Source organism: Camelus ferus, chromosome 16, assembly GCF_009834535.1.
Source record: "Camelus ferus isolate YT-003-E chromosome 16, BCGSAC_Cfer_1.0, whole genome shotgun sequence".
Lineage (NCBI taxonomy): Eukaryota > Metazoa > Chordata > Mammalia > Artiodactyla > Camelidae > Camelus > Camelus ferus.
The window spans coordinates 34,986,344-35,056,143 of NC_045711.1; the positions used below are offsets into that span (position 1 = coordinate 34,986,344).

Genomic DNA, 69,800 nt, shown 5'->3' on the forward strand with positions numbered 1-69,800 from the left:
ACAAATCTTAATTATACAGTCATTGAATTTTGATAAATGCATACATAGCCTTTGTAACTCACACTGCTGTCAAGGCTTAGACCATCTTCATCACCCCTGAAAGGTCCCTGGTGCCGTTTCCTAGTCAGTCTACCCCTGTCTTTCCCCGCCAAGGCAACCACTGTTCTGATTTATTTCACCATATGTTAGTTTTGCCTGTTGTTGAACTTAGTGCATTCATATTACTGTTTTGTGTGTGACTGCTTCCTCTCGGGGATGTTTTCCAGACTCATTCACATTGCTACGTGCTGTAATCAGATCCTTTATACTGCCCAGCGTTGTATGTGTATCCCATTGTACATATACCATAAATTGTTCACTCATCCCCTGGTTGAGACACACCTGGATTATTCCCAGTTTGGAGATATTTGCCTATGTTTTCTTCTAGAAACTTTATTAATAGGTTTAGCTTTTAATTCTGTGACCTATCTTGAATTAATTTTTATCTGTAGTAGGAATCAAAGATCATTTTTTAACACATACATGTATATTATATATACTGACATATATGTGTGCGTATGTATGTGGTACATATATGTGATACTCATTATATAGCCTGTTGTTCCGGCACATTTGTAGAAAAGACTTTTCTTTCTCCCTTGCTTTGCTCTGGGACCTTGATCCAAAGGCCTTTGACCACATGAGAGTGACCTCTCTGCTTGCCACTGCTTTTTATGTGCTTTAGGCATGACCAAGAGACTGTTGGTGAAGCGCCATCTCATGATGACATTCACCCACCCGTGGCAACACGAGTTGATCTTTGTTTTTCTTTGTCTTCTTGTCTGCCCCAGGGGACTCAGAAGAAGATCCTTGACATTGCCAACATGCTGGGCTTGTCCAACACAGTGATGCGCCTCATTGAGAAGCGGGCTTTCCAGGACAAGTACTTTATGATCGGGGGGATGCTGCTCACCTGTGTGGTCATGTTCCTTGTGGTGCAGTACCTGACATGAGCCAGCCAAGCCCGGCGGCTGAACAGCGTTCCCACCATGTGAGAGTGTGAGTGAGTGAGTGATTGTGCGCGAAAGAGAGAGGGGGACCTGAACGCCGCCCTTTGAAATGTATGCCCGTCTTAACTGTGAAGACCACTCAGAAGTAATTGTGATCTGCAACCTGGTGGGAGTTTCAGACCTGCTCTGTTTCTTGTGATAACTTGGAGGGGAAACTCGTGCTACCAAGATGTGCGGCGCTTAGGAAATGAACCAAGTACCTGTTCTCTCTCTCTCTCTCTCACTCACCTGGGGAGAAGCTGATGTGAGGGAAAGGGGAGGAAAAGAGTGGTTTTGGTGGTTTTGCCCACGTAGCTGATACATGCCGGGAAGGCTTTCACAGTGAGCTCGCGGACAGGGCTGCCCACCTTTGTTATGCTCCGGCCTTTCTGGCTCCTAATAGGTAGGCTGGAACACAAGCAGAGAGGAGGGGCAAGGGGCCTTCTTTTCCTGCACCCATTCTAGTAGGTGGAGTCACATGCTCTTGCTACTAGCTCCACCCCACTCCCCGACACCCGCCCCAAAACGACATGCAGATAACTGACTGCTAACACTTGTCGTCCTTCCCCCGGAAGCAGCTACCTAGAGGAAACAGAGGCATTGGCGCTATTGCTGACACGAGTAAGATTTTCCACATTATAGTTGTTGGGTGTTTCTCCTTTCTAAAGTGAGGCCACTGTTACTCCCTGGGAGTGGTCAGTCTTGAAACTGAAGACCCTAGTCACCGATTTTTTTTTTTTTCAGTACTTAGTAGAATGGTTGCCTTTTAAAGTTCCAAGACTGCAGCCCAGTGCCCATGCCCAGGCTTTGCTGGGCCTTAGCCCTTTAGAAAGCAGCTGTGGGCTAAGGTTAGTGATTTGTCTATTATAGTCAATAGGTTTAGCATCTCTAATTCATAAGTGATTCTCTTCCCTTCTTAGAAATATATTAGCAACTGCTAGCCGAGCCTCCATTCTGCCTAGCCAGAATGGGCAGATGCCACCCTAGAGATGTCCCTGGTATGTTTGTCCTTGTAAGACTCCTGTTTTCAGGGACCAGGGCCTTTTTCCTTTTCTGACCAACCCTGAATTAAGGCTGTACCACTACCCAGGGTATTCTGGAATTTATTTTAAAGCCAGTCTGTTTAATGAGACTAATCTCTGAAAGTACCAGAAAGAACTGGTTAGCGTATGTGTTCATCTGTCACAGGCCCTACCAGCTCTAGGCTCCGTAGTCTCATGGCAAGACATAAATAATGCTCAGAATTTCCCAGAAGAACTGAAACCTGGTCAGTGTTAACCCCACCTTTGGTTTTCTTGCCCTGTGTGCTTCCTATCTTTGTTTCTTGTCATTTGGACTGTCTTCAGTCATCTTCCCCTTTTCTGTAGGTGTTCTCTTCCTCCTCCCTTACTTACCTCCCACCTGTTTCTGAAGCAGTGTGGGTCTTTTCAGGCACATCTGTCGCATAGATCCCTTTTGGGGAAATGTTTCTTGTCACAGATTTTTAACATATGTTTCCTGGGTACTGATCTCACACTTTTGGTGGGATCTCCATTGCTCCAAACCCTCTGGGCCAAAGAGGGGCCCTGGGTTTTCAAGGAAAGGGGAATCTATGACCCCTTCATAAAAGGATTGAGGGCCCTGCCAAAGTGAAAACTGGCCTAGTGAGTGGACAGAGGGAGGGGTTGAGGCTTTGACTTTGGGGAGGCCCAGTTTGAAATTGCTCTCACACCCAGCACCCCTGCCATCCCAGGGACCCAGCACAGTTCTCTTGGCAATCCATAAACTGAGTTTTTAAACTGCATGGTCTTGGCTCTGAGCCCGGGCATCTGCAATCCAGCCAGACCACGCACTTGGAAGATGATGTACAAGAAGCAGCTAAGCCATTTGGACTTGAACTCTGGGGAGGCAGAAGCTCCTCCGTCCCTCTGCCCTCTATTGGCTGATGTGACATCTATTTGTAATGTACATCAGTGTATTTCCACACCTGCCTTTGTAGTGATTGTTGGTCTTGATGAACCAGAAGTAATGCCTCCCTTCCTGCTGTACCTTCAGAGCCATTCTCCCTACTTTGTAATAAAAATTGAGGAGGCAGTTTTGCAGATGTTTATCACCCGGAACTAAGGAACAGCGGCCACAGTATGTCTGGAGATGCTGGAACACTGAGAGCTCGTTTCATCATGTGATTGCCTTTGCTCTCACACGTCGGCTTTCAGGACCCCAGGAGAAGCACACTTTGGCCTGTCGCGGCCCGTCCTCAGAGTATAGGGAAAGAGCCAAGACCAGGGCAGGAGCACCATCTAGTGGAGTCGGGGTGGTACAGGAACTCCTGGGAGCAGCCTCTGTGGCCTTGTACAGGAATTCGGTGTGCCTGTTGTGGTTTAAGGCAGGTGGGTTGTCAAGGAACTTGGGAATATCTCCATTCCGTGGACCTTTACTCCAGGTGTGACCACCTTAAGCCAAACTCAGACCAAATAAGTAGGAGAGTCTTGATTTTATAGATGGCTTCACTGCCGGGTTTTTTCCTTAGTTCTTTGCCCTAATGAATTTAAATGGGTTTGACTCACAAATTTGGCTTTACACACTCACTGTTTTTGAAACACATCCATTGAATAAAGTTGCAGTTTATTTTATCTAGAAAATTATATTTTGTAAAGGAATTTGACATTCTTTGTTTTAACCCCTTTTTTAATATTTTTCAGGCCAGAGATTCCCAAACATTGCTCTGAGACCAGGGGTGGGGCTGGCTGCGTCAGAAGCAGCTGGGAAGCTTTTAAAAAATGACAGATTCCTTCAGTCTTCCTCAGAACTTTTGAATTAAAAAAATTTTTTAAGCTTTTAAGGTAATTCTGATGTGTCTCTTTTAGACAGAGGCTTTTGTCTTAATCAAAGATTATAGCGTTTGAAAACATGCTGAACTAGCTCAGCATATGTGAGTAAAGAGCGAAACCTATCAAGTCCAAAATAAAGAAAGAAAGTTTGTATCTTATTCCAGAAAAGATTTGAGGAGACTTACAGGAAATAACTAAAACAGTGAAATATAAAGAAGTGAGGACCAAGAACAAGTCAGAGTAGAATGTCAATACCAAGAAAAGGACACTCAAGTGCAAGCCATGAAGCCCTGCAGAAATGCCCTGGGGAATCCCTACTGGGCTTGGAGCCCCGGGATCCAGGCAGAGAGAAGCATGACCTGTTCTGGTCTGACGGGGGAGGGGAGTGTCACGTCTGCTCTGAGGAGCGCCCAGGCCTGGACAACTGCTAGCTTGCCGGGGTCCCTTACTGAAAGTCAGGCCTGGTTATTTTCCCAGATTGCTCCTCTAATCTTCACAAACCCTCTGAGTTAGGGTACGTACCATTCCTGTTGTGACGATGAAGAGGCTGAGCTTCAGTGACTTTTCCAAGGCCCCACAGGGAGTCCAAGAAGAACCGGCCCCTCTGTCCAGCTTCACAGCCCAGGCTCATCACCACTGCGCCAACCTGCCTGCCTCCCGTGCTTCAGACGAGCTGCAGGAGAGCAAGGCAGCCTTCCGGGATTGGGTATAGGGCTGTAATGCATTTGTTTCACCTTAACATGGCAGGTTCTCTGCTCTGAAGTATATTCCTAACTGAAATGGGGAGGAGGATTTGAAGGGGGAGCTTCTGAAGTGGAAAATGGGAGCTGGACTTAGGTCTTGCCACTAGGGAGCAACATAACCCTTTCTGGCTGGACTGCCCAGAACTCCACCCTCCCCTGGGCCTGATGTACTTGAGGAAGGAACAAGGGCAAGTTTGGTTTGGTTCCTTTTACATCCAAAGCTTCCTGCTGAGGAGCGGCTCTGGGCCCTTGGAACTCAGGACATGGCCAAAAAACGCCTTCTGAAATCCTAGTTCCTTCTAATTTGTAGGACTCCCCTCCCCTTTCAGTCTTTCTTTCAGCACGTGAGCATATTGCAGATAAGCATGGAAAGTGTTTCCTGGTGGGCCAGTTCCTTCTTTCCTTTTTGTCTCCTTCCCTGTCATGTGGCCTTTGGAGAGAATGGCGGTGACGGGGCTCTGGAAGGTCCTTGGTAAGCCCCCCACCATAGGGCCTCCTCTGTGAGCAGGCCCTCTCCCGCCTCAGCCCCACGTGCCTCTAACAGAGGGTTCTCAACCTTGGTTCTACATCAGGATCACCTCTGGAGCTTTTAAAGATACCCACGTGTGGGCCTGACCCTGATCCATTCAGATCTAATTAGCTTGGGATGCATCCTGGACATTCGGAATTTTAAAGGCTGTCCAGGTGTTGGTAATGTGTAGACAAGGGTGAGAAAGACTGCTCCAGCACAAGAGCATTCTACTCAAGGCAAATGGACTGCCCTTGGCTACACCAGGGGAACTCCTGCCCCACATCAGCTGGGGATGGGGGTGGAAGCTTAATTCTCCTATGTGGTTCAGGAAGGGGCCAGATCTTCCTGGTAGGTGGGCCCCCTCATTGACTGATGCTTCTGTGTCTGCTGAGGACAGCACCTTAGTGTGACAGGCCAGCCTGTCACTGCCCACTCCAGTGCACCTCCTCGTCCTCCCCACCACCCCTGCCCAGCTGTCCATCCTCCCTGGACTGCTTGGCCTTCTGGGAGCACACCATGCTCTTTTGCAGATCTGCTCCTTTGTTTCCTTTGGGATGTGCCACAGACACCCCTCAAATACTGCGTCACCTCCAAGAAGCCCCTGTCCCTGACATACCTTCTAGCATCACACATTCCTTGGGGAATAGTAGCTGTTGAGGTGTGTCCTCCCTGCAGAGACCTTTGTGCATCCTGTGCATGTAGTGGGTGTTCCATAGCTATTGGGTCAATGGCCTGCAGGGGGCGGCACTTGGTAAGCCCCGCCTATGCAGATGACAGACTTCTGAGAAATGGGTGCCAGGTTCAGCTGAGCTGTTGTAGCCAAGAGGGAGCTAGAAGGTTCAAGGCCACTGATGCCCTACCCTTGTGCTCGTAGGTCCTGATTAGCAGTGATGGTTAATGTAAAAGGAGAGGTGTGGGAGGAAAAGATATGTCAACCACACGTGGGGGAGAGACAAAGAGGGCAACTAATTCATCCTGGCTTTAAAGCTGAAAGTCCTGAATCCTGGTGACCTCCTCAGGCTGGAGAAAACCGGGGTGGTCAGTCACCATACATACATTAAAGGCTAAGGCGCCTGTGACTAACCCAGGGAGAGGGGACTGTGGCCTTGAAGTCTCCCGGCTCCAGGACAGCCGGCATAGGCCTGACCAGGCGCAGCAGGGAAGCCCTCCCACCTCCTCAGCCTTTAGTACCCAGCTGCCAGAGCCCCGGCACATGCCCAGCACCATGTTAGCTATTTCAGGGCAGACGGAGGGGTTGGGAACAACCTCTGCCCTCTGCAGCTGGCAGTAATTAAAAAGGCCCGAGGCAGCAGTAAAAGCCGTGAATCTAGGATACAGATGCCTGGTTTCAAGTCCCAGCCCTGCTGGTGGCCGCCAAGCAGCAGGCTCCTCTCTGAGCCTAAGTTTCTTCCTCTTAGAATGAGAGTAACACCTGTCCCATGTCCCTTCCCAGGGTGGACATGGGGCCAAATGACCTAGTGTTTGTAGCAGACTCCAGAGGTCTGAAGCAGTGATTCTCACCCACTTACGGGAGAGCTTTAAAAAGTCCTGATCCTGAATCTTGTTCCCAGGGAATCTGAGCTACTTGATCTTGGGTGTGGCCTGGGCTTCAGGATTTTTTTAACTTTCCAGGAGATGCTTATGTGCAGCCAAGGTTGAGAACCACCACGGCTCTTAAATGCTTTCCAGGTGTGATAGGTTATTGTTCCTGTTTAACTGGAAAGACAAGAACTATTTGCATGAAACAAGCAGAGGACAAAGTAGCATGCAGAATCTCCTAGGTGGAGGGACAGCAGTTGAGAGTGGCTGTTGCAGTGGGACATTAGCTGGGAGGCTTTCTGGGAGAGAGCGAGGTGGTGGCTGCAGGATGCTTGCAGGAGAGGAAGAGTTGTGGGAGAAGTCAGGGGGGAAGGGGATGGCATGAGGGAGTGAATCAGCTTGAATCAGGCTCTAACTGTCAAAGGCAGTGAGGGGGAGCTGTTGAGGGGGCTGCCGTGCCATGTCTGCAGGCTCGCAGCTTCCTCACACCAGCTCAGAGCCCATCCAAGAAGTGGTCGGTGCTCAGAGGCCCGAGAAGCCTGAAATGGAGCTGAACCCTCAGTGGGTGGTAACTCATTAGGGACCAGCAGGTGTGGGCTGTGCGGAGGGAAGGTAGTTCCACTCCCTTCCCCTTTCCAGCCCGGGCGATGGGCTCCAAATTCGTTCACCCAAGACAGCTTGGGCAGAGCCCAGCCACTGGCTCCACTCTCCTGGCACCTTCCAGCATGCTCTGATGAGAGTTTCTCATGCTAGGGCCTATGTGGGGACAAGACCAGGGGTGGGGGAGTTGGGACCTCTGTAGGAGCGGAGCATAATCATCGCCGTCCTTTGGACCTCTCCACACTGTTGGGAATAGCAAAAGATAAAACCCTGAATGCTCCTGGATGTCATCTGAATTCTTGTTGCTCTGTGCATGGCTGGCCCCAAATTCAGTATTTGTGGTGGTTTCTTCCAGGAAACTCTTTCTTCCCCCTCCTTCACCACTGTGGCAGGGAGCAGCCTCTCTTACTGCAGCCCAGGGGCCCTGGGAGACCCTTGGAAGGCAGCCCCCAGAGCAGAATTCCAGAATGGGAGCCATGGTCCCCTCCTGTGTGAGAAAACACCTTGAAACAAATTTTCTGAGGTCACCCATTTGGAGGGAACGGCCCTTAAAGATGTAGAAGGCCTGGGATATTCAATTCAGGAAAAAAAAAATAGCTCAACACCAGTATTGGACCCTCTTAACATAAAAAGTCAATAATTACGAGATGTCATGGAGCAGTGATAAGGTGCCAGGCAGATGGGGTTGATACCAGAGATTGCTCATTCCGAGGGCAGAGAGCTCATCCCCTGAGGGGGTGAGAATGTGTCAGAGTGCTTCCTTCGGGGTGGTAATGATTGATGTCCTGGGGAAATGGAGGAGGGGAGCTGGTTTGAAGGGGGAGGGTGTGAACTCAGTTCTCAGCTGGCTGGATTTTGGCGTGGCCTGTTGAAAGAGTGGGGATGTATTGGGTAGGAAGCTGGAGGTGGGGTCAGAAGAAGGCCCTGGCTTGAATGCACGTGTAAGGATCCTTAGCTGTTATCCTGAAACCAGAAACACTGGGAAGGATCCCTGCTCGTGCCCTGGGCTCTGGGACCCAGGAGCCACTGCTCAGGAATGGGGATTGGCACTCCTAAACCAGCCTCGCCATGAGGGTCTGGTTTAGAGCCTCCTCTTTGGTATAAGTCTGCAGGAGGGAGGGTGTGCAGGGGCTCTGGGTAGCCAGACTTTCTCAGGAGCACCTGTGTCTGGGCTCCCCAGGCAGTGAGCAACTGCCAGTTGGGGACAGGTGTTGAGGGCAGAGGCTGGCACTGTCGCATACCTTGAGAGCACCTCACAGCGCATGTCTTGATGTTGATGTGCTGATGAGACCTAGTGGAGAAGCTGTTAGTCTGGTGTGTGGTGTGGACAAGCTCAGCTCTCCTGGGAGGACCTGGCCATCAAGGACCTTGGACGTAATCTTGTGAGATGCAGCTAGCATGGTGGAGGTGGTGGGATGGTATCTGTGAAGGGGATGGCAGTTATGGCTTAAAATCTTGACTTTACCACTTCTTAGCAAGGTAACCTTGGGCTTAATTGCCCAAACCTGTTTCCTTATCTGTGTGATGGCAATAATAATAGCTACTTCATAACGGTGGCCTGTGTGCCCAAACCTGAGACCTCAGCAGTCAATGGAAGTGATTTGTTAAGAAGCAGAAAATCTTAAGTGATTGGAATCAAGTGAGCCTGGGTATGCAGCCCAGCTCCGTCCCTTATTAATTGTGTCACCTTGAGCAAGTCATCACCTATCCCAAGTCTCTGTTCTCTTACAGAGATTAATGCCCATCCCACAGGGAGGCTGGGAGCCAGTGAACACCGCAGTGTATATAAAGTGCTTCTGCACAGCCCAGGACATAAGGAGACGGTAGCTGAAGTTTTGTTGTTGTTAATAAGCATTGTTTCAGACCTGGATCTGGTCCCTTCCTTTTCAGCTGATGTGGTTGTTTGTCCAGGGATGCGATATCCCCCCAAAAAGTACAGCAAGTATTCCCCAGTTAGACTTTATTTGTGAACAAGTATCATGTCATGGACATACTATTGCATTTGGCATCAGAAGACCTGAATTCAGAGCCCCACTTTATTACTTATGATCACTCACTCTCTCTGCGCCTCAGTGTCATTATGTGAAATGGGGATGGTAATAATGACCTACTTCACAGAACTGTGGTGAGGACAAAACGATCAAATGGGTGGATCAGTGAGGATGCTCTGGGCTGCAAGCACCAGCAACCCCAACTCCAAGTAGCTTAAGCAGTAAGAACTGGTGGAGCTGGAGGAGGCTGCAGGGTTCGTGGGGTCAGGGCTCAGTGATGTCGTCAGGGCAAGCTTGGGACTGCCTAGGTCCCTCGAGAGCAGTGGAACTCAGGAGAGGATGTCGGAGAGGTGAGAGTGATGGTTGAAAGGTCAGACTGGAATTGTCACCTGTTAAAGTTCATTCATTCATTCAGTAAATACCAACTGAGCTCTTGCCATATACAGTCATGGGGTTCAGATGTGCTTCATGAAGCCCCACCTGCACTGCTGATCTATTGTGTAACATGTCAGCACAAAACATAGGGGTGTAAAATACTAATATTCAGTTGTTACATCTCACAGTTTCTGAAGATCTGAAGCTAGGACAGGGCATGGCTGGGATGACCCATCTCTGCTCCATGATGTCTGGGGCCTCAGCTGGAAGATTCCAAGGCTGGAGAGGGGAATCATCTGAAGGCTCACTCATAAGGCTGATGCTTGATGTCCTCAGAGCTCTTTGGCTGGGGCTCTCCCCTAGAACGCCTGCTCGGGGCTTCTCCGTTGGCCAGGGCTTCCTCACAGCATGGTGGTTGGGCTCCAAGAGTGAGCAGCCCACGGGGAAGGGCCGGATGGGAGCTGTCTGGTTTTTATGACCAAGCCTCAGAAGTTACACGGCCTCAGTTCTGCCATACTCCTTGGACTGTGATGGTCACAAGCCCCTACAACCTCTCGGAAGGAGGAGTGTCAGCCACAGTGTTAGGGAGAGTAGGTGGGACGGGATAAACACCTGCGTGTGGCCATCTTGGGAAAGTACAGCCTGCCATACTCCCCTTGAACAACGTGCACGTGTAGATCACAACAAGAAAATGCAGACTCCATCACCATAGGTACCAGGTAATATCTACTTAGCTGAGACACTGGGAGAGGCTTTTGAGCTGAATCTCAGGTGAGTCAGACGTGACCAGGTGCAGCTTGAGAGGAAGATCTCAGCGGAGGGAATAGTGTGAGCCAAGGGGTGTGTCCTGGGAGGGGCAGGAGGATCTCTGTGGCTGGGGCTCAGGCTTGGGTTGAGGGTGGGCTGGGGACAGACGTGGGTACCTGAGAGGAGGCTCATTATTCTCTGCCCTCTGCCATTCCCTGCCCCTTTGCACACAGTAGGCACTTAATAAATATTCATTGAAATTGGAGTGAATAGAATGTGTCAAAGAGAAGAAGCTGTAGCCCAGAGTAATGCAGTGGGGCCTCCTGGAGGAGATGTGGGACGAAGACAGGCAAGAAGTCACTCTCTTATTGTAGGAACGTGAGGCCCTTTTTCTTAGCTGTGGACTTTCCAGTATTTTTCAGTGTCTCTGAAAGAGTCCACAGGAGCTAGTAGTGTTACCGAGTCCAAACTCGTTCTGCTCACCGCACGACAGGCCAATAAATCAGAAGACAAGGTGTTGGGGCAAGGAATAGCTTTATTCGGAAAGCTGGCAGACTGAGAGGATGGCAGACTAATGTCTTGGAGAACCATCCTACTCCAGTCAGAATACAGGCTCCTTTTATACAGGACAAGGGAGGGGGTGTGGTTGGTTGTTGCAAACTTCTTGCTGCAGGAATTCTTTGTTCTTGCAGTGTCCATGTGGGTCAGGCCATGGTGTCCCTGTAAACCTCCAACAAAACAAAGGTTGTTCTCTATTTTGCAATTTGCCATCTCTACGTAGGTGCAGAAGTGCTAACATCCTTAAAGGTCAGAGCCCCGAGAGTAGGCTCTCCTGTCTATTTCAGGCTAAAGACAACATTGTTTTACAAAAGGTGCAGAGTTAGCAAGACTAAGCCTAGGAAACAGGGCACAGTGGTCAAAACTAAAGGAACAGATCCAATATGGAGCCAGATTTGTTCTCTGTTACAAAGGTGCCATGGTTTTTATGTCTCGGGAACTGGCTCCTCATGGACCTGTCCCCTGGAGAAGGTACTGTAGACATTGATCCCGCTGCAGATGTCCAGAGAGCGGCCAGCCTGTCAGGCACAGGGCAGGCGCCAAGGGTAAGAGGATGAGCGGGAAGAGAGAAGCAGTAGGGCTCACTCTCAGAAAGTGACAGGAGCAGTAGGCTGTTCTCCACTCTGGCAAGAGGCAAGCCCTGCCACACACAGTCCTGCAGGCAGCAGCGACGGGGCACAGCAGCACGCGGGAGGGCCCAGCCACTGAGATGGGGTGGGGGCAGAACTCTAGTCTACAGGAGTGGGGAGGGACCCACATCCTCATACTGGGCAGGTGACCAACGCAGGAATTCACGCCAAGGATCAAGTCAGAAGCCATGAGTGTTAGTTAGGATTATGTTGGGTTGAGAAGAATGGAAAACCTTAATTACCACTGGCTCATACAGGATAGAAGCTCATACAGGATAGAAGCTCATACTAAGAAATCTCGAAGGAGGGAGTCAGTCCACCACCAACAGCATGCTCCACGGCACAAAGGAAATAACAGAGATGACCCACGTTCTCTTGTCGTGTTGCTCTTCTATTTTCAGTCATGACTTTCATCCCTGGCACAAAGTGGATGCTGGGACTCAGCCTTTCCATACCACAGTCCAGGTAGTACGAGCAAGTAGGGGAAGAAGAAGAGCACTCTCCTTTTTCAGGGCAATTCCCAGAATTGTGCAGAATACATCACTTGCATTCTATTGGCCAGAACTGAGTCACATAACTAGACCTAATTGCAAATGATAATGGGAAATAGCCTTCTTTTCATACATCCATGAGTCCAGCTAAAAATCTGTAAGTGAGGTCTGTAAGTGAAGGTCAGAAGACCTGTGTTCAGTGACTCAAATTATAAGACAGAAGTTAGCAGGGGCCTCCCAGCTTAGGCCCAGGTGCTGGGCTGTAGCTGTTTCCATCCCTGCTGCCCTAGGCCCCAGGGCGTGGGCAGGATGGCGTTCTGTGAGTCCAGCTGTGGGGAGGGAGGAGGTGTAGAGCCAATAGGGCCTGACTGTCTGTGAATACCTGCTGCTGCGGCAACAGTGGGCCTTTCCCAGCTCAGCATAGCGTCAGCCTTGCCTGTTGTCGAGGACAGGCACAGACTCAAAGGCCAACAACTGCTCAGTGCTGTAAGAAGCATCTTCAAGATGATGAGTCCAGGGCCACAGACTGCCTTTTCCCAGGAGACAGTGATGTGGCTGAGGACAGCTGCCTTTTTTTCTTTACTTAAAAAAGAAAATTAAAAATTGACTTTCATATATAATATATATGAAATGTTCACTATATTTATCATGCTGTACATTACGTCCTTAGTACTTACTTGTCTTGTAACTGGAAGTTTGTACCTTATCACCAGCAGCATCCAATTCCTCCTCCCCTCTCCCCTGCTTCTGGTGATCATTTTATTCTTGGGGTTTATGAAATGGTATCAGGTAGATTAGATAGGACTTTTTGTGGGGGTAGGGGGGCAGGTAATTAGGTTCATTTATTTACTTTTAAGGGAGGTACTGGGGATTGAACCCAGGACCTCGTGCATGCTAAGCAAGCACTCTACCACTGAGCTCTACCCTCCCCCCAGATAGGACTCTCTTGTGTGACAAGTCAGCTCAAGGAAGCTTAAGCTATGAAGGGGAATTCAGTGGCTTATGTTACCTAACTATGGGAGAGTCCTGGGTTCCACTGCTGCAAATTTCTCTTGTACCTGTTAAGCAGTTGCTCCTCCTTCCCTTCTCCCTTCAGCCCCTGGCAACCACTGATCTGTGTTTTGTCTTTATGGATTTACCTTTTCTGGATATTTCATATAAATGAAATCATACTACATGTGACCTTTTGTGCCCAGTTTCTTGTACTTAGCAAAAAGGTTTTGAGGTTCATCCATGTTGGAGCACGTGTCAGTACTTCATTTATTTTTTATGAATGATACCCCGTTTGAATGGCCATACCACACTTTGTCCATTCATCTGTTGATGGACATTGGCCGTTTCCACCTTTCAGCCCTAACGAATAGTGCTGCTGTGAACATCCATGCACGTATATTTGTACCAGTCATCAATTCTTTGAGAGTAGAATTGCTCATCATGATCTTTTGTCTGGTCAACTGCAGTAGCTTCCAAAGTGGCCTCCACATGGTTGCAAGGGTGATCATTTTCCTTTCTTTTTTCAAAAACATAATTTTTCTTCTTATAAGAGCTATACATGTTCATTGTCAAATTTTTAAAGAAAAAATACCGAGAAGAGGTTTGGGGTTTTTTCCTTGGTTGTTGTTTTTTTTTTTAAACCCAGGGGAATGTAAGTGCTTCCCAGCTGACTTCACCACCCACTCTTCAACCATCTCTTCCGCACTCCTCCGCACTGCCTCCCCACCCCTGGGTCCCTGCGCTTCTCCAGGCTTCAGAGCCACAGCACATGCTGTTTCCCCTGCGGATTGCTCTCCCTGCCCTTCTCGCCTGAATTTTCCTATTTACCTTTTCTGACTCAGCTCTCCTGTCACTGTTCCCCCAGCACTTCACACAGCCCTGAAAGTGGCCAAGATCACTGTGCCCCAGACAACGGGAAAGAGAGGCTGACCCATGCACGATGCTGTTGGGTTCTTCTGCTTGACCCTAAAGCAGCACCAGGTCCTACCTCTCCCCTCTCCACAGCCTCAGATGTTCCCCATGGTGTCTGAGCTAAACAGGGAACCAACAACTCCCCCAAGCCTTGTCATTAGGGGTTGGCATTTTGCTACATTCCCCTGTTGTGACGACTGGCAGTGAGGCTGGTGCCAAATGGGCAACCCAGAAGGATCTTTCTCTTCCTTTTTTCTTCCTCCAGGCTTGTTCTTTCAACTCAGGAAGCCAGATGCTTTGGAGTTTAATTACACCCTGCAGTTGGAAGCACAGAATGTCAGAGCTGGAAAGGAAGAACCTTATTATAAATAATCACTGCCAGCATTTATTGAACACTTACTCTGTGCCAGGCCTTGTGCCAGGCTCATTTCCAGGCATTACCTTATTTACCCTTCCCAACAATTCTAGAAGGCAGATACCATCATTATCCTTGTTCTACAGGGAAGAAAACAGAGGCTTTAGGGAGATTACAGGGCATCTCCCAAACCACACTGAGTGGTACACAGTGGCAAAAAATACTAGTTGGCATTATGAAAAAAGAGTCCCATTGTTACACACTGCATCCTGCATTCGCCTCCTGGGAAATTCACAATGTACATCAACATACTAAAGGCCCTGAGAAGTTCTGCAGTAAAGAAACCTGTTGAGGTCAGTGTCACAGAACTGCTTGTTGATCCAGAAAACAGTTTGGGGAATGCAGATGTTAACCACGCTCCTCATCTTACAAATGGGGTAAGGGATGCCTAGGCAGCGCTCTAGGTGCAGACCAAGCACAGATCTTGGGCCCTGTGCTCTCTGCACCTCATAGAGTGAGGGAAAGCAAACCATGGCCCATCTGGCCCACTCCCTGTTTTTGTAAATAAAGTTTTATTGACGATGATCTGATCCAGCTCCCTTGATTTAGAGATGAACCAGTCAAGGCCCAGAGAGGATGACTGACTTGTCAAAGGTCACACAGCCAATTAGGGGAAAAGGCAGAAATAGATCCCAGATCTCCAAATTGGTATTCTCTGAAACACAAATCAGACAGGTGGCAGGAGGTGGTGTCTGAAGTTCCTGATACCTGTAATACCCACTCCGTTCTTCCTGCACACTACATATAAGGGCACTGCCCCCTTCCTGCTAAGGCACAGACTCCCCCCACAGGTTTCCCCTGCTGCTCTGGGCCAAGCCACCTGCACCTGAACTGCGGGGGCTCCTCTGCTGTCCACCTCGTGTGGGTGAACAGAGCAGGGACCGACCTTAAAGTCTCGAGGGGCAAGGCCTGAACAGGGCAATCCGTGTTCATTTAAATTCTATACCAGATGCAGGAAAACATTATTAACTTCCCCTTTGCCAATGTGAAATGTGAGATCATCTGGACAGGAACCGGGTAGAAGGCAACCTTTGCCCGCTCCAGGGCTCTTGGGCCTCCCTGAAGTGCACGGTCGTACAGTGGACATCTTGTCACATTTCGTGTGTGTGTGTGTTTGTGTACACGTGCATGCAATGCAAATGAATGCAAATGAAAGCATTTTTATCTCTTCATTAAAATGTTTCATGCACAGAGTGCTTTATTAACCTTTTTGAACTATGAACAACTTAAAATACCTTCAGATTTAAACACTGTGGTTCGGATTGGTCCATCCAGCAAGTGATACTCCTTGGGGAGGTTTTATTAATCTTTGAATCTAGGGGAGGAGGTGTCTTACCGACCCCAATGGCCAAGGCATGCCCAAGGGCCAAAGGTTCATGAAGAAACAGCTACGGGGACAGTAGGGCACAAACAGTAGCCTCCGGGTGAAGGCTCTGCCTGGGGCAGCCACACTGCCCAGATGGCCTTTCCAGAGCTGGGAGATGCAGGCTTGTCACTGAAGCGGAGGGTAAAAATAGTCCTGTGTGGGTGGCAGCTGGGCCCAGAGGCACCGGCTTCCTCCTCTCCAGAGCGGGAGGGCAGCCCAGTTGACAGGGACTTTCTAAGGCTCCTAGGGGCTGAGGGGCGTGGTCTTTCCCTAAAGAGGAAGCACGCCCCCCCTCCCCACAACACACATACAAAGTACTGGAAGGAACTTGGGCTAGGTTAGAAAGTAGCTAAGGGCTTACACCCTGGCTCTGCCAGTTACCAGCTCTGTGACCTCAGGCAAGATGTTTTCTCGTCTCTGAGCTTCCATTTGCTCATCTGTCAAATGGGGCTCATGATTTCTCTCTGTAAGGCTTGCTGTGAAGATTAAATAACAGTGGTAGCTACCATGTTCTACTCTGCAACCTCATTCTTCTGCCCCTCTCCCTTCCATTTGCTCACCTTGCAGCACATTCAAGAGTGGCTCTGGGGCAAGCTAGCTGCATGACATGAGGACCCTCAAGCAGCCCTACGGGAAGGTCTAAGTGGCCTGGAACTGAGGCCTTGAGACAACAGCCGTGTCATGGAGTCATGTTAGAAGCAGATCCTCTCCCCCCGGAAGAACCTTCATGTGCCCTGGCCAAACCCTTGGCTACAACCTCATGAGAGACCTCCAGCCAGAACCACCCAGGTAAGCTGCTTCTGGTTTCCTGGCACTCAGAAACTTTGTGAGATAATAAATATTTGTCTACAACTCAATAAAAAAAAGTTTATAAATAAATAAATAAATGTGAAATTTAGGGGTGATGTGTGATACAGTGATAAATAACTAATATGCTTACCTTTCAGGGTTGTTACAAGAATGAAGAGCTAATGCATATCAAACAGCAGCAAGACTTGCTGGGACCAGTGGCTCCAGAAAAGGCAGAAGGGAGGAGCAGAAGGAGGGAGCGCCGGATAGGGGGTACCTGGCTGGGTCCAGGCTGGGGAGGTCTCCCACTCCTGAACTCTGGGGAGGAGTCCAAGAGACTGAATATACAGACAGTGGCCAGGCCATATATAAAAATAGCACTCTGACCCACTGCCTATAGCAACAGCTCAGGAAGCCAAACCACAACCCCAGCAGCAATCAGCCCCAAATGGCCAGGCCTTGATCAGTAACTGACGGCTTTCCGAATTTTGCCCCCCACTTTCAACATAATACAAATTGGAGAAAATTAAATATGCTCCCCTAACCAGTCACAGGGGATGCCCCGCTTCTGATCAGCCCACCTACAGCTTGTGAATGCCAACAGCCTCCAATCAGGGCACACCTGAAACCTACCCTTTTTTCCACTATAAAACTTTCCCGTTCCTCTGCCTGCCTTTGTGTCTCTGCCAAGACTCAAGCAATGGTAGCCGATTCCCTTTCCTATAGCAAGCTCTGACCACATAGTCTTTGCTCATTCTCATTTGGGTGGTCTTTATTTCCACACTCCCAGGTTCTCTCCCTTCCTGATCCCAGGTCATAGACAACATCTTCCTCTCCTGCCAGATATCCAGAGAAGGCAGCTCACAGAAGATAGAAGAGAGGGGGACAATTATAATTAAGAGAGTAGCTTTGGAACAGGACAGATCTGGGCTCAAATTCTGGCTCTGATGCTTAACTAGCTATGTGGTCTTGAGCAAGTCAGCTAACCATGCTGAGCCTCTGTTTCCTCATGTTGAGGGACAAGCCAATGGAAACCACTGCAAGAATTCAGTGAGGTAATATATTTATAGCACTGAGCATATAGTAGGTGCTTAATAAAGGAAAGGCCAACCATCAGCCCCCTTACAGCCTCTTGCTGGAGCGTCATTTTTACTCACCCCCAAACCTTTATGTGCAGCAGACAGCCTGACTGACCTCACTGGATGGAGTCAAAGCCATGGGCTCCGAATCCAGGGTATATCAAAGGTCAGGGGTTGGTCTCAGGAGTAGGATTGACTAAGAACATAGCTGACCATTTCTCTAAAGAAATTCAGCTGGTCATGCGGGGGGCAAAATGCCAAGGCCAGATACGTGTTGTCATCCTGCTCTATCCTGGCTCTGTGGGGAGGTCAGGGCAGAGAGATTCCTGCCCAGAAAAGAGTGCCCATGTGCCACGCTGCTTTCCCAGGACTGAGGAAGACAAGCTTGGTCTTTCCCTAATCTTGTGTGTGTGTGTGTGTGTGTGTGTGCGTGTGTGCACGTGCACATATGTGTCAGTTTCTTCATCTTTAAAATAAGAAATTTAATAGCTTCCCAGAAGACACACACACACACACACACACACACGAATTAGTGTTCGGCTAATAGAGAGGGGGTGGCTTTGGGATGTTCCCATGCTGGGAGCATCCTGAATCCCCTCACTCTAATTTGCCAAGCACTTTCTTTCCATCCAATTGTCTCTTCTTCCACCACCATCACCGGAATCCAAACCTCTAGCCAGCATCTTTTGCCTGGATCATTGTAAAGACTCCTAAGTGCTTTCCTTCCTCCCCTACAACAATCAAAGAATACAAATTAACACAAGGGGGACAAACCATCCTCTATCCCCTCAATTCACACAACAATTTTTAAAATATTGACAATAACCAGGACTGGGGGCAATGTCTTCCCTTCTCCACAGCGCTGGAGTGTAAACTGGTACATTTCTGGAGGGCAATTTGGTCAGATATAATTTACTGATTCTGCAGGTCTATTTTTCAAAATATAGCTAAATTAAAAATTACAGTTTCTGCACAAATACTTTGTTACAAGGTTCTTTATGGTAACAGTGTTTCTGAAGGAAAAAAGAAAAAGAAAGACCTCAAATATCCAAAAATAGAGACCTTGATTAAATAAATTGTAATTGTCTATATACCTTGAAAGACCATTCCTTCACTAAAATTGATGTTGCAGATCAGTAGTGCTAAAAGTGCAGGCAGGAAGAGCAGTGAGATCCTCACCTGGGGATTTGGTAGAAATGTGCATTCTGGGGCCCCAACCCAGACTGGCTGATTCAGAAACTCTGGGCTGGGCCCAGAAATCTGGGTTTTAACAAGCCTCTGGACAATCAGAACCACTGTTTTAGATGAATATTTATCACTGGTAAATAACAGGATAAACTGTTAAATGGCAAAGGGTTACAGAACAGCATGTACAAAACAGTATGTACGAACAGTGCCTCCCTATTTTGAATGTATGTATATAGAGTGACATAAATAGAAAAAGGCCCAGGAGATTCTGTACCAATGGGGTAACGTGGACATTCTCTGGTTGGTAGGATTACGATGTTTTAGATTTTTCTTTTTGCTAATCTATACTTTCTAATTAGTTTACAGTGACGTGTTTTTATAAAAAGGAATGAAGAAGGAAAAAACGCAGTAAGTTATTTTTAAATTAAAAAAGAAAAGACAAATGCGGAGGGGTGGGGATGAGATGGAAAGGTGGCAGAGTCCTTCCAAGGCAACAGCCTTTCTGTGAGGGGAAACCTGGAGGACCTGGGTAGAGGAGGCGCCGGATGGCCAGTGACCCACTGCCACTGTCCAGAAGAGAGCGGAGAGAGGAAAGGGAAGGCAACGCTGGGGCGTGGGGTGGGGGTCTGTGCAACTCCTCTCATGTCTGGGAAGGCTCACCAGGACTTGAATAAAGAGCAGAGAAGAGATTTAGGGCTGACTTCAGGAAGAACTTAACTGCTAAGAGCACCACGTTCCGTAATGGGCGACTTGGAGAGATTTTTTCTGGCTGGGAACAGAAAAAATTAGTAATGCTGCTCAGTGGGGGTTGAGCTTCGCCGGCCGGAGAGCAGGGCTGCCCTGATCTCCTGATCCCTTCCAACCTTAGAACACAGGGAGAGTTGCGCTTGCAGAGATTCCAGGCCCCCAGCGACGCGGCGGGGCCTGGGGGGGGGGGGAGGCGGATGGGAAGCACTGGGTGGGGAGAAGGAAGGAGAGGGGGCGGGGCCGTTGCTAGGGAAGGGGCGGCGGGGCGGCGGGGCGGCGGGGCGAGCGAGGAGTGTAGTCGGTGACCGCGACGCGCTCTCGGCTCTGCAGCTCCAGCTCCCGCGAAGCCTGTTGCTCGCTCCTCCCGGCCGCCGCTTCCCGCCAGGTGCCCAGGAGCTGTCGGCCGGAGGTGCTGCGGCGCGTGGGCAGACCCCCGCCCTCTCCCTCTCCCCGCGCACAGGTGGACCCGAGCGTCTCCGAAAGCGCGGGCGCGGGGAAGCTACCCCGTGCGCCCCGGACCGCGCGCCGAGACCCCGGGCGCCGAGCGGCGATGAACGCGACCTTCCTGAACCACAGCGGCCTGGAGGCGGCGGGCGGCTTGGGCGGCGGGGCCGCCCTGGGGAACCGCAGCCACGGGCTGGGCACGTGGCTGGGCTGCTGCCCCGGTGGCGCGCCACTGGCCGCCAGCGACGGGGTCCCCGTGGGGCTAGCGCCTGACGAGCGCAGCCTGTGGGTGTCGCGCGTGGCGCAGATCGCTGTGCTCTGCGTGTTGTCGCTCACCGTGGTCTTCGGCGTTTTCTTCCTGGGCTGCAACCTGCTCATCAAGTCGGAGAGCATGATTAACTTTCTGATGCAGGAGCGCAGGCCCTCCAAGGACGTGGGCGCCGCCATCCTGGGGCTGTACTGAGCGCCGCCTCGGCCCGCCCTCGCCAGTGTGGCTGGAAGGAGACGGAGAAGGGAACCCAGGGCCCTCGTCCCCCTCTCCTGGCGGGCAGCGCGAGAGGCAGCGATGTGCCTCGGGGCGTCAGGGTCCGGGACACTGAGGGACTCCAGACGGCAGCGCGGGAAGGGACTTCCACACCCGGCTGGGTCCTGCGTGCGCTCCAGCGTAGGAGGATGGGAGGGCAGGCGATGGGGTTCTTAACTGTTTTTTTGAAGGAAGTTCGGGACAGGGTGGGAGAGATTGTGGGATGCAACTTGGGGCTGAGGTCACTCGTGCGGGAGTTTTGTGTGTATGTAGGTGGAGTGGAGTGGGGGCGAGTTATGAGCAGCGTGGTGGGAGGCGGGGAGAGTTGTTGACGAATCCGAGCAGCTGAGCTTGCTGGCCTGATTTTACTTTAGAAAAGAAATCTTGTAATAAAACTATAGCCGTCGGGCATCCGGAGGCTTCCACCCGCACCTCTGTGGGTTGTGTGTGTGTTGTGTGTGCTGGCAGGGCTGGGTGGGCGGTGCGCAGCCTAGCAGCAAGCACTTTAAGCCGGTCAAAGGACGCTGAGCCCCAAGACTGGGCAGCTGTCGGGGCAGGTCGGGGGCTCCCGAGGCCCCACTTCAAAGAAGCCCAAGCTGTAGCTGGAGAGGGGAAAAGAGGCCGTTTTCTACACCAACAGCCACAGAGGCTGATCCTGCAGGATGGCCGGACAGCTTAGTGAGATCGATTAAATTTGAATCTGTTTCGTGAGATGGGGAAAACGTAATTAGTAATGAGTTAAAAGGAGGGAAACATCAAGATTAATACATCAGGATAGTGGATAAATAAAATTTAATTGGTGTGTATGTGGGGAGGGGGGTGGTCCAGATCGAGGTAAAATTGTAATCATAGGGCCAAAAGCCCTATCTAAGGGCTTGTTTGACTCCACCTTTGTAGAGGGTAGATGAGTAGTTTCTGAAGATGCACCCTTGCTGCATGAGGAAGGAGGATGTCGGGAAGGGGGTAATGCAAGCTTGGGAGAGGGCTTTGTGGTTTGAAGGACACAGGATGTTTAAAACTGAGCAAATGGCCTCCAATGCAGCTGTGTTCAGGAAATGTGGAATCTCTCTTTAGGAGATGCCCCTGCTGCCCAGAACCCTGGCACCTCTTATAGGTGCAGAATTTCCTTAAAGCAGTGTCAAGCAGTGAGAACCTTGGCACTCACAGGCTGGGGGTTGGGGGTGGCTCTGCTGTCTGCAAGTGTCTGGTCTGGGGAAGAGCTGAAATCCAGGGTAGGGGGCAGAACAGGAGAGAAAGCTGGGCTTTATAGTCTGTGTATATGTTCCTCAGCCCTCATGCCAACCCCACTCAAGCACCTTGGTGCTTGGAAGATTTGAGGGGGAAGGCTCTTGTGGATTTCTCCCTCTCTTCTCTCTCTCTCTCTTTTTTTTTTTTTTTTTTTGTTTTTTTTTTTTGTTTGTTTGTTTGTTTTGTTTGTTTGTTTTGCTATGGGTGGAAGTGAAGGTGAATGAGAAGGAAGGTGGCTGAAGCCTTTCTTGGCTTTGAGAAGAGAAGTATAAGGAACAACATCTGATGTCTTAAACACTAGATCCATATGAGGTGCGGGGGCAGGGGGCATGGTATCTTAACAAAAGCATAGGTGGTCACTGTCTATGAAGGATCCCGAATCTTCTTGGCTCCTGAGTCCTCCTGTGTAGCTGGAATCATCATCACCAGGATGTGTCATCTTCCCACCCACCCCCACCCCACCCCCAATCTCAGACCTGGGAGAGCTCATCCAGTTAGATCAGCCCAGTAAAGGCCAGGGGCAAAAAACCACCTGTAAAGTGTCTAGAGGGCGAAATCCACAATGTGGAGAATGTTCTGTTGATGGTTTGGGGTGACTTGCAGGTAGCCCAGCCTGATCTGGGGAGAGCAGCCTTGAATAGTTTGAGCAGCCAGGGTACCTGGCTTTGTGTGGCACAGATGTCTGGAGCCTGGGCTGACCCAATGGCCTGGAAAATGCAGTGCAGACAGTTGTGGGCGTTCACATAAAATCCACATGACCAGAAAATGGGAGTTTCAGGAAGAACAGAGCTTAGGTACTGTTTTCTGGCTGACCGAGTTGGAGCAAACACTACTAGAACATCCCTCCAATAAAATGGATCTGTGACTGGGACAAGAGGAGGTGATTTAAGAATTAAGTTTCCTGAATTTGCTGAAAAAGGAAAGCCTTAGTCAGGAAGCTGTGCAAGATTTTCTCACTGTAAAGAAGAAAAAGGACAATGAAGACATGTCTGTGTGCTAACATGCCTGTTTGTGCCCTCCACACCATGACTGGAACACCCACGTGCACAGACACACTCACGGGCACTGGTGCATGAGTGGATGTTCATGCAGGCGGGCGCGTGCAAAGACAGGCTCAAGGAGGAAAACAGCAAGCATGAGTGGGGTCCTGGGAAGGGGCAGAGAGTGAGATCACGTTTGCAGCCTGTCTTAGGTCTCCAGAAGCCCCGATGTCCTGCAGTGTATTTACAGAGCTATTTTATGTAAACCACGAGGGCAGGAACACCTAGTTATGTAAGAGCACAGGAAGCATAGTGCTCCAGGGGAAAGGCAAGATTCGATCAGAACCCTGAACCTGGGGCATCAGGTGCTGGATCGAGAAGGGGTCTGGTTCTCCAATCCATCCCCAAGCTCCCCACCCTTGGGCAGGGAGAGCTCTTCCTACAAGGGATACCCAGGATTCAGAGGGCAAATCTCTGGGGGTCTTGGGTTCAGCAGAGTCCTGGACCCTAGCCTTTGAAAACCTAGCTGCCCGCTTCCTAGCTTTGTGACTCTGAGTGAGTAACTCAACCTCTCTGAGCCTCAGTTTCTTCACCTATAAAATGGAAGCAATACAACCCATGAGATGATGAGTATAAAGTAGCCAACATAGTGCCTGCCATGCAATAAACACCCTATAAAGATAATTATTATGATTATCATTATTTTTGCTTATGGTATGAACTCTACCCCCAAGATATATTTGGTTCTCTGAAATGGGATCCTGGACAGAAAAATAGTAATTCATATTTGCAAAGAATTTTGTAGTTTTCAAAGCACTTTCATAAGCAGGATGAAAATAATGTACCACGTGTCTAATGTGCCGAGCACTGAGCTCCCAGCCTGCTGAGGAAGGTTTCCTCACCACTCCCATTTTACAGGTGAGGGAACTAAGGCTCAAAGAGGTTACCTGAGGTTGCTCAGCCAGGAAGGGACAGAGCTAGGACTGAGCCCTGCCTGTGACTCCAGCCTTCACTCCACATGCTCTTGTTTGCTGTCCACAGCAGCCTGGTGAGTAAGAGAAGACACTCTTCCATGTGCCTGTTTATAGGAGAGGAGACTAAGGTTCAGTTTAATGGACTTGCCCAAGTTCATCCTTTTAAACAGTGTCTACTGGGGATCTTCTGTACTGAGCAGGCACTGGGGTGAGCGAGAGGATGACAGAGCTGGAGTCTAGCCCAGCCTGCAGCTCCTGAAGCCCTGGGTACTTGTCTTGCTCCTCAGGGCCACTAGCCCTTGGGTGGGGGCAGCTGGTTCCACAGGTCCAGGGACTAGGTCAAACCCTCTGAGTCAGGGGTGGAATTTCTGGGGTCAGCTGTGCCCTCACTAGCAAAATGTCCCCTGGAATGGGGAGCAGTAGAAAGGGCTTACATTATAACATCCAATTCCTTTCCCACTTGTTTGTCTGAGCTGACACACAGAGCCATGTTGGGTTGGCTTCCAGGAGTCACCCTGCCCGAACTCTCCCCAGACCCCAACTCAGCAGCAGACCAAAAGCAGCCTTGAGCATTAAGGGAGGTTTAGAAGGGAGGGTGAAGTGTGAGAACTGGGGCGCACAGACAAAATGGCCACATGCGGCATTCCACTGTTGGGGACAAGGGGTGTGTGTGTGTGTGTGTGTGTGTATGAGAGATGGTCTTAGGAATGTGCTGGTCACTGGCATTTATTAGCCATGCCTTACATGACTCCCCTGGTGCTGGCTGCTGAGGAGGTTGCTAAGATGAAGGCAATTCTGCCCTCAAGATGCTAATAACATGACCAAGAAACAGCCAGCCACATGGGGACTCAGTTATGCCATCCTCTTTTAGGGGTGCCCACAGTGGCAGCATGCATCACCCCACAGTCCTGTTTTGTCTGAGGATGAAGAGGAAGATTCTGGATCTGGAGGAGGAAGACGTGGGGAGAGGGTGTTGAAACATCTAGGTCCCCTAGTTCCTTACTCACAGGGACTCACGGAGCATCTGGCTTATGCAGGATGCTCTATGGGGCTTTGTGAGGACTGGGGAGAAGAAGGGCCCTGAGGAGATCTTGGGATATATGAGTCCACGCTGGGCCCCAAGCTGAAGAATGCCCCCACCCCCAAGATGGGCCTCTTCCTAGGGCCCTGGTTCTGTAAGAACACGGCCTTTGCCATCTTCACAGCCACCCAGCCGGAAACCACGTCGGACTCTCCTCCTGTCTGCTCCCTGGTTAATCCCTTCAGATTACTGCCTGGGCTGTGCCAGAGCCCTCCGAATGGTCTCTGGACCAACACACTTCCCTCTTCCCTGATCCTGCCTTCACTGTCACCAAGGTGATTTGCCCACAACACAGGTGGCATCATGTCACAACTCTCCTGGGTAACCTGTAGTGTTGCCAGCAGAACTGTCCAAATGCTTGAGCCAGTGTTCAGGACCTTCTGAGCTGTCCTACACCTCTATGCTTCTGCGACCCAGGCCCCAAGCTATACCCTGAAAAAGCTGCCAAGTTCACATCCCATGCCTTTACTCCTGCTGCTCTGCTTTCCTCAAATGCTTCTCTTCCCTTCCTCTGCCCTTTAAAACTACTTACCCTCCAGGGTTAAGCTCAATTGCAATGTCATCCATGCAACAGATTTATAATTGCTTCTATCACATAGCCCCACTGCACAATCTTTATTCATCTGCATAAGAAAAGCTAACATTTATTGAGCCCTTCTATGGATTAGGCTCAGTTCATGTACTAATTTTCCAAAGAGGTGGCTTCTACTAACATCCTTATTTTACAAGGTTAAGAGATTTATTTGAGGTTATACAGCCAGTAAGTAGGTGCAGCTGAGATCTAAACCCAGGCAGACTGGTTTCTGAGTTCACACTCCTAAACACCAGGCTACGCTGCCTCGGTGTGTGGCAGACACCTCACTCTGCATTGTGCTCTGGTTACTGGTATCCATGCCCATCTCCCTCACTACACTATCCTTGAGGACCAGAACTGTGTGTGTATTTTTTACAGCACCCAGCATAATGCTTTATTCTGTTTAGGAACATTACTAAGCTTGGTTGAATTGAAGACACAGTCCCTGCTCTCAAGGGTGTCATGCATCATAGGGATCAAAGACATGTAATCAAATAAACAAAACTCAAACAGCATTCACTTTAGTCAGATGCAAATAAAATTCCATGGAAATGATTCCTCTTTTAGGTGCTAACATTGCCATTTAGAGATCTTCTACATGCCAGGAATGGTGTGAAGCACTTTTCATATTTTATCTCATAATCCTTTCTGATTTTTCTCATAACCCAGATCTAATAATTCCTGCAAGGCAGAGATTGTTGTCATCTCTGCTTAAGAGAACAAGGCTCAGACGGCTTAGGTCACTCATCTGAGACCACAGTTAAGAACTGACGGAACCAGAGTCCAAATTCAAGTCTATCTGAGTTCAAAACACATTTGGAAGGTGACTAGCTAGCACATTTCATGATTTTGGTTGAAATTTTGAAGTTAAGCCATGCCTTTATTTTTCTGTTTCATTGTTCGGGGTGTTGGAGTTTTTGTGAGAACTTCTCACTTCTCTTTGTTGCAGAACGTGATGACATAGTACTACTGCTGGTGATGAAGAGGACGACAGGGATGAAAGTGACAAGTCACCACCATCACTAAGCAGACTAGGAGTGAACAGGAAAAGCTACCCAATACACTGAAAGTAGGGAGAGAAAGAGAGGGTTAGGTTGAGATAGTGGACTAAATACTCACTCCAGCCAGCTCTGTATCATTATAAACATCGGGACAGGTATTAAAGAAAATCCACAGCATTGCTAGAAATTAGGAGGAGTTTCTAGCCCTCAGTGGGCTAGAAACTAGAAACCATGAAGATTTCCTGAAAAATAGGTGGCAGAGAGGGTCATGTTGAAAGGGTTACCCACAGCCCACATATCGGGCAAGCAAGGTCTGCCACAAAAGGTAGGAACCGCTCCAGGGGTGTCCCTAACTGGGACGCACAGACAAGGGAAGAGGAGGAGTCACGCCTTGGGTGCCGCAAAGGTTGTAGTCAGAAGTATCAGCTTCCTCGCTCCTTGTCCCAGCACTTCTTGCCATCAGAGGCAACTCTGAGGCTTTGTCATGGACAGGGCACTAGGGAAGATACAGAAAAGGAGAAATTATTCATGTCCGTGGTGAGTTTAAGATACACTGGTCTGTAAAGTTTAGAAGAGGTTTGCACTGGCAGTGAGAGGGCAGAGTCACCCTAAAGACTGCTCTGGGTCCTTGATGCCACAGGCTGTGTCTACCCTGGAACCTGCTACACTCCTGACTGTAGACTTGGGTACTGAGATGCTCCACTTCTAAAAACGTGGTTTTATATTAAATTTTCTGCAATGTATATATTGGCAGTCACATGTGTACTCACCAGAAGGGTGAAAAACTCCAGTGAATTACCATGGAGATGAAACCTGGAATGAGGTTGCCATGGTAATGAAACTGTTTCTAAAAGGCCACATCACCTTGGAAAAGTAGAAAGCTCCTGTTAAGGACTTGAAGTTAGAGGCTAAATCACAGACCTTCCCGTCAGGGCCGAGTGCTCTTTCAGTTTCTCTTTACTTCTCCTTTTTTTTTTTTTTTTTTTTTTAACTTTTCTTGCCATCCCCAAAGGCAAGGGATTTAACATTTGAAAACTCTGACTCAAGCTCTGGCTGTGCCACTAATAAGTCATGGGGACTAGGTATCTGAGGGCCCTGAAGAGGTGTGAGGATGTGGGCTGCTGGCCCTTCTCGCTGCCTCTGTACTGATCAGCTGTGTGACCTTGGACAAGTCATTCTGTTTTCTGGGGTTTCCTCCTGTGCAAACTGAGGGGATGGACTAGATGGCCTCTAAGATTATTCCAATATTTTTCTTTCCCTTCCTTGACACTCTACCTTGAGGGACAACCAACCTCTCAAGTAAATTAGGCCATTGGAACTGTCTGTGGTGCTGAACATCTGTCTGTTGAGCCCCTGGACTACATCCAGTTCTCAGCAGATCTTGGCTGTTCTCAGCACACTCAGAGACTGGTGGATTCAGGCCACCTCCTTCAGGAGTCTAGGAGCCTGCCTGCCACCTGGAGAGGAGGCTCCAGAGTCTCTTGGAGTTTAGAGACCACTGGAGGAGGAATCTGAAGATGTGGTCCTAGCCTGACTGACATTTGCTGTCAGTGGGTTTTTGATGAAGCCACACCTTCCCTGTGGACCTTTGTTTTCCCATCTATGAAACTGAGATGGGGACTAAGATGATCCCTAACACCTGATGGGCCCAGAAGTGTCCTGGAAGCTTGCCTGAGCTATGGGGCAGAGGAGAGCCCATAAATATTCAACCATTCCCCACCTGACTTGAGGCCCAGGCTTTTCCAGTGGTGACTGAGGATAAGGAACAAAGCACACTCCCCTGTTAGGAACATATGTTCTTTTGTCTGGAAGAAAAGACAGGCAGTGAGCAGATGTAGCATTTACATTTTCTCCAATGACAACTGAACACTGAGGATGATTAGTGCTTGTTATAAAATGTGTCAAAACTATAATAAAAATCTCCAACTTATATCATCTGCCTACTTATCTGATCATCTTTCCAGAATCTGCTTCACTCCTCAGTAGCACAGGATGAAAAAGTCAAAGAAGGGAAGGCTCAAAGGGAGCTCACCCTAGGAGGAACACAGACACTGCAATTCACTCTGAAACATCTTGTGTTTTTCATCCTTCAAATCCCCTACTTGTCAACACAATGTGACGGTTGGGAGCATGGAGTCCATAATCAAGAAGTGCCCTTGATTCAAGCCCTGCTTCTGCTCCTTATTAGCTGTAAGACATTCTTTCCACGCTTCAGTTTCTTCATTTGTAAAATAGGGGTTAATGACACATATCTCTAAGTAGTGCTGAAAGGATTAAATAACATCATTTATGAAAATGATTAGCAAGCTCAGTGTCAGCATACATTGAAAGTGATTGTTTTGATGATTGATAGCTGCATGAAAACTACCCCCAAAACTTCATGGTTTAAAATGATAACCATTTTATTCTCTCTCATGGTTCTGTGGGTAGATCAGGTAACCATGGGTCAACCGGGAGTTGCTCTGCTGCATATGATATTGGCAGGAACAACAGCCATCTAGGGGTTGACTGGATAGAACATCCAAGTCTGGTGCCTTGGAAGGGACAGCTGGAAGGCAGCGCTCAGCTCAGATGGCTATACCCTCTCCTTTCCTAGTAGTCTCGTGGCATCTCCTTCTTTACATGGCTTCTCCAAACGGTATCTACAGCAGGACAGCTGTTCTTACTACATGTCAGCTTATGGTTTTTCTTTTGCAGAATGTCAAATAAATAGAATCATACTTGACATATAGCCTTTTCAGTCTGTCTTCTTATTCTTAGCTCAATGCATCCACATTGCTGTGTGTATCAGCAGTTCGTTCCTTTTTATTGCTGAGTAGTATTCCATTGTATGAATGTATCTCAGATTTTTTAAATTTTGATTTTTATGTATCTCCAGCTGAAGGACATCTGTTGTGAATAAATTATGAATAAATTCAACATAAATAATCATGTATAGTTTTTGCATGTATGTGTGAGCAAATTTTTCATTCCTCTTGGGTAGATAGCTAGGAGACAGATTGTTGGGTCATATAGAAAGTATACACTTAACTCTACATGAAACTGACAAACTGTTTTCCAGAGTGGTTGTCACATTTTGCATTCCCACCAGCAATGTGTGAGTGTTCTAGTTGCTCTGCATCCTCGCCAGTGCTGAGTAATGTCAGGGTTATTCATCTATTTTGTATTTTGTTTATTTGTATGTGTGTCTTTCTAGTATGTGTGCAGCAATATCTCATTGTGGGTTAAATTTGTGTTTTCTAATGACTGATGGTGTTGAACATCTTTTTGTGGACTCATTTACCCTCTGCATATGTTCTTTAGTAAAGTACCTTTCGCTTATTTTTAAAGTTGGGTTGTTGGTTTTATTGTTGACTTTTGAGAGCTCATTGTATATTTTCAGTACAAGTCCTTTGGCAGATGCGTGATTCGTGATATGTGATTTCTCCCAATCTGTGGCTTGTCTTTTCATTCTCTTAACAGTGTCTCTCACAGAGTTCCACACACCCCTCAATCCATTGCCTTCCCCACCCCCACACTGGTGTGTCCCCAGTACCTAGCTAGTGCCCGCATAGTAGGAACACCACAAGTGTCTGCTGAGTGGATGATGTAATGAGTGAATGGGGAAGCTGAGCCTCCTGGTCACTGTGGAGGTGACTCACTCTGGTCTGGGTATTGCATCACTTAGGACTGTTGCCTTCTTGCTCTGGTTCTCTGTTCTCCAAATGGCTCTCTGATCCTTATTTGGCTTCTCTGGTCTACTGACCCCAAGCAAGGAGTCACCGGAATAGTGAGTATGAGTAGTCCAGTGACTGAAAAGGCAGCCTCCAGCCCTTCCATCCTGAGTTTAGCAAGTGGCATTCCAGTTGCTCATTGTTGGGTCTGGTCAGTCTCAAGAGACTGGCCACTTTTGAGTGTCCTGGCCCAACTTTCAGGCCCTACTGAAGCCTGAACCATGGTGGCCACTCTGAAGTCCACCCTCTGAGGTCCTACCCGAGGGCCCAGCCAGCCTTCCTCAGATGACCTCTCTCTTGCATCTCTCTCTTCCCTGCTCAGTCCAGAAGGGGAGGGAGGAAAGTCAGCTCCAGGGTGGGAAGACTGGCTTCTGGGAACCTCCAGGGATGGAAGGACTCTCCTTGGTTAGGGAGACAAAAAAGGAAGAGAAGAGTTTTTGAGGTGGAGAGTGGGATGGCAAAGGATAGAGCCTGGAACCAAAAGCAGTGCTCAGGAAATGCTCTAGTTTAATCCCTTCTCACCACAGTTCCGTGGAAGGAGGCTGCCGTCATAGGGGCTGGGAGAAGTTTTGTTTCCAAATGCAGCAGAGCCTGCTTTGCTTAGAGATAGAGTCAATTTGCCTCTTTTCTTAGTTCCCAAAAGAAAGATGAAAAACCTCCTTTCTTCAGAGATTTTAATGCTGCCTGAACTACAGGATCTGAAAAATAGTCAAGGGTTCTTGAGCACAACCAGACAAAGAGAAATAAACTTAGAAGGAGGGGTTGGGGAGTGGGGTGGTAGTGATGGATTTAGGTTTTTCCAAAAAGAAAGAATACTTTTCCTTTTGAGCCAAACCTCTTCTTAAAAATTTAAAAATTGGAGGTCACACACTTTGCAGTCTGCCTCTCAGTCTGTCCGTCTGTCTGCTGGTAGGAAGCAGCTGATACTTCTGCTCCCCTCTGCCCTGACCTTCCCACCAGCTTCCTGGTAATGCTTTCTGGCCACACTTAGATCTGCCCCTGCATTCCTGACACTGACTCGCTTGTCCTAGGACACTCTGCCTGTGGAGGAGAGCCTTGAGCACAGCAAATTTTGTCAAACTGTCCTGCAGGGACATACGGAGACCTCTTGTCTTTGCATTGGACTTCACTTTAGTAAAACATTTCCCATCTCATGCTATTCATTCAGCCTTTTAGTAGTTCTTCAAGGTAGGTCCCACATGTAACTGTTGGGGAAACGGAGGGGTCATAGACAAAGTCAAGGGGGTGGCCCAGTTCTCACAACCCTTGTCACATGTGGGATTTTCATAGATTAGACTCAGTCTTCAGGCAAATTCAAACTCCCCAGAGCCTCTGGCTTCCCAGGAAGTTGGGTCCACCCTTCATCCCCATCCCATGACCTCTGGAGGCAGGGTGAACTCTTGTCAACCCAAAGTGGGTGGCGGGAGGGGCGATGCCCTGATGGCCCAGTCCTCACCCCTGAGCTAGCAGCCAGGCCTCAGAGTAGCTCATCTTCAAGTCTCCTCCCAGCTCCCCCTTCCAATGGTCTTTGGCTTAGTCAGGCTCTGAGATGCCTTGGTTCCTGCTGTCAGTTCTTCCTTCAGTTTAAGAATAAAAGGAAGCCATCCTCTGAGTCCCCACGCACGTCTCCCACCCCCACAGTCTTGCTAGCTCCTGCTGTTGCGACTGTCAGGAGTGGAGTTTTGGGTAATTGTTACCATGGAGACCCTGTCTAGAGTTATTGTGCAAATGTGTCCCATCTTTCTCCTTTTTTTGGTGTGTGATATGAATGTGGGTAAAATGGTGAGACTGAAGGCGCTTCACCTCACTCCCTTGCCCTGCAAGTTGGGTTACCTGGGCCCAAGCTTCCTGGTAGCCTGCTCCCCACTCCTGTTTTCTTTGAGACCTGCGACCTGTTGCTGCCAATGGAAAGAAAGTCCAGGACAGCTGAGGACAAGAGACCTGCTCTCCATGGGTTGAATGGGGTGGCCCAGATCCAGTGACATTGGCAGCAACTAATCCCCAAAGCAGCAGCCCAGGTTCCTGGAGCCATCAGCCCACTGTTGATGAATTAAGCCAGAGCTCCCAGCACCTTCCTCAGAGAGCCTGTCTAAAAGTTGAGGTTGCTCACCTAGATCCCACCTCCATCCCACTTCCACAGTCATCACTGTGTACACAGATCACTGCTACAGAATCCAGGCTTAGCACCCCGCCTCTGTTTCCCCTGAGCATTCGTCTTCCCACATGCAGATGACTGGATCATTAGCACTATTTTTATCATGGCTCTTTCCTATCCAAGATCTGGCCTCGTCGCCCCACTGCTTCTTTTACCAAATACAGTCAACTTGCATTCAAGGGCTTCCATCAGTTCCTTCCTCTCCCACCAAACAAACCAGCCCTTCATGCCTTCACCTCGCCCATCCTCACCTTTGCTCTCTGCAGTTCCGAGTCAGCTCTCCGAGGGCAGCCTCACCCACCTCACTGACACTGCCTTTGCTCAGGCTTTGTCCTCCTTTCTCTGACTCTTGTCAGGAATTCATCACCTTCTTCAAAACCCTGCATCAGCATCCTTTCTCTACAATGGCTCACTGCACTGTTGAAAAGATTTGGGTGTTGGAATGGGGGCGGGGCTACAAAGACAGTGTAGCATGTTGAGGAGTGCCACCAGCACTGTCAGCTACCCAGGCTACTCCAGGGCTGCCATCCAACAGGAGGCATGAGACAGTAAACATATGGCCGCCCCCTCAGTGCCTACACGGATTTTGACAAGCTTCCCAATAAAGGATTCATCATCACACGACAGTCAACGAACAAGAGAATTAAGAATGTTTGTAAGGCAGAATTCTGGCCCTGTGTGGGGAGATTTCTGTTTACAATGCCAAACAGGAGGGAACAGGATCTGAGTTTGAATATTGCAGGAGTTGCTGAATAACAGATTTGGATCCAGGGCTAATCGTACAGGCTGTTAATCAGTTTTCCCCTGAAGGTTAAGAGGGACCCTACTGTGAGTGAGGAGGATCACTCTTATCCTCTTCTTCCCACTTCATTTCTACAGGATTGTATTTCAGATCATGCTTTCTTGTCTTGCTGATGAGGCTTCATGAGGAATGAAGAGATGATTCTAGGTTGCGCCTTGCCGCCTTGCCTAGTCTGATGTGAGGAGCGGCAGCATCTGGCTCCCCAGTCTAATAGGGGATTTAGAGCCCCTGCCCCAGAAGGTTCCTAGTCTGAAGGTGGAGACGTAGCCCCTGTTCTAAAAAGCTCTTCAGTCAGTTGGCAAGGGGTGGGGTGGGAGGGATCGCACACACACAGCTATGCTCAAATGATAATCTAACCAGATACAGCTGGACCAAAGTGTTAGCAAAAGTAAGTAGTCACAAAAGTAGGAAGGATGATGGAGTTAAGACCTGGTTTGGAAGGCTTTCTGGAGGAGGTGAGTGCTGAAGGAATGGTTTGGTGAAGAGAAGATGGGATTCCAAGCCATGCATTGCCTCAGAAGTGTGCTTGGCCTGAGGTATCCAAAGAGAATTGATGAGTTTGTTCCTTAATGGGTCTCGTTCAGAAATCAAATCCTTTCAAGCTCTAATTTCACTTTTGTCGAGATAAAAATGGGGGAGGGGGAGAAGCTCAAGGTCTAAATTAATATTTATTGTGTACCACCTTTGCATCTAGCATCTTATTATGTAAATGGCTTGAGAGGGGAGAACAGAGACAAAGGCATGGTTTTGGTCTCGTAGAGGGTTTCCTTCAGAGCTTTCACTGCAAGAGACAGAAACCCAATGTAAACCTACTTAAGTAGGGAAGGGATTTATTGGCTCTCTGAATTGTAAAGTTCTAAGGGCATGGCTCAATCCAGGGGCCTGGGGGGTAGGAAGGGACAGACTGGGATTTCAAAATTTGTAGATACTGACAGGCATATGCAGACTAGATAAACAAGATTATACTGTATAGCACAGGGAAATATATACAAGATCTTGTGGTAGCTCACAGCGAAAAAAAAATGTGACAATGAATATATGTATGTTCATGTATAACTGAAAAATTCTGCTCTATACTGGAATTTGACACAACATTGTAAAATGACTATAACTCAATAAAAAAAAAGTTAAAAAAAAATCCAGGGGCTTAACTAATATTGTTTCCTCTCTTTCTCTCTCTGTGTTTCTCTCTCTCTCTCTCTCTCTCTCTCTGCCTCCTTCCTTCCTTTACACTCTGCCTTTCTCTTTCCTCCTGTCTCTCTCTCTCCCTCTCTCTCCAGCTTGTGGCTTTGCTTTCTTCTTGGAGGGCTTCATTCTCAAGCAGCCTCTCCACATGGCTGGAATTAGTCTCCAAGTTAAGATATCTTGCTCTCACAGAGGCAGTGGTCAGTTAGAATTAGTGCTAAAGGGGCCAGGCCAGTCTGAGTCTGTTCCTTTGGAAACACTTTCCTAAAAGTCCCTTCCGGCAACTTCTCCCCACAACCTGTTGATCAGAACGGGATGCCACAACCACCCCTAGCCACAAGTCTGAAGAGGCAAGTATTTGCAACTGGGATTCCTGCGAGATCAACAAAACTAGGGTTTCGTTAGTGAGAACCAAGAGGAAAATGGATATTGGTTGTGGAGCCAGCAGTGCCTATAAGAATACCAAGGAAGACTCTGATTGGCTCTGCAGAGTCATGTGGTCATTCCTCAAACAACCACCAGGGCCTAATGACAAAGCCCTCTGACTGGCCAGGCCTGCTTCAGGTGCTTTCTCCTGCTGGCGAAGGCAGCCCCAGCTGAATCCCATGGAACAGGTTTTCCACAGGAAGGAGAGGTTATGTTACCAGCTGAAGGGCATAAGGGCTTATAGTCCATAGGGATGCTGGGCAGATAAACATCCTACACCCACGACAAGAATTTTCCAGTAAATAAAGAAAATACACCAAAAAATAGTTTTAGGGGAAAAAAAAAACCAGCTTCAGGAATCTCCTCTTTCTGACACAATGTATACAAAGTGATGTTGCAGGAACCAAATATAGCCACACCAAAATGATGCAGAGAAAAATGGCTCGGAAAGGAAGACTTCCTGGTGGGAGTGAAGTTGGAGTTGGGGTGTGAAGGAGGTGATGGCTGGAGAGGAGGAGCCAGGAGGCAAAAGCCCAGAGGGAGAAGCACTGTGCAAAGGCTAGGAACAGGGCTGGATGGGAGAGAGAGGGAAGGTAGGTGGACAGCCCCCGCCCCCCTACAAGTGTTCTACCGCCCTGAGGCCTGGGTTTCCTCCCTGAGTGTACCTGGGCCCCAGAAAACTGGAGGCTTCCCTTTCCCTCTGGGTCAGCAGCTGACTTTGGCTCAACCCTGATTAGCTTTGTTTTGGCCTGGGAAGTTGGGCAGAGGGGAACAGGGAAGACCTCCAGTGCTAAGTTCCAGGGGAGAGGAGGGAAATGGCTCTGATATGTGAGCAAGAGGGAGCTGCTGAGAGCAAGTTCCCAATCCAGTAAAGAAGTGATTATATGGTCATTTTCAAGTTACCAGGCACATCCCAGGAGACTCTAGCTGGCAGCTCAACAATTCACCATGAAACCTGGGATCCGGAGCTGGCTGGTGTGGCAGCTGGGCGAGGAGCCCAGACACAGACAGCTGGGGTGGGAATCTTTAAGGATGAAAATGATGGGTAAGGAGCTTGCTGTTTCCATGGAAACTGACTCTGGGAAGATGTGACATGGTCCACTGGGTAAACCGAGGGGAGAATGCCACCCACTACCAGGCTTTACTGTGGGCGGCAAGCAGGCACCTCTGGAACCTGCACTTTTCAGCTGTGTTCCTGGGCTCTGCCCACCTCTGTGTCCTCTTAGGGACATCACGATCTGACAATGTGAGTGCCAGTTCACATAAATGTCTGAGGGGCCTGGGAAGACACCCCCGAGTCAGAAAAGACTTGGCATGGTTCCTGCCACCCTGGGTTAGCTGTGTCTGGCAAGAGTACGGTAGTGCCAGACTATGGGACTGTAGCTGGGGCGAGTGTCACAGACTAGGGCTAGGACATGCTGGATTAGTGAGAATGCCCACGAGCGGGGCGAAATGGCAGGAGCTCTGGATTGGGAGTAGGTGACCTCCACTCTGATTTCATATCTATTATTACCAGCTGGCTTAGGGACCCCTGGGCAGTCACCCAGAAAGTCAGACTTGGTGGTCCCTAAGTCTCCTTCTAGCTCCACTTCCTGTCCTGGAATTTGGAACCTGGTAGTTTTGATCTCATTCGTTCCATGTCTCAGCACCCTGAACTACTCCACCACGGCACAGAGGGGCCCCCCGAGACAGCCCAGGCTCTTCTCAGGCTGCTGTGCAGGTTCTGAGACAGGCAAGATGCTGACGCAGCCCAGCCCAGCCTTTGCCGCTCCGAGCCATTTTGCCCCTGAGCTCTGGGACGTCTGAGCACGGAGAGAGATGTTTCTGAAGCTTCCGGCTGCCCCCGCGTACTCCCGCAGACGGGCTTAATAAGCTGCCTGTTGCAATAACTCTTTCATTTCCAACGGCGATTTTAATTGGGCCGTTCCCCGGGATAAGTGGGAAGAAAAAAGCAATTTGTGTGGGATTTTGGCTAGGGCACTGAACATACACTTAAGGATTCAATTATCTCTCCCCTCTCCTCCTCCTTTTCCTTCCCCTCCTCTCCATCCTCTCCCTCCTGACCCTTTCACTCCTCCTCTGACATCCCCGTCTCCTCAGGCAGCTGCCTCTTCCCCATCCTACAAGGGGCAGCAGAGAGTGTGGGTAAGGGTCCTGCAGGCAGGGAAGAGGACACAAGAATCCTGTTGAGGGATAGGAAAGGAAGTGATTTAGGTACTGCTACTGTAATAGCGGAGAACAACTCTGACTCTGTATTGGATCTGTTCCTTTAGTTTTGACCACCGTGCCCTGTTTCCTAGGCTTAGTCTTGCTAACTCTGCACCTTTTGTAAAACAATGTTGTCTTTAGCCTGAAATAGACAGGAGAGCCTACTCTCGGGGCTCTGACCTTTAAGGATGTTAGCACTTCTGCACCTACGTAGAGATGGCAAATTGCAAAATAGAGAACAACCTTTGTTTTGTTGGAGGTTTACAGGGACACCATGGCCTGACCCACATGGACACTGCAAGAACAAAGAATTCCTGCAGCAAGAAGTTTGCAACAACCAACCACACCGTCTCCTCTGTTTTTTTGTATAAAAAGAGCCTGTATTCTGACTGGAGTAGGATGGTTCTCCAAGATATTAGTCTGCCATCCTCTCGGTCTGCCAGCTTTCCAAATAAAACCACTATTCCTTGCCCCAACACCTCATCTCCTGATTTATTGGCCTGTGGTGCGGCGAGCAGAACGAGTTGGACTCGGTAGCACCTTCATGCACACATTCATCAGCTGATATTCGTGAAGCATCTGTCTTGGGCACTGAGTACACAACAGTAAGACAGACACGGTGGAGGGACGGACCTAGCACAGCGGGTACAAGCACAGGCTGTGGAGTGAGGACGGCAGACACAACCGCCCGAGGCCCTGGAACTGGTCACAGGGAATTTCAGGGTTTCCTTTAAGCGTATGTCCATGACCTTGGTTACATGTGCAAGTCTGCATGAATCACTACGCCTCTTGGGCCCTCAGCTTCCCCATTGGAACAGGACGAGGCTAAGCTGGATGATGTTTAAGATTCTGGGCGGGTCTTTCCACCTACAGAGGGAGATAAAGGCTCAGGATCCCTTAGCTTGGGCTTGCCACCCATGGGTCTGATTTGGGGCCTTAAAACAACCCATCTAATTATTTATTATGATTCCGTGGGTTGACTGGGGCTCAGCTGGACAGTTCTCCAGTGCAGTGTGCTCATACAGAAATGGAGATAATGACATGTCCCTACCGCGAATCCTCACAGAATTCATGAGATAATACCCTGGGTAACTGATAGTAGATGAGGGGAAGTTTCTCTTTATAGAAAAAATCCAGCTAATAAATGAAGAAGGAAAGATAGCATTATCACCATGTTTCACCACGCCCCTCACCCCCGGGAATGACTGGGTCCAGGCATTGGGCATCAACAGCTGCTAATGTCATGAGAAGGAAGCCAACTAGACATTATATCCCTTTGATGGAAGAACACAACACCTACTGTGATTTTAATCTAATCAAGCTTCTAGACTCAACTGTCAATTTACAGGAATTATAAAATACAGAGAACTACCTCGTGGGTTTGTAATCATCAAAGCCCAGATGGACAGTCTATAGGATGTATGACCTGCCTTCTTCAATAATAAATTGCAAGGAAAAAGAGAAAGATGAAAGAGAAACCTGTGGATTAAAAAGAGATTGAAGAGACATCAGCCCATCACAACCGAGTGCATCTTATTTGGATCTTCATTTAATCTAACTGTTAAAAAATGCCTTTTGACATAAAAACAACTGGAAATTTGAACACTGATCAACTGAATATGTAATGATATTAAAGAATTCTTGTTTTAAGAAAGACATTATTGTTTTAAGGAAGAATTATTGTCTTAAGAAAGATGAGTGAAGAACAATGGACAAAGTACAAGGAACTACCCAGTTGCAAGGAGCTAATATGAAGTAAGGCTGGGGAGGATGGGGACAGGGACTGCAGTGGGAGTCCTGCCCCCAGCTCGGCCATTAGCGCACCCCGTGGGTGGCCTTGGTTGGTCCTTTCCCCTCCCCAGCCCTCAGTTTCCCTACCTGTGAAATGAAGCAGGCCGGCCCAATGGGTCTGCAGCAGCCTGAGCCTGGCCTCCTTCTGCTTTGTCCTCACCTGTGCAGCCCTGCAGCCTTTACTGGGTGCCTGTGACCCCCCTACTACGTGTCCATAGGAGCATAAAAGCAGTGGGATGGGCAGAAGCCCAGAGCTGCTGGGCCCTGAAGAGCCTGGAGCAGAAGAGGCCACCTCCCAGAGGCACCTTGCTTGGAGGATCAAGCTGCAGGATCCCAGGTGGGCAGGTCCAAAGCCAAGGGAATAGCTGTCCAAGAAAGAAACTGCTGGAAGACCTTATCACCCATCAACCACGTGCAGGAGTTATCTCTTCACCAGGATGGTTTGGCCTTTCCTGATGACTGGGGCCTTCTGGTGAGTTCCCTGGGCCTACGTCCTGGTCTGGTCACCTACTCAGGACTCCAGTTGAGGTGGGTTCCTGCTGCCTTTGACACACTCTCTTGGGCACAAATGAACATCACTGGATCCTTATGTCACCTGCCCCTCAATTCCTTGTTGCTGGCCTCTGCCCAGCTGCTCTTCCAACAGCATCACTAAGGAAGTATCAACCTTACCACTGAAATGCCCACATTGTAAATGCTCAATAAATCTCAATAAATAAAGAGGGAGGACTTCCCTCCTGGACCATCACAGGGGCTTAAAATTCTCTTGAAGTATCAGGAGCTTTATCTCCAGAAGGTTAAACTAAAATACCCACCACCTGCTACCAACACCAACCAATTTAGCACGTGGACTCAGTAATGCCCCAGCTCCAAAGAGCAAGAAAGACAAGCCCATGAAAGTGAGCAGTACAGAGTGGCAGCCACACCCACCACGCTGGTGCCAAAGCTGCATTCAAATCCTTGCTCTCTCTCCTACCAGCTCTGTGACCTTGGGTGTGTTACTTAACCTCTCTGCGGATAATTTCCAAGAGTGCTGTGAAGATGAAACAATTCACTGCACGCACCGCATCGTGCCTCACGCTCTAGGAGGGCTTAATAGACATTAGTGACAGTTTTTTGGGGGGAGGCCTCCATTGCAGCACCCCACAGGTGCTCCACCATCACCTCCCCACCTCTAATTAAACCTTCTCTCCTTTCCCTCTCCCTTATAAAAACGACCTTTCCAGTGCCTCATTCTTCAGCCTGGTTGGCTAAGCCTGTGATGTTGCAGTGTCTGACAATGCAACCCTGCCTTGTTTCAGGTCAGCTGGAAGGCCAGCACCGAGGGCACCCTGAGCCTGTGGATGTGTGTGTGGTGTGGCTGCCCACCCAGTGAAGACAGGACAAGTGGTAGCGCAGGGAGGTCTCTTGGACCAACAAGGTGGAATCAGGGGCCAAAGAAATCACAACCCAAATCCCAGCTCTACTACATGCAAACTGGGGTGATTAATGCCTACTTCCCCGGCTAGCGAGCATCGAGGAGGGAATTCTTTCAAGAAGTGTTGTTGCCCACCCCAGCCCCGATTTTCTGTACATGGGCCGCTGCTGGCCTCTAGTGGCCACTGGATAAATTGCACAGCGAGTTGAGCTGAGAACAGAGGTGTGTGTTTTTCTCCACTTCTGAATTTTCCTGGTGCCGGGGTTCTCAGCCATGACAGGCGCATAACTCCCTTTTCATAAAATATATTTTGTGTAATGATAGTAATTTTTAAAAACTTTAAGCACTTTATTGAGGTATTGACATACTATAAATGACATATTTATAGTGTAAGATTTGGTAGTTTTTGATACATGTTATATACCCAAGAAGCCATCATCACAACCAAAACAGTGAACATCTCCATCACCCCCAGAATTTCCTTGTGCTCCTTTCTAATTCCCCACTCCAAGCAAGTACTGAGCGGCTTTCAGTCATTGTAGGTTAGCTCACATTTTCTAGAGTTTTCTGTAAATGTAATACTACAGTGTGTACTCTTTTATTGTTTTGGTCTGGCTCCTTTCACTCGGCATAATTAGTTTTGAAATTTATCCATGTTGTTGTGTGTACCAAAAGTTCATTCCTCTTTATTGCTGAGTAGTATTTCATCATATGAATGTACCACAGTTTATCTATTCAGAATGAGGATAAATTTAAAAATTAATACAATGCCCTACAATCATATAAAAGAGAAACTGAAGGAAAGTAATACAATAGTAGGTAAGTTCCATGTGGATGCTCAGCCTTGATCACACTGGAACATATATTGATGGAGTCAGATGCTTGACCTATACACACAGTTATATGAACCCAGTTCTTTGTCAGAAACTTTGGTTTGGCTCCCATGGCCAGCAGTTGGCCATCCCATGCAGGAGGGTACAGTGCTGTGTGGATGATGCGTGGGGCCTGAGATTGAGCAGAGAAGGTGGACACAGGCAGGTTTTAACTCAGTAGAAAGATTCATTTCTCACAGGGCTGACCATCAGGGTGGCATGCTTCTTTCTGAGTTACGTGAATGGTGTGTTTGGACTGGACCACCATGGGATTTTAGACCACCATCCAGCCTATTAACGATCCAGATTCATTCACTAAGGTCCATATTTAATTTTTCAAAGGCACATTTGCATTCCTCTTATCTTACTTTCACAGCACAATCTAGGAGCTTCCATTGCACTTTCCTGAGCAGGGACATAGGCAGTCTTCCCTTCCCCAAGGTCTCAGGGCCAGCGGCAGGCGTTGGCACTTCCCAGTCCCACTGGGGCCTCTCTCAGGAGCCAGAATATGATTTTATGGAAGAAAGTGTTCAGCAATGCTTTGGAGGCAACAAGGCTTTAGAACCTTCTACTACAAACATAACTTTCAGTTGACAGCTTGTTAGGTTGATTTATAACTTGTAAATGTTTATATAGACAGATGATCTGTGGCCTCCATGTTTTCTTGCCCTAGGTTGCGACATCCAGAATTTATTCATGGGCCCCAGGTTGGGTTTTTAAGTTCCTTGACTGAGTAGGAAGCCAACCAGGGCTCATGTCTGTCACGGTTGGGTGGGTGGAGGCTGGAGGGCCCCTCTGGTCCCCCTTTGAGTGATGCCATCAACCCCTCTAAGACTTTAAGCTGCAGGGAGATCCTCCCTTGGCCCACTTTCCAGCATGTTGACCTGGGCTATGGAAACCTCTCCTTCTGCCCAGGGCTCTAATTCTGCACAGATGAGGTTATTTGGGTCAGCTGAAGCATCTGTAGATTTTTGGTCACAAGAAGTACCTCATGAAGTGGCACCCCGAGAATGCCCTCTTCCCAGGGTTCTACCTCCACCCAAGTCCTGCTGGCTTCACATCCCAAGATGTAATGTGTTGCTGTCCTGCTGGGGAGGGCAGTCCAGAGATGGAGGGTACAGGGCAGCACTGCCCACTTAGAAAGCTCTTCCTACTTCCTGTCAAACCCTATCAACCCATTTCAAAGGGTGGGGTGAGGATCAGTAACAAAACTATCTCTTGCCTCCTTTTTGTTGCAGTTGGTGGAAGTATCTCACAGACTTCCTTGGTGACTTATGTTACTAGAATGTGTGGCCTTCATGGAGAGGTAACAGGTTGTCAGGTCACCACTCCAAGGATGGTTAGCCCCATGCTGACTCTATTAGGCAGGTCTCTTTGGTTGCAAGTGACAGAAACCCAACTCTAATGTGTTTACACAGGAAGGGACCTTTATAGAATCACAAGGTTGCAGTAAGGACCAGAGTGTGTTTAGGTTGCAGAAAGAGTGAACCCTGGGACTGGAATTCTGTCTGGATGCTGCTCCCTCTTCAAGGAGGCTTGGTCTCTCAGATGGGCTGTATCCACAGGATTCCAAACCGTCGGCCTCTGGCCCTACACCCAAGGCTTCCTGTAAGAATCTGAGCTGCTCTGCTTAATTTCAAGTCAAGATATACTGGTTGCGGCCAGGGCATACCCTGTCACATGGAGAGCAGGGCCCTGTGACTGACAGCCCCACTAAAACCCCATGGGGGAAGGAGTTGCCTCACAGATAGTCCTGTTCTCAGAAGGGAATGGAGGGGCAGACAGATCAGCCAGCACTCTCTACCCTGTCCCACCCGGTGGTCTGCCTCACAGTGTCAGCAATCCCCCCAGGCCCATCTGCCACTTCTGCCTGAAGGTAGGGTAGACCTCAAGGCTGAGCCAGTTTGCATGGTTAAGTCCAGAGTATTTCCTGGGGAGAGGGTTTAGCTCAAGTGCATGCTTAGCATGCACAAGGTCCTGGGTTCAATCCCCAGCACCTCCATCGAAAAACTAAACCTAATTACCTCTTCCCTGCAATAATTAAAAAAAAAAGACCAGAGTATTTCCAGGAGAGTGATGACATCACAGAACTGGGGTTCCAGAAGGTGGGGGTGGCCCAGCACTCCTGCCAACTGTAGACAATGGAGAGCAGAGAGCGGGGGAGCGGGGCGGGGCTAAAGGGTAGTCCCTGAGGAAGAAGAGGCTCCTACAGGAACGCCTTTGTTCTGCAGATTCTCACTGAAAGCCCTGGGCTGACTGGGACCTGGGGCCACTGGGGCCAGAGAAGGATAGGAGAGAGGTAAGCTTGGAGAGGGAAGGTGGGTGGGTGTGCACCTGCCAGAACCACTGTCTTCCCTAAGAGAACCCTAAGAAGGGACTTCACGGGCAGAGATGGGGCTCCCTGCTTTCCGAGGCTCAGTGATAACCTGTTTCTGAAGGAACCTACTGAGTCAGGGCAGAATATGGTTGCACAGGGCATGTTTATACTGTAAAAGTATTTGTTGTTTGTCTGAAATTCTAATGTAACTGGACACCCTGTAATTTTATTTGCTAAATCTGGCAACTCTAGGGTGGGAAAGAGAAGCAAAAGAATGGTCACAAGCACAGGCCACTATGGAGTGAGTCTTAGAAAACAGAATGAAACATCCCTGAGGAAACAGGGCATCAGGGCAGCCATTTGGTCCAAGCAGAAGCTGCCATGACTCATGAAGCCGGTGGGTGGAGGAACCCTCAGGGTCTAGTTTAAGGGGAAAGATACACACACACACACAAACACACACACACACACACACACACACAAACACACACACACACAAACACAGACATACACAGAAAATGTTCTAAAACTGACTGTGGTGCTAGTTGCACAGTTCTGTGAAAATGATTGAATTGTACACTTTAATTGAATTAATCTGACACACACACAGAGTGAAAGTGAGGGTTATTTCTACAACTAGAAAATTCTTACTTGCTTTATGATATGCACTTCTGAGTGGAAAAAAAGAACAGAACCTATAACCAGCCCCCATGTGCTGCACAAGGCAGGGCATCCCCTTAGGGAGAGTCACGTGTCACGTGGGGTGTGGGGTTGGGAGGGTCATGACACTATTCTTTCTCCTTTTGTAAATGTTTGTGATTTTCTGCAATAAAAGAGTATTTATAAAATAATAACATGAGAGGAAAGAGGCTGAAAACAGCCGGGTGGAGAGCTGTGAGTGAGCGAGGACATTTGGCTGCTCTCTCCATATTCCTCAGGCCCTCGGAGCAAACCAGCAGGCAGTCTGGGAGACCCTGGGACCCGCCGGCCCGCCACCACACGCCCTCCACTGCGCCTCCTCCCCGCCGGAGATGCCCGGCCTGCTGCTCGTCTCCTTGGCCAGCTGCCTGCTGGCCATAAAGCAGGCCAGCCCCATCAGCCGTTGTGACTTGGCCAAGGTGCTGCATGAGGAGGACTTGGATGGGTTTGAGGGCTACTCCCTGAGTGACTGTGAGTGCCATCCCTCCCACCCCCACCCCCACCGCGCCTCCTCTCCCGGTCATGCCCTACGTGGCCAGCTGTCTTTTTCTGTCACTTGTTTTCCCAAGTCAAGTTGAAAAAACAGCCCTCTCCAAGAAGCCTTCCCCAGCATTGCGTATTTGTTCAATGATTATTAAGTGAGCACTTAGTGTGTCCCAGGAACTCTTTCAGACACTGGGGGTATAGATATCAGCACAGCCCCTTCCCTCACAGTGTTCACATTCTAGGGGGAGAGAGAGCAATAAAGAGAAACATACAAATATATGAAGGACTTCCTGGTGGTGATAAATGCTATGCAGAAGAATAAAGCAGGAGGAGTGATAGGTGACAATGTTCTAGAAGAAGAAGTCAAGGAAGGCCTCTCTGAGGAGGTGACACAGCAGTGCTGAATAGAGTAAAGGACCTGGTCCCCCAAACATCTGGGGGAAGAGTATTCCAGACAGAGGAAACAGCCAGTGTAAAGGCTTTATCCTACTCCAAGGTAGAGAAATCTCCCTTCTGCCCAGAATTTGTGCACATCTCTCTCACAGCACTCTCTCCTTTCATCTTGCTTTGTGGGTTTTTTAGGCACAAAGCTTCATTCTTATCCTATAGGTGCCTTGAAGGCAGCACCTCCATTTGATCCAGCTCAATGTCCCTCCCTGGGCTTTGCACAGTTTCTGGCACACAGTAGGTGGTCATTAAGGGCAGAAAGCACGGATGGACAGGTGGACGGATGGGCAGTTGTGCTGATGGGTGGGTGGATGGACTGAAGGATGAGAGGAGACGCTAATGGGTGTTTGTAGCCCGCAAGCCCCATCTAGCCTCTAAGGACTTGCTCCTTTCTTCCGGTTCCTCATCTCCCTTCCTCCTGCATCTCCCTTCCCCCTCAGCTTAGCCCCCTCTAAAAACCCTCTTCTCCCTGTTCTAAGGGCTGTGCCTGGCTTTCACGGAAAGTGCCTTCAACATAACAAAGGTAGATGAAAATACCGATGGCAGCTTTGACTACGGCATCTTCCAGATCAACAGTCACTACTGGTGCAACGATTACCAGAGTCACACGGAAAACATTTGCCACGTGGACTGTCAAGGTCTGGCGGGGGCCCCAGGGTGGGAGAGGTGAGAGAGGTGACCAGGTTCTATGTACAGGACTTCCCTTCCTACGCACAACCTGGGAGTGGCCCCTGTTGGGGTAGCTCAAGGAATCAGTGAATCCCTTTACTGAGCAGAGGGTTTGACTTGTGTCCCTAATCGCACATCCGTAGGAGTTGCCATGGTGTTCCGCAGGCTCCAGATAGGCTTGCACAGCCAGCAGCGGTAGAGCAGCAGCAGCAGCAGCCAGCATTTATTGAGAGTGGATTATGTCCTCAGCACTTTACATGCATAGCTCATCTCATCCAACCTGCCATGCAGTATGATCCCCACTTTACAGACGAGCAAACTGAGGCTCACAGAACCAGTGCCAAATGGCAAACTGGTAGCCCTGAAAGCTCAGCTCTCACCACCAAGCAGTACTGTCTTTGGCTAACAGTCTAACCAAAGGCCAAGTGCAAACTCCCCACTCAGAGCTGATCCAGGAGGCTCCATGGTCCATGACTCTGTCCCTTATCTCCTCCTTTGTTCACCTCAAGAGCCTCCCTCCTTAAGCATGACTTTACCGTGGTCCCTGTGCTTTCCCTAGAAACCTCCAAACCTAGGGGTGAACCACCATCTACTCTGGCTAGGAAGTATGGTAACAAACCAGCCCAAATCTCAGGCTTCCTGTCCCTCCTGCCCCCACCCGCAGCCACCCCCCAACCTCCAGCAGCCATTGTATGGATGCCCCAGTGGGCCTCTAGGAGGGAGGCCCGCCCCATTTGGAAGTACTCAGCCTCCGGGTGGCACATGCCTGTGCGGGGAGAGCCAGTGACAGCTTCAGTCTTTGGGACTGTTCCCTGTGCTCTCACCAGTACTCTCCCTCTTCCTTTCAGAACTGCTGAGCCCCAACCTTCTCTCAATCATCAACTGTGCTAAAAAGATTGTGTCCAGAGCAGGGGGCATGAAGAACTGGTGAGGAGGACTCTGTGGGACTAAGCTAGTGGGCAGGGTCTTAAGAAAGATGTGCTGACAGAGAAAGGGACCCTAGGCCAGGCCTAGATGTCTTCTACAGTCTAGAAAGATGTGGGCTAGTGGCAGGGCTTGGAACGCCAGGTTCTGGCTCTTCCTCTGATTCTGTGTTAAACCAAACTCTTTTGGCTGCAGTAACAGAACCGCCTGCGCTAACTGAAGGAGTTTGTTCTGAGAGGACAAGGGGTCTTACTGAGCCCACACAAGGGGTGAGGTTGGGCCTCAGGAAGAGGACAGAAGCAGGGCTGGAAACCATCAGCAAGCTTTCCTTGGCAGGTTTCTGCTTCTCTTGCTGTATTTGCTTTACGACTTCCTCTGCAGACCAGCTTTCTCTGCTCTGCCGTCCACAGGACAATGTCTTCCCTGAATCTATGGGCTAATGTCCCAAGCAACCACACAGAGCCTGGCTAGGCTCAGTCCCAGTCCCAGTGCTTGAGGTACAGAATCTGATGGGTTCAGCTCAGACCCCGTGTCCCCACTTGGCTCAATCAGCTGTAGGCCTGGGAGCAGTGAAGTAATAGAAACCTGGCTGCCACAGGGCCCTCTCTCCATAACTGGCTGCAACATTTTCTAGGATAAGTGTGTTGTTCATCAGCTGGGCAGACACCCCAGCTGTCAGCTTACCAACAGTGGACGTTGGGATGGTTACTTAACTTCTCTGACCTTCAAACTAGATACATAACTAATATCAATTGCCACTTCTATGGGAAACTGAAAAAACGGAAGGAGTTAAGTGCCTTGCATTCTCTAAAAACACATGCAAAAGAAGGGGCATTGATGACTATTATGGAGAGAAAGTCAGTGGTTGCCCCTGGGATTTTTTTAAATTTATTATTATTATTTTTAGTAACTCTTAGCCCTGTAACACAGTGCTCTTCTCCTTCAGAGGGAGATAAGGATTTGAAAATGTGGAAGCAAAAAATAATTATAATAATAAAATTTTAAAAGCCTGGGAGGGTAAGAGCTCAGTGGTACAGTGCATACTTAGCATGCAGGAGGTCCTGCATTCAATCCTCAGTACATCTATTAAAAAAAAAAATAAGAAATGTGGAAGCAAACTGAATGGGGGAAGAGGGCAAACAACACAGATAAGGGCATTGAAAGGAAGAATCAGAGGGGCCGAAGGAGGACAGATTAGACTGCTGGGAATGAAGGGGATGCTGGGGGTCGCTCTGCGTGGAAGCCTCACTAAGTTCCGGGTCACATGGGCGGGGAAGCAGCTGGTCAGGTGGAAGCAAGAACCAGGCTTTTCTCTCCTCAGGGTAAAATGGAGGCTGCACTGTGAGGGCCGGCCACTCTCCTACTGGATGACAGGATGCCACCTGGGATGAGGCAGGGGACAGGCCTGTAGTGGAGTCACTCCAGAATTCCTCTCCTCACTTTGGAATTCTTCATTTCTTCTTCCTCTTGCCTCCACTTCCTGTTATTTTCTTCCTTTCCCATTTACAAATAAAACTGACCAGAGACCCAGAAATAAATGGGTTCTAGGACTTTGTCCTTGTTCCCATCCAGGCCCAGGCCCAGGCCCCTGGTTCCCTGATTGTCATTTGCAAACCAAGAAGACTGTAATGAAGAAGTTTCTATATTTTTGGAATTATTAAAGCATTCCATGTGCAAAGACTGTGTTAATTTATTCATTATTAATTCCACATGTCTTTGAGTACCTAATAGAGTAGGAGTGTGCTAAGGACTAGAAGAGAAAGCATAACCATTGTTCATGAGGCATTCATACTCCAGCTGGGGAAGCAGAGACACACATGCATAATGCAGACAAGGAATAGATACATACAATGAATACAATGGTAATAAAATCTAGAATTATTGATTTGAAACAGTATGAGGATCTAAGTAATTTCTCCAAAGCCAACTATTTTTGAAGTAAGAAAGCTCAGAAGTAGGTCATGGGTGGGGCTAAGGGTCTGGTATATTGAGGTGGAGAAGGTAGTGGAGGGGAGGGGAGAAACGGTGCCAGGTGCCAGTGACTTGGGGGTACTTTGGGACAATAGGCTAGAATCTAGATGATTAAAAGAGCTTCCCTGGATAGGATCTGCTTTGCTTGGAAGGTGCTGATGTGGAGTAAAACCTGCTTAAGGACACTGCAAAGACAGAAAAGGGACAGTTGGAGGAATGCCCTGCACAGAGCCACCATCAGTCCTGTCTGACTAAACTGGGGTTTTATCTTGAGCCACTCATAACTCCTTCAGCTATAAAATGAGTGATTTGACTATTCAATGATTCCCAGACTTTTGGATTTCACAGACCAGTAAAATCTCAAAGAAAAACATTAAGACTGTGAAAGATTTCCAACTTTTTATTTCAATGCCTAAGTATTAATCAAAACAACTATCCTTTATCAGTTTCTCTTCATAAGACAATTTTTAGCACCAAATTAAAGGAAAGTCATACTTGTGGGATAATACAAAGGAATAGATTTTGTCCCGTGGGGGAAAAAATTTAAACCTTGATTATATTGTCTTTTTCCCATTTTGATGAGAACTAGCAAAAACTTCATCACAGCCCAGCATGGGTCTGAAGACCATTGTTTGGAAACCTCAAGGGACCTGTTCTATTTCCCCCACAAAATAGCTGACTTCTAGGATGCTTAGAACAGTCCTTCTCAGGCACCATGAGCTCCAATGTTGGTGCCCTAATTGAACCAACTTTTCCCAAACTTATCTCTCCTTCTCACCTTGCCTCCCAACTTCCCACATCATCTGACCTCCACCAGCTCACATACATAATTCACCAAAATCATGAAGGAAAGTCAGGAAATTCTTTTTAAGGATTTCATGTTACACTGTTGATGGCTTTAATGAGCTATATACCTTGATATTTAAAACTCATGCAAACACTCTTACGTCAAAGGATTTCATCTTTAGTGCTCACAGTCCACAAAGAGTTGGGAAGTTTAAAATTTTAAAGTTCCGTGAGTAGTTAGTGCTAACTACCTAGTACTCTAGTCTTCTGTGGGAGTTTGAAGATGAAGCCAGCCGCTATAAAGACATCTGCACCACTTGATCCTGTAAACTCAACCTTTGGACTCTACCCAAAAAATACACTTGAATAGAAACACTAAACTCCTAAGACCTGGAGGCTGCGGCGCTGTGGGGGTGATGGAGGGGAACTAGAGGCCGAGACCCGCCCAGAGTGGGAGGGGTGAAGGAGCCGTCAGAGCACCGCCCTCGCCCCACCCGCGCCGAGCTGGCCCCGCCCCTCTGGAAAAAAAAGCGCGGGCGCTCTGTGCGCAGGCTCAGTGCTGCTTGCGCCTGAGCTGCGCGTGCCCGGTGCCAATTAGTGGGATGGCAGAGATGGTACCTTTTGCGGTTCCCACCGAGAGCGACAAGACCTTGCTGGTGTGGGAGCTGAGCTCTGGACCCACCACCCAGGCCTTGCAAGTGAGCTGGCAGGTTGGAAGGGAGGGATCGAGAAAGCTGCCCTTACCCCCATAACTGGGAGTACCGGGCCCTGCTCTAGCATCTCGCCCTCCTGTAGTCTCCCCTGAGAGAAATCTTAGTTCTGGGGGCGACCTGAGCAGTCAATTGCCCCCCACAGATTTTTAAAAAATGTTTTATCTACCTATTATTTTATTCATTTTGGTAGCGGGGGAAGTAATTAGGTTTATTTTTAGAAGAGGTAGTGGGAATTGAACCCCAGACCTCGTGCATGCTAAGCATGCGCTCTACCACTGGAGCTATACCCTCTCCTAACCACCACAGATTCTTGAGAGGTTACTCTCAACAGCCAGTGTGTTACCTCCTAATGCTTCTGGAAGCTTAGGATTTCAGAGGGAAACTTGCCCGGGAAATGAGAAGTGTTTGGAGTTGCAACCTCACCGGAGTTGCCTGTGGCGAAGGGCTCGGGGAATATAAGGGAACGGGCAGTTCGTGACATTTCTTGCACGCACGTAGCGTGGGACCACCCTACAGCATTCTCTGTTCACAGTCTTCTCCCAGTTTGGACTTACGTATTCGGTCGGAGCCTCCCCAAATGTGGCGGTGGCCTGTCCTGGTTTCTATGCCATCATCGAGTTTTATTCAGCAAGGGATGCCCGCAGAGCCCAAAAGGCATGCGACCAGAAGCAGCTTTTCCAGAACTCTCCAGTGAAGGTGGGTCCAAATGTGGAATTCCTCGCTCCACAGGGATGACATGATGAATTTAAAAATAATAGGCCAGCATTTATATAGCACTCTGGTTTACAGAATGCTTTCAGATTCATTGCTCCACTGATTCCCCCAGTTCCTCGTTTCTTTTCTTTTCTTTTTTTTAGATGAAGAAACTCAAACTCAGGCTGGTTAAGTGACTTATTTAAGGTTCATGACAAATGTGAAAGCTAGGCGTCAAACCCAAACTTACTGATGTTAAACCCCCATGTCATTTTATGCTGCCCCTTAATTTAAGAAATCTTGACAAGATTCTTGTTTATATTTACTTTTATGTGGATTTTAAATGTGTGAGCTTGACAAACTTTTGTCAGCTGTAACATCTGTAACACCATCATCATCACTCTCAAACTGCCTATTTAGAACTCTCCTTAGTTCCCAGAAAACGGTTAAAATATTTTTTCATGCATTGTAGAAACCTTATTCCATATTAATATGCCATCCAATTTTACTTCCTCAGAGCCCCAGAATTACATTTCATTATGTGCCTCCATTCAGCCACCATTCCTTTTTCAAGGACCATTGAATATGTGAGTGAGGCTTAGATTTCCGAAACCTTTTTTTTATATTTGTATGTCTTCATAAGCCTTCTCTGATTGACTTCTTGATCTAGTTACTTCCTACTGACCTTGCTGCCTCTTATTACCCACATTTCTTCCCTCACTGATTTTAACCTTGATTTAATTTGGGAACTCTCCTCAGATGTGACTCCAGGTACACTACCTCCCACTGCTGTACCCTGTTTAACCCTCTTCAATCCTGGTCCTGCTCCCTGTGATTGAAACGATTCCCTGGCAGACATTCTTTAATTTGGAGTCTATGACCTGCCTGATTCTAGCCTGTGACCATTTCACATAGCCACTCAGATATTATAGATGGTACTGGAAAGATTATGAAACAATTATTTGGTATCATTTCTGAGTAATGAGTTCTTTATCTTTCACTGGCCAGCAAGAACTGTGGCAAGATTATCCCAGGTGACAACTGTCTCTACTACCCAGGACCTCAGAGCCCTCTGAAGCGTCCTAATTGTCCAGAACAACTCCATTCAGGGGCTAGCTTCCATGAGACTCAACTTTTAAAAATCAGTCTTCATTTCTCCTTCCCAGCAGGCAACTTCAGACGGAGAAAGTAATTTCATTTTCTTATTCACCCATTCCTTCATTCATTCACTTAATCAACATACCATCAATCCCCTATTATGTCAAGACTATGCTTGTTTCTGGTAACCAGAAAACAATAAGGTATGGTTTTCTCAAGCACTTAAGGAGCTTATAAACTAGTGATGAAAGATGTACAAACAAATCAATAAAGAATAATGCTTTGGCGGGGTAAGCGGTGGTTCGGCGCAGGGCTCTCTCTGAGCGCACGGACTCAGGCACCTGGTCTATCTGCCCACTTGGGGCGGAGGTCGACTCAGCGCTTAGCCGCGGGCCCCAGACCCCGAAAGGCGGACGTGGTGCCGGCAGTTGAGGCGACTGGGCCAGAGTGGTTACCCGCGGGAGCTACGAGGGAGGGAGGGAGCGAGCCAGCGTCGGGGAGGGGAGGGGGCCGCCCCTGCGCACCCGCCCCGTCCCGCCCCGCCCACCCTTCTCCGCTTGGGAGGAGGGAGGGGGCGGAGCCAATGGCGACAGTGCGGCGCGCCCCGCTCGCTGTGACCTGCTCCCGCCCCTGGGCGGCGGGAGGCTGATGGTGCTGTGTCAGGCGCGCCCGGCAGAGACCCCCGGCTTGGGGAGGCCCGAGGTGGGGCGGGGCATGTGGCGGCGGCCTCCAGCTACCCCTGGGCCAGAGGAGAGACTGCTGACTAGCGGGCGGCAGGCAGAACGGCGGCGGCCGGTGAAGAAGGGCGAGCCGCCGTCAGGCCCCGTCCCTGGCCCTTCCCCGCCTCCTCGCCGCCATCCCCCCCCCCCCCGCGGGGGACCATGTACTCAGCCCACAGGCCCCTGGTGCCCGGGTTCAGCGCGGCCTCTTCATGTTCCGTCAATACCGCATGGGTTCTGGGACTGCCCGGGTCAAGGGTTTGGGGTACGGAGTGCGGAGTAACGTTCATGGGGTATAGTAAGAGAATGGTGGAGGCAGAATAAAGGGAAAAAGTTACAGAGCTTGACTGGGCCAAGTGGTTAGTGATGGCAGGTGGGAGTGTAGCGGAATAATGGGAGTGCGGAGTGGGGAGTAACTGGGGACAGGTGTGGGGTGGAACAGGTCTGCTGCCATTGGAGGTGAGGGGTGCAGAGTAGCTGGCTTCGTTGCATTAATTATAATAGGGTGAGACCTGCTGGTGTGGAATAGAGAGGGAGAAGGGGCTGGGGCTGTGATTGAGTAGTGGGACTAAGGACAGGTCTTGAGAAGAGAGCGAGGCACTGTTTGCTTAGATCAGAGTGCTGTGTTTGTGGTGTGCTTTACAGAGAGAGGGAGAGACCCAGGAACCTGGAGGGTAGTGCACTTGTAATAGAGGAGAACAAATGTGACTATTGGATCTGTTCCTTTAGCTCTAACCACTGTGCCCTGCTTTCTAGGTTTATTGTTAGCTCCTCACCTTTTGTAAATGAATGTTACCTGTAGCCTGTCTGGTAAACAGGAGAGCCTTTTCTCAAGGCTCTGATCTTTCAGGATATTAACACTTCTGCACTTATATAAAGATAACAAGTTGCAGAATAGAAAGTAACCTTTGTTTTCTTGGAGGTTTTGCAGGACCTGGCCCACGTGCACAGCTGCAGGAACAAAGAATTCCTACAGCAAGAAGTTGCAACAGCCAACCCCCCCCCCCCTTTTAATTTATAAAAGGAGACTGTATTCTGACTGGAGGAGGATGGTTCTCCAAGACATTAGTCTGCCATCCTCTTAGCCGGCTTTCCGAATGAAGTCACTATTCCTTGCCCCAGTACCTCGTCTCCTGATTTATTGGCTTGTGCGGCAGCAGAACTAGTTGGGACTCGGTAACACACTGGGGAGGAGTTCAGAACGGGCAGGACCAAAGTCTTGTTCCCGCATTGTCTGCTGGGCCCCTCCTTCCCCACCCAGCGGAAGATGGGGAGGCCCTGATGAGAAAGGTCTTTGTGAAGAGGGGCAGGTCCAGGTCTCCAGAGGCTGTTACGGTTTTGGAGGGCCCAGCAGGCTTCTGGGGCTCCAGTGCCCTAGTGGTAGGGGATGGGGTTGTCTTAGTGACTTGAGTTCCTTCCAGTGTTGTGTTGTTCCTCTTCTGTTGCCTCGATGTCTACTTTTTCTTTTGTCAGCACGTCACAGTGTCAGGTCTTGAGGCCAGTGCCTCACACAGGGGCTGCCCTAGGCCAGTCTTCTGAAGGCATGGGCGGGGGTGGGGTGGGGAGGCTCAGCCCAGGTCAGATTGATCTAGATCAGGGGGAAGCATGGAATGATGGGGTCCAGGGCTAGGGCGGCTCCCTTCTCTCTTCTTGGTCTTCCCCTAGCAGGGGCCTCCTCTGCTGGTTCCACTTCCCCCAGGGAGCCAGCAGTGAGAATGACTCCCACTCCCAGCCTGGGCCAGCCCCAGGAGTCCAGCCAGGGGTGGGACCCAGCATAAGGCTGTCTCTCCTACCACCTAGCTCCTGGAGCAGGAGATTGGACCACTAGGACTGGTCCCCTGGTGAGGGAAGAACCGTCCTGTGTGTATACTCAAGGAAACACCTGGCACTGTTTCTTCCCTGGGCAGAGACTTGTAATGATTTTCTTGTCTGCCCCTTCATCTGTGCCCCTTTTTTTGAAGGAGTTGACCGCATCCTCCCATCTTTTGGGCAAGGAGGCTGGATGAAAAAAAGAAAAAAGAATAATGCTTTGACTTTATTTGTATTATTTAAATTTTTATGAATATGTTTCTATACTACATCCTATCTAAAAATTGAAATAGAGATATAAGAAAAAACTAGCAATGTAAGAGATCCACAGTAATGTGTAAGTTATTCAGAGAGTTAACTTGAGATATTTGCACTCTCAAAGAAGAGTCTAATCTAATGCAGATGATGCTGAAAGAATGCTAATTCTTTTAGTTTATGAAATGTATAGAGGTATGTGTGTTCCTTCTCACAGGGGTTAGTAACTTGGGGAGTGGGGCTGCTACAGATTCAGGTCCTACTTCAGTGGCAGGTCCACTTATCTCTTCTTCAGATCATATTCTCAAGCAGGAGCTACAGGATGACACAACTAAAACAATTTACTTCCTTTGTGTACCCACAAGCCTGTAATAGGCTTCTGCAGGACTTCCTTGGTTCCTTTCATCATCACCTTCACCACCAGAGATCAGGGAAAGCTTCTGATTAATCAGGGGCCATGGAAGTGATACAGAAAAGTATTGATTTAAAAGTAATAACATTTATTTAGGGCTTCCTAGGAACTCATTGCTTAAAATGTGGTCCTATTTAATCTTCACAACCACTCTTATGAAATTGGTATTAGTAAATCTCAGGTGTATCCAAAATAAATCTCTGTGTCAAGCTGTAATATTTTTAGGCTTCTTATGTCTTTAGGTTCGTCTGGGCACCAGACATAAGATGTTTCAACCTAATGCCCTTGCCCTAAGCAGCTCCAGATGCCAAGAATTGGCCAATTACTACTTTGGATTCAATGGATGGTCAAAAAGGATCATAAAGGTAAAGTGTAGATTTTCTTTGACTAACCAGACTCCTTTCAACATTGAAATCCTAGACTTCAGAGAGAAGACTAGAACTGGGTTGTGGGGAGATGTGAGAGACCTCCAAGTGAAAGTGTCTGAGCATTGCCCTGCCACTTAGAATTGATGATAATCTCAATGACTTGGTGGTGTTGTTCCTAATTTTCTCCAGTAGTTGTATGATATATAATAGAAAATAGTTGTCCATATCTAGTAATTCATTTGCAAGTCTTCCTTGATTTTGAAGCAACAGGACACCTCAACTATTAACTGGGCTTGGTGGAGTTTAGATTTTACTTCTAATAACAAAAAATTTTGAAGTCTTGCCTTTAATTTGAAGTCCTGGGTAGGGGTGTAACTCAATGGTAGAGCATGTGCTCAGCGTGCATGAGGTCCCAGGTTCAATCCCCAGTACGTCCATTAAAAAAAAAAAAAAAACAGAAAAACTCATCACCAAAATTCTACCAGCTTCAGGATCTTTCTGACCTTGAAGAAAGGGAAAATGAAGGTATTGTGGCACCACATCAGAAGCAAAGCCTGAAGTTCTGTGCTTTAGAGGTGATGTTAACATCCTATGAAGCCAGGAGTCCTGGAGCTGGCATCGCCGAGGAACCCTTGGACAAGCTGGAGGAAGGTCTGTTTTCCAGTGTGTGGTGGGTAGTGAGGGGGTGGGATTTCTCCTTTTTCCTTTCTTTCTAAAACTTTTTTTTTTTCAGATACATCATCACTCTCGCTAAGCAACTAAAACCCTGGGCAGAGTTTTTCTGCCTTGTGATACAGATTCTTATCTTAGGCGATGCCTGACAGAACCTTTAACTTTAAAATTTTAGAGCTGATTGCCTGTCAAGAAGTTTAGGAGGAGGGAAAAATTCTTTTTTTCCATTTTTGGTTAATAATTTGTTTTGTGCTAAAATAATCCTTTCCAATACAGATTTCTTGTAGCCTTCAGTTATCCCAACAAAATAATCATCTAAAGATTTAAACTCTTGTGTAAATGTTCAGTCCTTTGCCTCCTATACAAGGACTTGAGTGGATAAAGTCAAATGTAGATCCCTAGAAGGGTTTTTCCAGCTGGTACTGAGTTTTTTCCTAGAACCCATGGCAGTTGCAGTTAGGGTTTTAAGTCAGAGGCAGGTCTGTTAGTTAATGGAGTGGAGGAGTGCTGGGAAACAAAATGCTGGAAAACAAGCTGCTGGACAACAAACAGCTAGAAAAGAAGCGACTCCTAAATCTCCATAAGCTTAAAATATTATATTCACACTTGCTTGCTTAAAATGCACATGCTTGCTTTGTTTTAATGTTTTGTGCAGTAGATGACCTATAGCACGTATTATGCTAAGGAAAATTTGTGGTGAGCAATCCTGACGTTGACCATAAGGGCACGAAGGAGGGCAGCTATTTCCTTAGGGTGAAACAATGGACAGTCTTGGAAAGCCAGATCATCCATTAACAGAACTTTGTTCTGGCATGAAAGCATGCTGTTGAACCCAGGGGAAGTATCTGCTATCTTGAAATGTCCTGGAGGCAATGACAGGATTGACTCAGAAATTTTGCATACCCATAGGAGGGGGGTGATTGTTCCTGGAAGGGATGGGCCTCAAATTAATCAGTTAACCAGCAAGCAGAACTTAGTGCTTATCGCATGAAATATCCAAAGCCCCACATCTTTGATCACATTTTTTTCTGAGCTGTATACTCCTGATTAATATGATGCTGACCAAGCTTTCGGCACTCCAGATCCACGAGATGTTGAGTCCCCTGGTCCCATCTTTGTTCTTTACTTTGTCTCTTTGTTTCTTAAGTCTTTCGTCGCCCGTCCTCAGACATGATCCCGAGCTGCACTGGACACAGCAGAGGAGGCTCCACCATCCACCTGAGTGGCTGATGCTCTGGGAGGGGCCAGATCATCTGCACTACCACCAACTCTGTTTCATTGTGTGTTTCCAGCCGTTTAAGCACAGGAGAGCAGGAGTGTAGCTTCAGCTTGTCCATTTGAAATCTGTATGATGTGAGATTTGTGCCACATTCTTGGCTTGCATCTCCCGTCTAGTACTTCAGGAACTTCCAGAATTGATCTGGGCAGTAAAAATGTGCCCTGCCAGGATATGTCTATAACAGAGCCATTCGACCACACGCTTGTGTTGTGCCTACCTTTAGTTGCTCTGAGAATGATCTAAGAATTACAGGTGCATTTTTCTTTTTAAATGTATAACATAAAAATCAGTTATTCAGATAGGCATTTTAAATCAATTTGTTTTTCTTGGATTTAGGGCCATTATCATTACTTATGAAAAGGAAAATAACCCAGAAGCTTGCTATTCAAAGGCTATGACAGATGCATTCCAGAAACTGCTGATTGTGGTTTTAGGTAAGACTTTATTCTTTTCTTTTTTTTTTTTTTTTGAGGGAGGAGATAATTGGGTTTATTCATTTATATACTTGTTTTTAGAGGAGGTGCTGGGGGTTGAATCCAGGACCTCATGCTTGCTAAGCATGTGCTCTGCCACTTGAGCTATACCCTGCCCACTCTAAGACTTTCTCGGTTGTCCTTGAAGTGCTAAAAAATAATGGTCACCTAAAACACTATATATTCTTTCAGTCACTAAATTCTTTCACAGCGGTGGTCTCAAATTTGTTCTCTGGGGCATTTCTGAGAAGAATGACAGCAAGTATTACTGTGTCCAGCGTGCAGATGCAGACCGCCTTGTCCCACTTCACACAGAGAGTGCTCCATCCAGCTCTTCTTTCTCGATCGCTTGCTTATACAGGTTGGTAGAGTGATTATAAGCCTTGGACACATGTGTTTGAGTCCTAACTCTGTCTCTTAGGGTTTTTTAAATGCAATTTTAGGTTTTCTAGCCAGAGAGCTTTGGAGGTATTTATTATCTCTAAGCTGCATTATCGTTTTCTGCAAAATATGGTTAGTAATTCAGCTCATCTCATGGGGGATCGTGTAAGAGTAATGAGATGGTGAATGTAAAAAGCTTAGAACTGTGCCTGGAACATGGTAAGCAGACAAAATATGTTGGCTGTTATTATTATTGTTGTTTCCCTGTTGCAGAGTTTTAGATTTAGTATTAGATTATGTTTTTGGAGTCAATTCAGTTTGTTTTCTTTTCTCATGTGTTGTGTGAATATGATTCTTATAATAAATTAGCTACGTTTTTGTGAGCCTTGAAAGTGGTCATGCTGTTAAATGGCATCGATTGTGTTCCCTACTGAGTTACACAGTGGTGAGAACGTCACAGGCTCCGCCCAAAGGAAACTTTATGATTGTTTATTCCAGGAGCAGAGTCATTCCCCTGCTTCACAGCCCTGCAGACTGAGAGACTGAGAAAGCCTAGTGAAGTTCTCAGAGACCTTACTTGCTTATTAAGAGTTGACCATGGATTGGTCTCAGCCTCCCAGTGCAGGCAGTCCTTCCTGTGAAGGTTGACTTCCCTGGTCACCAGGCAGAATCCCCATCAGCTGTCAACTTTTGATTAACAACCTTTAAGAACCAAACTAAATGTCTGGGTTGTTTACCTGTTCCTAACATGCTGAAGGTATTCCTTACTTGCACTCACAACTCCTTAGACCAGAAAGCCTCGTGACTCTAGTTTGCCTTGAGGGAAGTTGTATTGCCCAAAAGGTACATCGGCCAGTTTCTGCCAGCAGTGTTCAAATGCTTGCTCTCTCTCTCTCTCTCTCATTCTCTCTCCCTTTCTCTCTCTCTCACCCCAAAGCTTTGTTCGTTGTATCTGGTGGAATTTTGGTCCCAAGGAGCAGACAGTAGCCTTGTTTCTAATATGAAGTATCTGTTATAGTCCGATGGTGTCCATCCCAGGTTTGAACTCACTTTGACCCCCACCTAATGCCTTACTATTTAATCATATTATGATTGAACATTTTTGTTTCTGACAGCTTTTACTTCCTGTGTCATTATTTCTCAGTTCTTATTTCTAAGACCATAAAGTTTTTTGAAGCAAGCAAAGTTGGTACTTCTTATATACATTTTCACAAATAGTTGTGATAAATACTGAAGTGTCAGTTGAGGGAACTGCTAGGAAAATGCTCTTATTTTCTGCTTTTAGAAATCAAAAGAATGTCTAATTATTGGGTGCTACCGTTGTATACAGGAAGATTTAGAACAAGAAAAGTTCTGAGCTGACCCTTGTTAACTGTATTTCAGAAAACAGTAAAATGGCTGTGGTGTACAGACCCTGTGAAGAGGTCACAGGTGCTAGGACTGAAGAGGAAGTACGGGATTTAATTCAAGTATGTGGAGATAAAAACTCAAGGGGCACCCAGCCAGTGTCGCCGTAATTCAAAACAACCAGCAGGATTTAGAAGACTTTGGCTTGTCCACTCAGCTCTGTCATCCTTAGGGAAATGTGAAACTCTGAAATTGCTTTTGAGGCAGGGGATTTCTGGGGCTTTTCCTGAAGTCCTGACCCTTGGCTCTGACCCTTTATTTGCAATTTGGAGAGCAGGACTGAGGGCCATCAGCGTGCTTCTGCAGTTGTGGACACAGGAGAAGACACAGGCCTTTTAAAACTCCCCTCAAGCAGAATCCCAGGCATTTAGGAACCAAGTAACTATGGCCTTAGGTTGGATTATGCTGCAGCGTTTGAAAACTATGAATGCCTTTCAAATAAGGTGTGTTGTTACCCAGAACTCAGCATCTCATACATATCTTATGTGAAATATTTTGCTGAAAAACCTTTCTGTAAATCAATTATATGGATGTCCTGAATTAGAGATTAAGTTGTCAAAGTAATTTCTAAAAGAAAATATTAATGAACTGCATGTAAGATTTTTTTAATGAGTAAAAATGTGTTTCGTGTCATTGAGAACTTAATGTGCAGCTAGATTTCTTTTCTAATTATGTAACTCTCCCCAGCGTTGTCAAGTTTGTTATGAAGAGAAGAAAGCAGAGAAAGAAAAGATGGTTATGTTCTGAAAAAGTATTTGAAGTTTTTTCTGCACAAGATATTTTAATTCAATTTATACCAAATTATTTTAAATTCAGTTTAAGTGAGGGACACTTCAGTCATATCCATGTTTGGGCTTTAAAAAGTCTAGCTTCCTGTGAAATGTGAGAGGAAGGGATTCAGTATCGATGCTAAAGTTTTCAGAAAGCCGATTATAACAACAGACCCATTCCTCACTGGCCAATCTTGGAATCAATTCCATTTAAAAACCGTTAAGTGCTTGACACTGGGAATAAGATGAAGCTCCTTCTCCATGGAGTTTAGTGGCCAGAGGGTGTGCCAGATAATTAAAAAGGACTAAAATTAAAGAGATTATAAGGGCTGTGAAGGAAGTAAACTGGGTGCTAGTTGCAGTATTTCAAGAAAATTATTTGACATGCTGACTTCATTGAGAGGGAGGAGGTAATTAGGTTTTTATTCATTTACATATATTCTGTTTCTTAAAAATATAATTTTATTGAAGTATAGTCAGTTTACAATGTGTCAATTCCTGGTGTACAGCACAATACTTCAGTCATATAGAAACATACATATATTTGGTTTTCATATTCTTTTTAACCATAAGTTATTAGAAGACACTGAATATAGATCCTTGTACTATACAATATAAACTTGTTTATCTATTTTGTACATAGTAGTTAGTATCTGCAAATCTCCAACTCCCAACTTATCCCTTCCCACCACCTCCCCCAGTTTATTTTTAATGGAGGTACTGGGGATTGAACCCAGGACCTTGTGCTTGCCAGGTATGCACTCTAACCACGGAGCTATCCCTCCCCTCAACATGCTGATTTTAACATCCTAGGTGTCTTCTGTGTGTGTGTGTGTGTGCACACAGGGTAGACCTCTGAAAAGTGGCATTGTAATTTTTTCTAGACTAACGGCTGTGCTGAGACAAGGTGAGATGGCGAAATTTTCCAGTGCTAATGTTAAGGGCTGTTCACTTGGTTTCCAACTCTTTCCCAGAATGAATTGCTCACCCGCTCCAAAACCCTTCCTGTAGAAATTTTGGAGTCATCACTGATTCAGTGGTAACCCCTAATAATAGAGTGGTGAATTTTATAATCAGACATGGATCCTGAGAGTTTAGAGGACATGACAACACTTTAGAATAACTGTAAATTGTATTCCCCTCCCACTGCCCTAACTGGTACTCATTTTGTAGGTCAGTTACTTTTCTTGGAAGCAGTGTGGCCAAGGGAAGGAAGAATGTCTCTCAGATTTCAGTTTTGAGGAGGAGGAGTTCAGAAGGCCGGAACTGGACTAGCACTTTTGAATTTCCCCGAAGGCCAGGCCCTGTGACTTCCTTGGGAAGCTCTGCACCATCACCCCCACCCCTGCGCTGCTGGAGTCCGGGGCCACTCTGGTCTGCAGCCCAAATCCTGCCTCGTTGTGCTGGGGGCCAGGCCGGGGTTGGAGAGAGGGCCCGGCTGGAGGTGTCAACTTTGCTGGGGGAAGGATGGCCTGGGCCCTGGGAAAAAGCCTGACTCAGATTGGATCTCCACCCTGACCTAATAAAGGTCGTGTCACTAAAGGTGTGTCAGAAATAAAGGGTGGGGCATGAGGCAGGGGAGGGGTGCACATCTAGCCAGGCTGCCGTATCGCTTGGGTTTCCATTCAGCACACCAGGCCAGAGCCCCACTGGCCTGGGTCGCTGTGCCCAAATCGTCTGCAGATCATGTTCCCGTGGCTCTTCTTTGCATGGTAACCATTGTGGGTGCTAGCTATTCCAGGCAGTTCAGCCCCTGGAATGGTCCCTCGACTCTGTCCAGCTGACCTCCGACTCAGAGCCAGGGGACTTTAATTACTCCTTTAATTCCTTCTCTACAGCCCAGATGTTGGCCCCACCTCATCAGGAGTTGACTGAGACTTTGCTTCTATACCCAGACAGGGCTAAAGATGGAGAGCTGCCCGCAGGGCCATATCGAGGTGTGGCTGTCTCACATCAAGAGGGGAATGACAAGCTAACCCAGCATCAAAAGCTCCCAGAGGAGGTTCCAGTGCTAGGCTGGGATCAGAATCAGGCCCCAGCTCTGTCTCCTCGACCCAAAGGTAACATTAAAGCTGTAGATGTAGATCAAGCCGAAGATCACCAGGCATTTGAAATACTTGTCCCACCTCTAGGTGGTAAGAGTTCAAAACCAACAAAGTTTATTGTTTCACCCTGAAGAAAGGTTTAGTTCACCATCGACGACTTGCCAAACAGTTGCACAATGATTATTTGGATTCCAGTATGGATGACTTTTACCCTGAGGAGAACCTACCTGTGGATGTTCTGGGAAGCCCAGATCAACCTCCAGAGCCCCCTGAGGGGGCTGAAATGTCCTCATCCCTGCAGGAGGCCCAAAATCATTGTCCAGCGCACACTGAGGAGTTTGACTCTCCACCCCAGCAAGAGGCTCCTGCTCAAAATTCGCAGTCCCCTGAGAAGGTTGAACCTCTTCCACCCCAAGCAGAGGCCCAGGCTCAGCTTCCAGAGACCACAGAAGAGACAGAACCACCTCCCCTTCAGCAGGGGCTCTGTCTCAGCCTTCAGAGCCCCTGAGGAAGTAGGCGCTTCAGTCTCTCAGGAGGATGGAGGACTTCAGGAGGTTTTAGTTCAACCATTAAGGCATCATGAGGTAGAACAGGAATTTACTGTAACTCAACACCCAGGGTCACCTAAGACACCTTCGCCTTCGACTCCGTCTTCAGGGATGCATTCTGTAACATATACCCCAGAAAAGGAGCAACGAGAAAAGAATTCTTCCACAAGCATAAATGTCTGTGAGCTTTGCATTTGCAGTAATGAGACCTTGTCCTGCGTTGGTCTCAGCCCAGAGGCGAGGCTCTGCAGAGTGCCCGTGCCAGAGCCCAACAGCTACAACGGCACCTTCACCGTCCTGTAAGAATTGCTTTTCCTCATTTGTTCTCTGCATCCTGCCTGACCTGGCAGCCTTTCTTTGAGGTCTTCCTGGGTCTTCCTCATCTCCCTAGTTCACATTGACTGTTTTTACCTTTTGTCTTATAAGCAATTTCTTATCTTCATTTGCCTTCTTACTATCATTCCTTCTTCTCTAGTCTTTTACTTATAATTGCCCTTATTCTTTTTCCTTCTCTATTTTTTACTCCATTATTTAATTTCTTAACATCTACTCTTCTCTCATTTTTGCTCCATCCTCGTTCCAGCACCATGTCCCTCTCCCCATCCCATTGTGGGTAATACAACAAAGTGGTTAAGAATAGAGATTCTGGGGTCAGACTACCTGGGTTTGAATCCAGGTCTGCCATTTGTTAGCTTTGTGACTCAGTTTTCTCATCTGGAAAATGGGGATTATCATAGTCACCATCTCATAGGATTTAGATGAGTCAATACATGTAAAGCTTTTTTATCAGTGCCTAGCATATATCTGAGTGTTAGCCATTATTATTATTTGATCCCTCAGTTATATTGAGAACTCATCTTTACCCTCTGGATTTCTATATATAGCACCCAATTTATGCCCAACCCAAAGCTAAGTACTGTGGGAGCCACAGAAGTATGGCATTGTCTCCAGAAAATGACAGTGATAGGTGGGAAGAAAGGGAATACACCTTAACAAGGAGGTGATGTGTAATTGAGTATTAAAAGAGATACAGAGAGGTGCTGTAATTAACCAGAACCTGGAATCACTGGGGTGTGGAGGTCAGGGGAAACTGCACGGATAAGCTAAAACTTTAGCTGGGATTTAAAAGACTGGCTGTGATTTGTTAGAGTAAAAATAGGGAGTACAGTCTAGGGAAAGATGTGGTTGCAGGAATTATCAGGATTTAATAGATCAATCTAGCTGTAAAGAATTGGGTTAGGCAGCAATGAAAGATATGCTTATGAAAGACCTTGACTGTCACAAATGGGGGTTTGAAAAATATGCTATAAGATACAGGGAGCCATTGAAAATTTTCAGGGAAAAGAGATAAGTGATTAAAATAAGAAGCTTATTTTAGATTCCAGATGTAGTGTGATCTAGAGAGGAAAGTTTGATCCAGGGAGACCAAATAGAATGCTGTAGCAAAATCTAGGAGGAAAGTGAGAATGGGCTGAATTGGAGTGGTTGTGACAGGAGCAGAAGAGAAATCCTGAGAGCACTACAAAGGAAAAACTGACAAGATTTAGTAACTGTCTAGAGTTGGTGGGGTGGGGGGAGGTGTACAGGAAAGAGAAAAATCAAATATGTTGATGAGGAGAATGATGGTGGTACAACAGGTCGAAATACAGTTGGGAAGGAGAGCTTGGACCCTGGGAAAAAGCCTGACTCTGGTTGGATCTCCACCCTGACCTAATAAAGGTCATGTCACTAAAGGTGTGTCATAAATAAAGGATGGGGCATGAAGCAGGGGAGGGGCGCACATGTAGCCAGGCTGCCATATCGCTTGGGTTTCCATTCAGCGTGCCTGGCCAGTGTCCCACTGGCCTGGGTCACTATGCCCAAATTGTCTTTGGATCATGTTTCCACGTGTTTTTTTTTTTTTTTTTTTTTTTTTTTTTTTTGCTGCAGCTCTTTGCTTGGCAACCACTCTGGCTTCTGGCCCAGGGAGTTCAGCCCCTGGAATGGTCCCTGGACTCTATCCAGCTGACCTCCAACTCAGAGCTGGGGGACTTTAATTACTCCTTTAATTCCTTCTCTACAGCCTCATCAGGAGTTGACTGAGACTTTGCTTCCATACCCAGACAGGAATACAGATGGAGAGCTGCCCACTGGGCCGTATCAGTTTGCTGTTCCACGTCAAGATGGGAATGACAAGCTAACCCAGCATCAAAAGCTCCCAGAGGAGGTTCCAGTGGTAGGCTGGGGTTGGAATTAGGTCCCAGCTCTGTCTCCTCAACCCAAAGGTAGTAAAATTAAAGCTGCAGACGTAGATCAAGCTGAAGATCACCAGTCATCTCTACGAGGTAAGAGTTCAAAACTCAGGCTGCCGTAACGCTTGGGTTTCCACTCAGCGTGCCTGGCCAGTGAGGGTCGCTGTGCCCAAATCATGTGCAGATCATGTACACATGCTTTTGGTTCCCATGACCCCTCTTTTGTGTGGCAACCATTGTGGCTGCTCTTCCAGGCAGTTCAGCTCCCGGAACGGTCCCTGGACTCTGTCCCACTGACCTCTGACTCCCCTGGGCTGAGTGAGACTTGTCTTTTGCAATCCTCTAATCTCTCACCTGAATCTCCCCATGCGCTTATCAAGGGGTGCGAAAACCTGCGACCCCACTGAGGAGTCTTCTCCAATCCAACAGGAGTTCCCAGCCCCACTCCTGGAACACATTAGGGACAAAACAACATTCTCTAGCCCAGCAGGAGGCCCCAGCTAGCCTTCAGAGCCACCTCAGGAGGTTGTAGCACAATCTCCAGTGCATCGTGAGTTGACAGTTCCAGCTCTCAAGCTGAAGCTCAGCATTCAAACTCGTCACAGTTAAACCTTTCAATCTGGGCCTCACCATAACTCCAGCAGCTACGATGGAGGGTGAACGTCCTACAGCCCTGAAGCAGACATGTGGGAGAACCCCGCTCAGCCTCTGGGGCCACCTGAGGAGGCTGTAGTACAGCCTTCATGGGTTCAGGCTGTGGCAGCTCCAAGTCCAGTTCAGGGTTCTAACTCAGGATCCAACAGTGCCCAGCAGAGTTGGGGCTGAGGCTTCAGGGCTGCAGCACTCTGGCAAGCTAGGGGGTGGGGCCGCGGAGGGGCGGGATGGCTGAGACGCCAATGAGCAGGGGCACAGCAGCCCTCTAATCCCACAGAGACTGGCCTTGAGACCACCCTGCTTCAGAGCCCTCCCCTTTCCCAGCCCAATCCCCATGCCACACTGACCCTAGCCTTCAGCCTGCATTGCCACTAATGGCCTGTCCCTTCCATTTCCCACCTGTGACCTGGCCCCAGCCCTACCCCCACCCCTCACCAACGGTCTTGCGTAAATGCAGCCTCACCCTGCCTGGGGAGGAGAGCCCGAGGGTCCCCCAAATGCCCTGCCTTCTGCCTTGCCTGCGGTTGACCACTTGGGGCTGGAGAGGAGGGCATCAAGCTTTGACACCCCCCAGGAGGAGTTGAAGGTTACCGGGACCTGCCCTTTGGAGATACAGATGGCCATGGGCAGAGGCTGCCGCAATTAACCGTTGTGTCAGTGTGAAAAGGAGTCCCAAGGATTAGAAACAAAAAAACCAGAGGTCACCTCTAATCTTTCTCGACTGAACTTTTACAAGGCTTCACTCAGCACCTGCTGACTGCAGGCGAGGCCTGGTGGCCCTCTAGTTTGACGCCACGCTGTGCCCCTTTATGACTACTTTTCACCCCGTCAACCTCTGGTCTGTTCTTGTGTTTTTCTTCTCTAAATTATAAACCTACATCCCAAACATCTATTATCTCCCACCTCAATCATGCCCTACAGGTACGATTTAAGAGGACTGGTAATCAGCCCAGCCACTTCCTAAACTATGTCACCTTGGGCAAGGTACTTAACCCCCGTCTCAGTATCCTCATTTGTAAACTGGGTATAACAGTCACAACCTCAGAGTACAACTGTACTGATTAACTGGCTAATGCGACTGGTGTACAGAGAGCACTCAGGAAGTGTGGGCTATGATGAAGTCCCTCTGACCTTCGGGTCATACCACGTGCCGCACACGCAGCTGTAGCCACTGTATCTCTTGTGTTTCCTCTGAGACTATGGCTGTGTCTAACCTCTACTTCTAATACTTCACACAGTGTCCAGCACACAGAAGGCGTTCAATAAGCTATTAACAGGAACTGATGGAGAAGCCGGCCCTGAAGAGCCCTGGTCATTTAGGAAGCCAGTCTTGAGAATGTTCTCAGGAACCCGTCAGCCATAGTGCAGTCCTCCATGGAGTCTCCCAGCAGGAGGATGTTGCTTTTGCCCTGCAGCTGCTGGAAGTAGCTGGAGTTCTCGCACACAGGGCTGTTCTTGTATGTGTGCATGAGCTGGCCCTTGAATACCCCTAGGAAACCCTAAATCATCAAGACAAGGGACAGACAGAAGGGCTATAAGGATCCATCTGGGGCCAGTTTCCCACTGTCTCTGCCACAGAGGAAAGGGAATCCAGAAAGCCATAGATAGTGCCAGAACTTCATTGCAGTCAAAACTCAGGATCAGCAAGCGAGGGCCCGTGGGCTAGATTTAGCCTGTTGGTAAATTACGTTTTACTGGAATACAGCCAGGCCCATTTGTATACATCTTGTCTATGGTGCCTTTTGTGTGCAACAGGGTTGAGTAGTTGTGACAGAGATTGTACTGCCCACAAAGCCTGAGATCTTTACTACCTGGCCTTTACAGAAGAAGTTTACACCCCCTGGTTTAAACTAACAGGGACCATCAAATATTGTCAGTCACCTCCTCTGGCGGAGGCACATGGCCTGTGATGCAAGCACTGCTCCAGCTCACCTCAGCTGTGGGCCACACCCTAACCACGGGTCCAAGGGATGAAAATTCCAGCCACTGGTTTTAAGGGGAAGAAGTCAGAAGATGGGCAAGTCAGAGCAGCCCACCTCTAGCTCCAGAAAAACAAGTCCAAGCCAAGCCCTTGAGTACCTCGGATGGCACATGATCCACGACAGTGACATGGAGCCTGGGTGACCCCTAAACTAGGTCCTCCCTGGCAGAGAGCTGACTGTTGTCCAAACACCCAAAAGTGGGTCCTTCAAAAGTAACTGTCTTTAGATGGCATTAATTAATAAATCACTGTCCAGGAGGAAAGAAGCCAGCCTGCCTTCCCCTCCCCCACCAGGGTTCATGTTTAGGGAGAAGCCCCCCAGCTGGCGGTCCCCACCCCTCTCCCAGGCCCTGCCCAAATGAGATTTGACTCACGTTTTCATCAAGCTCCATGCAGTTAGCCACAATGTGGATGCTGGGGTGAAACACTTTTTCATCTGCTGGATAATTTCTTCCACGATATCTCCAATGCCCGTGGAGAAGATGAAGAGCGGAATGCTGTTCTGGAAGAGGGTGTTGAAGAACATCTTGTACCCATTCCTGAAAAGAGATCAATGGGTTCTGAAATGGCACTGCCTCTGCTACTGTTCTTTATTTTCTACTTGGGTTACTTTAAAAAAATTTTTTTAAACATTTTAAATTGAGGTACAAAACACATACAGTAAATGGTTAAAGTGCACTAATTTTACAAGTTCAGCTTAATTAATATTTACATATGTATACCCCCAAGTAATTACTAACCAGATCAATGTTCCTTAGTGTCCCTTCCCAGTCAAAGCCATTTTGACTTCACATCACCATTGATCAGCTTTCCCTGTCCCTGAACTTCATATAAATGAGCCCCTATTTTTTTGTTTGTTTGTTCCTGGATTATTTTGCCTTAGGAAATACAACCAGGCAGCTGTCCTGGGGCAGCTCTGCAGAGGAATACCCCAAACCGCCCCGGGCACTTACTGGGTCTGCACGTGTCTCTACTCCCCTGGCTTTCCGTGAGCTAGCGTCTTTCCCCAATCAGGACACAATCCTTGAGGGCAGGGACCCGTGTTGACTCCTTCTAAGTGCCCTCAACCCTCCTCCAGTAAAGAATGCTCCAGCAGAGAGAGCTGCGCTGTGAAGGCTACGGATGATCAAGGGTCCCAGGCTGGCCAGCTCGTGTCTGGGTAAAGAATGCCAGTCACCATGGGGACTTGGAAAGTCTTTTTACCATTGGGAACAAGGAGCTAGATACTGTTTGTTCTAGGAGATGGAGCCCTGGTCATATTCGCACCATACCCACTACTGGCAGACTCCTTCTGAGGAAACATTCAGGGGTAGACAATCCCCTGGCTGTGCCCAGAGAGGAAAAAGAAGACCTTCTCCACGTCAGCTGCTCACGGTGCCATGTCTCTTCTGACTCTTCCAGCAACAAACTCCACTCCACTCCTTCCCAGCCTTCTCTTCTGTGAGCAAACCCATTCCAAACAGTATGGCAGAAATGTTTTCCAGAGCAGGCAGCTCACCTGAGTGTTGCATCGGACTCTCACCACCGGGGCTCTCTGAAAGCCCTGGACCTTCTGCTGCCATAGGAGAGCATGCACTTTGGTCCACCCGGAAACAGACGCCCCACAAACCCCCCAATTCAAACCACTAAGTCAAGTGTCCTCTCCCATCTCAGGGCTGTGTCCCCTCTGGAAGTTCTGATGGCAGAGGAGGCCTCTTTTCCCTCAGAGCCACTTCCTGAAGAACCCTGGCTGTCCTTAAAGGAAGAGGGTGAGACAGCAACACAGCACAGTCGAGACGAGAGCTGGCGAGATGACACTGAGGTCAAAGCTCTCCTGAGTCCCTTCCTCTGTGACCCCACTCTCTGGAGAACTGGGGCTTTGCCCAGTGACACTGGCTTCCTTAGGAGGGTTATCGCCCCAAAGCACTTAATACCCCAAACCAAAGGGCTTCTAACTCATTCCAAAGATTCTCCGTAAGCCCCCTACTGTAGCCACAGCCACAAGTAACGCTGGCTGTGTCTGGTCAGTTAGCTATAACACCTGAGCTTGTGGCTTTCGGTAAGGTACAGGAGCTTGCTCCTCAACAAAGCTCAGGAAAAACAGACCCT

General features: G+C 48.1%; 5 protein-coding genes and 1 long non-coding RNA gene across 6 annotated transcripts in view; 5 read left to right on the top strand and 1 right to left on the bottom strand.

Moving 5' to 3' along the window:
* The window catches only part of GOSR2 (golgi SNAP receptor complex member 2), an 18,779-nt gene extending 14,930 nt beyond the window's left edge, over nucleotides 1-3,849 (top strand). The window contains exon 6 of the mRNA XM_006194419.3: nucleotides 831-3,849. Within this exon, the coding sequence (XP_006194481.1) occupies nucleotides 831-992 (162 nt within the window). The 3' untranslated portion in view covers nucleotides 993-3,849. The remainder of the gene's footprint in view (nucleotides 1-830) is intronic.
* A 7,127-nt stretch (nucleotides 3,850-10,976) lies between these two features.
* Nucleotides 10,977-19,168, top strand: LOC106730973. Its single transcript, XR_004311694.1, has 2 exons — nucleotides 10,977-16,497; nucleotides 16,656-19,168. It is a non-coding gene; the product is annotated as an uncharacterized LOC106730973 (long non-coding RNA).
* Nucleotides 19,169-19,784: 616 nt separating this feature from the next.
* RPRML (reprimo like) lies at nucleotides 19,785-20,909 on the top strand. Its single transcript, XM_032457187.1, has one exon. The coding sequence runs from the start codon at nucleotides 20,062-20,064 to the stop codon at nucleotides 20,416-20,418; it is 357 nt and encodes a 118-aa protein (XP_032313078.1). The 5' UTR covers nucleotides 19,785-20,061; the 3' UTR covers nucleotides 20,419-20,909.
* A 22,186-nt stretch (nucleotides 20,910-43,095) lies between these two features.
* LOC116656769 (lysozyme-like protein 6) lies at nucleotides 43,096-47,988 on the top strand. The gene is made up of 5 exons (XM_032457188.1): nucleotides 43,096-43,204; nucleotides 44,161-44,392; nucleotides 45,334-45,492; nucleotides 46,372-46,450; nucleotides 47,769-47,988. The coding sequence occupies exons 2-5, from the start codon at nucleotides 44,254-44,256 to the stop codon at nucleotides 47,836-47,838; spliced, it is 447 nt and encodes a 148-aa protein (XP_032313079.1). The 5' UTR covers nucleotides 43,096-43,204; nucleotides 44,161-44,253; the 3' UTR covers nucleotides 47,839-47,988.
* Nucleotides 47,989-49,806: 1,818 nt separating this feature from the next.
* Nucleotides 49,807-61,550, top strand: LOC102514790 (RAD52 motif-containing protein 1). Its single transcript, XM_032457189.1, is given in 8 exon segments — nucleotides 49,807-49,902; nucleotides 50,434-50,613; nucleotides 55,146-55,268; nucleotides 55,757-55,922; nucleotides 57,559-57,606; nucleotides 57,609-57,656; nucleotides 59,460-59,545; nucleotides 61,427-61,550. Coding segments are annotated over 8 exon segments (849 nt in total). The 3' UTR covers nucleotides 61,529-61,550.
* Nucleotides 60,718-69,800, bottom strand: part of NT5C3B (5'-nucleotidase, cytosolic IIIB) — a 10,971-nt gene continuing 1,888 nt past the window's right edge. Inside the window, 5 exon segments of the mRNA XM_032457190.1 lie at nucleotides 60,718-67,077; nucleotides 67,080-67,230; nucleotides 68,087-68,143; nucleotides 68,146-68,292; nucleotides 69,229-69,299. Of these exon segments, the coding sequence (XP_032313081.1) occupies nucleotides 66,962-67,077; nucleotides 67,080-67,230; nucleotides 68,087-68,143; nucleotides 68,146-68,292; nucleotides 69,229-69,299 (542 nt within the window). The 3' untranslated portion in view covers nucleotides 60,718-66,961.

What these genes read in the sequence shown, in the direction of transcription:
- RPRML (XM_032457187.1), top strand. Translation starts at nt 20,062, where the DNA reads ATGAACGCGACCTTCCTGAACCACAGCGGCCTGGAGGCGGCGGGCGGC.
- LOC116656769 (XM_032457188.1), top strand. Translation starts at nt 44,254, where the DNA reads ATGCCCGGCCTGCTGCTCGTCTCCTTGGCCAGCTGCCTGCTGGCCATA. An exon ending in TTGCCACGTGGACTGTCAAG is followed by an intron (nt 45,493 to 46,371) that starts GTCTGGCGGGGG and finishes TCTTCCTTTCAG; the next exon opens with AACTGCTGAGCCCCAACCTT. An exon ending in GCAGGGGGCATGAAGAACTG is followed by an intron (nt 46,451 to 47,768) that starts GTGAGGAGGACT and finishes TTCTCTCCTCAG; the next exon opens with GGTAAAATGGAGGCTGCACT.